Genomic DNA, 72,089 nt, shown 5'->3' on the forward strand with positions numbered 1-72,089 from the left:
GTGTGAGTGATTGAGTGTGAGTCAGTGTGTGAGTCAGTGTGAGTCAGTGTGTGAGTGAGTGTGTGAGTGTGTGAGTGTGAGTGAGTGAGTGTGTAACAGTGAGTGGGTGGGGCTTAAGTGAGGCTCTATAACTAGGTAAGTGTGTGGGTGAGTGTGTATGAGTCTATTAGCCAAGTGTGTGTATATGAGTGTGTGTGTATATGAGTGTGTGTGTATATGAGTGTGAGTACGAGTGTGAGTGGGGGAGGGAGAGGGGGCAGTGTATAAGGGGGCAGGACGAGGCATCAGGGTGACTGACATTAACCCTTCCTATCCCGCAGATGGTGCCACCTCCTGCCCTGGGGGGGGGGGGCAGAAATAAGGCAGTGGGGGAGGGGCGGGGGCACCTGCCCCATAGGGGGCAGTTTATTTTGCTTTTTGCCCCAATGCGGGTCTCTCCACCCAAAGAGACTGACAGTCCCAGACAGAGGGGCTAAAGGGTGTCTCTCAGCCCCCCCCCCCCCCCCACTGACCCAGTAAAGGGTTAACGGTTTGTCCATAACGGACCCAGCGAATAAAGTGTCGGGCTGAGCTGCCCCCTCCCTCCCCCCGCAGGGCTGTGAGTCTCTCCCCCTATTGGGCCGCTGGGGGGGCCACACTCACTGCCCGGAGCCTGCAGGAGTCGCAACTGGAGGAAAGTTGCAGAAGTTCCGATCAATCAGAGGGAGGGCAGCCCGGCTCCCAGGGTCTATTTGCCCCGGCTCCCAGGGTCTATCTGCCCCGGCTCCCAGGGTCTATCTGCCCCGGCTCCCAGGGTCTATTTGCCCCGGCTCCCAGGGTCTATCTGCCCCGGCTCCCAGGGTCTATCTGCCCCGGCTCCCAGGGTCTATCTGCCCCGGCTCCCAGGGTCTATCTGCCCCGGCTCCCAGGGTCTATCTGCCCCGGCTCCCAGGGTCTATCTGCCCCTGCTCCCAGGGTCTAACTGCCCCGGCTCTATTTGCCCCGGCTCTATCTGCCCCGGCTCCCAGGGTCTATCTGCCCCGGCTCTATTTGCCCCGGCTCCCAGGGTCTATCTGCCCCGGCTCTATTTGCCCCGGCTCCCAGGGTCTATCTGCCCCGGCTCTATTTGCCCCGGCTCCCAGGGTCTATCTGCCCCGGCTCTATCTGCCCCGGCTCCCAGGGTCTCTCTGCGGCTCCGAGTGAGGGTCCCAGCGCAGCCCCCCGGCTCCCCCATGTAGCGCTCCGGCTGCGCTTCGGCTCAGAGAGACCATGAGTGACAGGAGGAGGGCCGCAGTCACCCTCAGCTCCCGGGCCCACGCCTTCTCGGTAGAGGCGCTCATTGGGGCCAACAAGAAGCGGAAACTCCGGGACTGGGACGAGAAGGGCTTGGATTTGTCCATGGAAAGTCTCAGCCCCCAGGGGGATCTCGGGGAAGGAGAGGAGTCGGGGCCCTGCCTGGACCTCAACCCCGGTGAGTAGCGACTTCTGGGCAAGTTGGGCCCCAAGTGGGCTTCTAGGGGTTCTTTTGGGGGTCCGACACTCTATTGGGCACCGGGATAGGGGTGTCAAGTGGGACCCGGGGAACAAGTGTGTGAGATGTGCCCCTTGCACTAGGAGAAGAGTTATAAGGATATATGTGGGGCAGAGGTGCCCCTTGCACTAGGAGAAGAGTTATAAGGATATATGTGGGGGAGAGGTGCCCCTTGCACTAGGAGAAGAGTTATAAGGATATATGTGGGGGGTGCTGCTTGACAGTGGGGTAAGTGAGACATAATGCCCCCAGACCAGGGCAGGTGAGGAACCTTCTTAGACCCCCAGGGCAGTTGTATGGGATGTGCCCCCAGTACCGGGGCAAGTGTGTGAGATGTTTCCCACTAAGCGGGGTGTTTGTGCCCCCCCACTCCCACTCCCACTCTCAGGCCGCGGCAATAGAATAAAGGGAACCCCCAATTCTACAGAAAGTGCCGAACCCCGAGATTGTACAGTATCGGGACTCTCCCTCCCCTACAGAACCCCCTGGTACCGAACCCCGGGATAGAACCGGGACACTCCCTTGTATGTGTCCCAGCAGCGGCCGGTACCGCAGGGCTACACTGGGGCAATGGAACTGGTGGGACACTCGGAGCTGTGTGTGAGTGTGAGTGTGAGTGTGACACAGTTACTCACTTGCCCCGTTGCACCAACATCACATTTGCCTTTCATTAACCCAATGGGGAGCGGATTGTTCGTTTGGCCCTAAAATAATAAGTGCGGGGGGGCTGTTTGTATAGAAACACGTCGGGAGGGAAATGAGTGTGAGTGTAAGTGAGTGAGTGTAAGTGAGTGTAAGTGAGTCAGTGAAAGTGAGTGTAAGTGAGTGTGAGTGACTGAGTGTAAGTGAGTGAGTGTGTATGTGAGTGAGTGTGATTAAGTAAGAGAGTGAGTGAGTGAGTGTATCAGTGAGTGAGTGAGTATATATTATATTTGGGAGTATTGGGCCCATAGGACTCGGCACTCAGTGTATTTATATCGCTGGGATATTTGGGGATATTTGGGCCCCAGGAGGGACACGGTGAGTGTTTGTGTAACGGGGGGAATTTGGGGGGCAAAGTCCTCAGGAGAGAGACTGTTATATCCGTATTTATATTCATTATAAGGGGGATTGTCTCCCTATACGGACAGGGGACCCGGTATATACTGTATATATATTTATATCTGTGTAATATTCGGGCGGGGTTCAGGCCACAGGACAAAGACTCGATGAGTTTGTTTATACGGATATAAATGTTTAGGAGATTCATTCCCTATAAAAGACTCGGTATATATAATATATAAATGTAATATTTGGGGGTGTCAGTCCCTGGGAAGGAAACAGTGTATTTATTTATATGTATAATATACGGGGAAATAAGCCCCACTCCCTATATGTGTCTATTCATTATCGGGGGGATTCGGTATTTATTGTATCTGTGTAATATCGGGGGGATTCGGTCTCTGTGTAATATCGGGGGGATTCGGTCTCTGTGTAATATCGGGGGGACTGGGTCTCTGTGTAATATCGGGGGGACTGGGTCTCTGTGTAATATCGGGGGGACTGGGTCTCTGTGTATTTATTGTATCTGTGTAATATCGGGGGGATTTGGTCTCTGTGCAATATCGGGGGGATTCTGTCTCTGTGTAATATCGGGGGGATTGGGTCTCTGTGTATTTATTATATCTGTGTAATATCGGGGGGATTTGGTCTCTGTGTATTTATTATATCTGTGAAATATCGGGGGGATTCGGTCTCTGTGTATTTATTATATCTGTGAAATATCGGGGGGATTCGGTCTCTGTGTATTTATTATATCTGTGAAATATCGGGGGGATTCGGTCTCTGTGTAATATCGGGGGGATTCGGTCTCTGTGTATTTATTATATCTGTGTAATATCGGGGGGATTGGGCCCCCCTGTGACTGATACGTGTCAGTATTTGTGTGACATTTGGGGGATTAAAATATAGATATTTATATAATATGTAATTTAATTTGATGGGGGGGGGGGGCACAGTGTATTTATTCTGTGTATCTATGTAGTATTTATACTTTATTAAGGGGATTAAGCCCCCGTGTATATAAATATTTGTTTGATTTATCGGGGGAAATCCAGTCGCTGGGAGGGATACAGAGAATATAATTATGGAATATCTGGGGGTTCAGTCCCTTTGAAAAACAATGTATTTATATTTATATCTATTTACTTCTATGTATTCGAGGGATTCAATACATTTATTCCAATATAATATTTGATGTATTTATATAATATAATATTTTAGGAGGTTCAGTCCCTGGGAAGGAAACCTGTGTCTGTATATCTGGGTTATATTTGGGGGATTCAGTAAATACACAGAGTATATATTATATATTATGGGCTTTCGGGCCCAGTGAGGGACCCAGTGTGTCTCTATAATCCGTAATATTCCGGGAATGGGGTCCTGTGGGGGTTCCAGGGTATATATTATATATATAGTATCTGGGGGACACGGTGTCTGTATTATATCTATGGAATATCTGCAGAATAACGGAACATTCTATCTATATAATGTGTGGGGATCGGTCCCTATGGGGGCAGAGTGTATATATCATTTATAGCTATTTAATATTTTATATACAAAGTGTATTTATATTTATATTAATGTAATATACAGGGGATTAAGTCCCTCGGAGGGACACAGTGTTTATCTGTAAGTAATAGAGAGAGAGGTAAATGTAATATTTGGGGGGGCTCAAGGGAAGCACAGAGTGTATATAACATATATAGTATATGGGGGTCTGTATGAGGGACACAGGGTATATATATAATATCTGGGTGTAACATGAGGGATTCGGGGACATAAAGGACCCGGAACTTTTAATCTGCAGAAAACAAAACGATTTTCCATCTCATTTTAATTCCAGAAACAGCGAAATCCGATCGCGAAATCCAACAGCGATTTGGGGAGGTTTCTGCCCTTCCCCTGAGTATCACTGTCTGTGTGTGTAATATATATATATACTGTCTGTGTGTGTGTATATATGTGTGTGTAATATATATATATATACTGTCTGTGTGTGTGTATATATATATATACTGTCTGTGTGTGTGTATATATGTGTGTATTTATATATATATATATATATATATATACTGTCTGTGTGTATAATATATATATATATATGTGTGTGTGTGTGTCTGTGTGTGTAATATATATATATACTGTCTGTGTGTGTGTATATGTGTGTGTATATATATATATACTGTCTGTGTGTATAATATATATATATATATATATGTGTGTGTGTGTGTATATATATATATATGTGTGTGTGTGTGTATATATATGTGTGTGTGTGTGTATAATATATATATATGTGTGTGTGTGTATAATATATATAATATATACTGTGTGTGTAGAGATAGAAATATATAACATATATATATATTACTCACTTGTTACTAAGGGAGAAATATAAAGTCCCTTCCTGGGGACCAATCCTCTCATAAATGTTATATTTTAGTGTTAGAGCAAAATCTCCCCCCAAACTGTGTGTAATACGGGGATAAACAGTAATGATATTATTATAGTAAAAATATAATAGGTAATAGTTATACAGTGAATGTTACAATGAATATAATATATATACAGGGAATATAATGGCTATGTATGTATATATAACTATTTATAAAGCGCAGCGCTGTACAATATACACAGTTACACACAGGGGGGACAAGTGTTATAATAAATACAATTAATAAGTATAAATACACAGGGATTGTGTGGTATGAGACACAGTAGGAAGGAGGTATCTGTCCCATAGAGCTTACAATCTAAGTAATATATATATACAGTGAATATAATATATATATATACAAGGAATATAGTAGATAGACAGTAAATATTATATATACGGTAAATATAATATGATAATGAATAATATATATACAGTGAATATAATATAATAGACAGTGAATAATATATATAGAGAGGAGTGTGCGCAGTAGGGAGGGTATATACCGAGCGGGTTATATGAGCAGATATTTTGCCCTATGGGGGTATTTGCCCAGCTGTGTAATGGGAATATGGGGCAGGGTATTTATATATATATAATTTAGAAGCTGTATGAAGGTTAAATAAAGACAATAAGGGACTGTATATAATAATGTGGGTTGGGGGCTACAGAGGGAGTAACCGGGGGTCTCAGCCTTATAATAAAGCTGCAGTTTGGGGGAAATAACAGGCTGGAAGGGAAGATTCCTGTAATTTAGTTGATGAAATGACAGGTTGGGAATAACGGGAATGTGGGGTTTCTACATGGAGTCTATTTAGGGAAAGTAACAAACGGTCTCTCCTGGGACTTCTTCTGAGGTCTCTCCTGGGGTCTCTCCTGAGGTCTCTCCTGGGGCTGCTCCTGGGGCTGCTCCTGGGGTCTCTCTTGGGGTCTCTCCTGGGGTCTCTCCTGGGGCTGCTCCTGGGGTCTCTCTTGGGGTCTCTCCTGGGGTCTCTCCTGGGGCTGCTCCTGGGGTCTCTCTTGGGGCTGCTACACAAGGAAACGATAATAGTTCTATAATGGAGCCCAGTAAGTAACGAGCCCGGTGAGTAGTAGAAGAGGTTTAATGTCGGTTACCGGCAGAATAATAATAAAGGGGAAATTAACCGACTCTGCAATGTAAATAAATTACAAACTATTAGCGGAATTATGGTCCCAAATGAAATGTAATACAGTTCGGGTTCTGGTTCTGTCACTGGGGCCGGATCTCTCTTTGTATTTATTTATATATTGATTTATATTTAGTGCTAAATTCTGTGCGGTACCGACCCGTTCGGGTTCTTTCTGTAGAAGGTAAATATAATGTGGGTAAATATAATGTGGGTAAATATAATGCGGGTAAATAGCGCCTATTGATACAATATAGTGTAAATGTCCCGCACACCGGCCTTTATATGGGGATATCTGTACAATACTCAAATTACGGACCGTTCCGTTCGTGTCGAAACCGATTCGTTATTGTCAGGTTTCTCCATAGTTACCCCATAGTTACCCCATAGGTACCCCATAGGTACCCCATAGGTACCCCATAGTTACCCCATAGTTACCCCATAGTTACCCCATAGTTACCCCATAGTTACCCCATAGGTACCCCCGTAGTTACCCCGGCTGGAACAGGCCGACAGTACATGGAGTGTAGATGGGATGGGGAGAGAGTTCCATGCTGGGTCGGTACTGGCGGCTGTTGGGGACCCCAGGAATTGGGCAGATCCCCCCGCTTCTGTGGCTCCCGAACTGGCGGTCAGTATGGCACAGGGATGGTTGTGTGGGGCTGAAGGGGCACTGAGGGCAGGGGTTCGGCTAATGCGGATATACTGGCACTCACACTCACACTGGCACTCACTCACACTGGCACTCACACTCACACTGGCACTCACTCACACTGGCACTCACACTGGCACTCACTCACACTGGCACTCACACTCACACTGGCACTCACTAACACTGGCACTCACTCACACTGGCACTCACACTGGCACTCACTCACAATGGCACTCTCACACACTGGCACTCACACTCACACTGGCACTCACTCACACTGGCACTCTCACACACTGGCACTCACACTCACACTGGCACTCACACTCACACTGGCACACACACTGGCACTCACACTCCCACTGGCACTCACACTGACACTCACACTGGCACTCACATTCACACTGGCACTCTCACACTCTGGCACTCACATTCACACTGGCACTCTCACACACTGGCACTCACACTCACACTGGCACACACACTGGCACTCACACTCCCACTGGCACTCCCACTGACACTCACACTGGCACTCACTCACACTGGCACTCTCACACACTGGCACTCACATTCACACTGGCACTCTCACACACTGGCACTCACACTCACACTGGCACACACACTGGCACTCACACTCCCACTGGCACTCCCACTGACACTCACACTGGCACTCACTCACACTGGCACTCTCACACACTGGCACTCACATTCACACTGGCACTCTCACACACTGGCACTCACACTCACACTGGCACACACACTGGCACTCACACTCCCACTGGCACTCCCACTGGCACTCCCACTGGCACTCACATTCACACTGGCACTCTCACACACTGGCACTCACACTCACACTGGCACACACACTGGCACTCACACTCCCACTGGCACTCACACTGGCACTCACATTCACACTGGCACTCACACTGGCACTCACACTGGCACTCACATTCACACTGGCACTGGGGGCAGAGAGAAGTTTAGACTTCAGTTCTGGGCAGGGATTGGGCAGAAGAGAAACAGAGGAATCGGCGCAGTCGGTTACAGTTACTATTTGTTCCCGGTGTCTCAGGGTCGGCGGAACCGGGGTCGGAGCCAAAGGCGGGGCAGAGAGAGTAGCGGATGGGCAGGTTGGGCGCCCCACTAATCTCTTCCCATTTAAAGGACACGTCAACCCCAACAAAATAAGCCTTTGCCTAATGAAAGAAAATACAATTCTAAGCAACTTTCCAATGTGAATTTATTACAAAAATTGTTAGTGCTATAAAAGTTCTGTGTAAGTGTAATTACTATTGAAAGCAGCATTTGCTGAACTCCTGGTTGTTACTTTTTAAGCAATGTTGCAAAGCTCGTCTCCCCCAGCGAGTCAGGTCTGTCAGGCTGCTGCCTTGTGTTACAGTGTTTCAGGGGTCAGTCTCCCCCAGCGAGTCAGGTCTGTCAGGCTGCTGCCTTGTGTTACAGTGTTTCAGGGGTCAGTCTCCCCCAGCGAGTCAGGTCTGTCAGGCTGCTGCCTTGTGTTACAGTGTTTCAGGGGTCGGTCTCCCCCAGCGAGTCAGGTCTGTCAGGCTGCTGCCTTGTGTTACACTGTTTCAGGGGTCAGTCTCCCCCAGCGAGTCAGGTCTGTCAGGCTGCTGCCTTGTGTTACACTGTTTCAGGGGTCAGTCTCCCCCAGCGAGTCAGGTCTGTCAGGCTGCTGCCTTGTGTTACACTGTTTCAGGGGTCGGTCTCCCCCAGCGAGTCAGGTCTGTCAGGCTGCTGCCTTGTGTTACAGTGTTTCAGGGGTCGGTCTCCCCCAGCGAGTCAGGTCTGTCAGGCTGCTGCCTTGTGTTACAGTGTTTCAGGGGTCGGTCTCCCCCAGCGAGTCAGGTCTGTCAGGCTGCTGCCTTGTGTTACACTGTTTCAGGGGTCGGTCTCCCCCAGCGAGTCAGGTCTGTCAGGCTGCTGCCTTGTGTTACACTGTTTCAGGGGTCAGTCTCCCCCAGCGAGTCAGGTCTGTCAGGCTGCTGCCTTGTGTTACACTGTTTCAGGGGTCAGTCTCCCCCAGCGAGTCAGGTCTGTCAGGCTGCTGCCTTGTGTTACACTGTTTCAGGGGTCAGTCTCCCCCAGCGAGTCAGGTCTGTCAGGCTGCTGCCTTGTGTTACACTGTTTCAGGGGTCAGTCTCCCCCAGCGAGTCAGGTCTGTCAGGCTGCTGCCTTGTGTTACACTGTTTCAGGGGTCAGTCTCCCCCAGTGAGTCAGGTCTGTCAGGCTGCTGCCTTGTGTTACACTGTTTCAGGGGTCAGTCTCCCCCAGCGAGTCAGGTCTGTCAGGCTGCTGCCTTGTGTTACAGTGTTTCAGGGGTCGGTCTCCCCCAGCGAGTCAGGTCTGTCAGGCTGCTGCCTTGTGTTACAGTGTTTCAGGGGTCGGTCTCCCCCAGCGAGTCAGGTCTGTCAGGCTGCTGCCTTGTGTTACACTGTTTCAGGGGTCGGTCTCCCCCAGCGAGTCAGGTCTGTCAGGCTGCTGCCTTGTGTTACAGTGTTTCAGGGGTCGGTCTCCCCCAGCGAGTCAGGTCTGTCAGGCTGCTGCCCTGTGTTACAGTGTTTCAGGGGTCGGTCTCCCCCAGCGAGTCAGGTCTGTCAGGCTGCTGCCCTGTGTTACAGTGTTTCAGGGGTCAGTCTCCCCCAGTGAGTCAGGTCTGTCAGGCTGCTGCCTTGTGTTACACTGTTTCAGGGGTCGGTCTCCCCCAGCGAGTCAGGTCTGTCAGGCTGTTGCCTTGTGTTACAGTGTTTCAGGGTCGGTCTCCCCCAGCGAGTCAGGTCTGTCAGGCTGCTGCCTTGTGTTACAGTGTTTCAGGGGTCAGTCTCCCCCAGTGAGTCAGGTCTGTCAGGCTGTTGCCTTGTGTTACAGTGTTTCAGGGGTCAGTCTCCCCCAGTGAGTCAGGTCTGTCAGGCTGTTGCCTTGTGTTACAGTGTTTCAGGGGTCGGTCTCCCCCAGCGAGTCAGGTCTGTCAGGCTGCTGCCTTGTGTTACACTGTTTCAGGGGTCAGTCTCCCCCAGCGAGTCAGGTCTGTCAGGCTGCTGCCTTGTGTTACACTGTTTCAGGGGTCAGTCTCCCCCAGCAAGTCAGGTCTGTCAGGCTGCTGCCTTGTGTTACACTGTTTCAGGGGTCAGTCTCCCCCAGCGAGTCAGGTCTGTCAGGCTGCTGCCTTGTGTTACAGTGTTTCAGGGGTCAGTCTCCCCCAGCGAGTCAGGTCTGTCAGGCTGCTGCCTTGTGTTACAGTGTTTCAGGGGTCGGTCTCCCCCAGCGAGTCAGGTCTGTCAGGCTGCTGCCTTGTGTTACAGTGTTTCAGGGGTCGGTCTCCCCCAGCGAGTCAGGTCTGTCAGGCTGCTGCCTTGTGTTACACTGTTTCAGGGGTCGGTCTCCCCCAGCGAGTCAGGTCTGTCAGGCTGCTGCCTTGTGTTACACTGTTTCAGGGGTCGGTCTCCCCCAGCGAGTCAGGTCTGTCAGGCTGTTGCCTTGTGTTACAGTGTTTCAGGGGTCGGTCTCCCCCAGCGAGTCAGGTCTGTCAGGCTGCTGCCTTGTGTTACACTGTTTCAGGGGTCAGTCTCCCCCAGTGAGTCAGGTCTGTCAGGCTGCTGCCTTGTGTTACAGTGTTTCAGGGGTCAGTCTCCCCCAGTGAGTCAGGTCTGTCAGGCTGTTGCCTTGTGTTACAGTGTTTCAGGGGTCGGTCTCCCCCAGCGAGTCAGGTCTGTCAGGCTGCTGCCTTGTGTTACACTGTTTCAGGGGTCGGTCTCCCCCAGCGAGTCAGGTCTGTCAGGCTGTTGCCTTGTGTTACAGTGTTTCAGGGGTCGGTCTCCCCCAGCGAGTCAGGTCTGTCAGGCTGCTGCCTTGTGTTACACTGTTTCAGGGGTCGGTCTCCCCCAGCGAGTCAGGTCTGTCAGGCTGTTGCCTTGTGTTACAGTGTTTCAGGGGTCGGTCTCCCCCAGCGAGTCAGGTCTGTCAGGCTGCTGCCTTGTGTTACACTGTTTCAGGGGTCAGTCTCCCCCAGTGAGTCAGGTCTGTCAGGCTGCTGCCTTGTGTTACAGTGTTTCAGGGGTCAGTCTCCCCCAGCGAGTCAGGTCTGTCAGGCTGCTGCCTTGTGTTACACTGTTTCAGGGGTCAGTCTCCCCCAGTGAGTCAGGTCTGTCAGGCTGCTGCCTTGTGTTACAGTGTTTCAGGGGTCGGTCTCCCCCAGTGAGTCAGGTCTGTCAGGCTGCTGCCTTGTGTTACAGTGTTTCAGGGGTCAGTCTCCCCCAGCGAGTCAGGTCTGTCAGGCTGCTGCCTTGTGTTACACTGTTTCAGGGGTCAGTCTCCCCCAGTGAGTCAGGTCTGTCAGGCTGCTGCCTTGTGTTACACTGTTTCAGGGGTCAGTCTCCCCCAGTGAGTCAGGTCTGTCAGGCTGCTGCCTTGTGTTACAGTGTTTCAGGGGTCAGTCTCCCCCAGCGAGTCAGGTCTGTCAGGCTGCTGCCTTGTGTTACACTGTTTCAGGGGTCAGTCTCCCCCAGCGAGTCAGGTCTGTCAGGCTGCTGCCTTGTGTTACAGTGTTTCAGGGGTCAGTCTCCCCCAGCGAGTCAGGTCTGTCAGGCTGCTGCCTTGTGTTACAGTGTTTCAGGGGTCAGTCTCCCCCAGCGAGTCAGGTCTGTCAGGCTGCTGCCTTGTGTTACAGTGTTTCAGGGGTCGGTCTCCCCCAGCGAGTCAGGTCTGTCAGGCTGCTGCCTTGTGTTACACTGTTTCAGGGGTCAGTCTCCCCCAGCGAGTCAGGTCTGTCAGGCTGCTGCCTTGTGTTACACTGTTTCAGGGGTCAGTCTCCCCCAGCGAGTCAGGTCTGTCAGGCTGCTGCCTTGTGTTACACTGTTTCAGGGGTCAGTCTCCCCCAGCGAGTCAGGTCTGTCAGGCTGCTGCCTTGTGTTACACTGTTTCAGGGGTCAGTCTCCCCCAGTGAGTCAGGTCTGTCAGGCTGCTGCCTTGTGTTACAGTGTTTCAGGGGTCGGTCTCCCCCAGCGAGTCAGGTCTGTCAGGCTGCTGCCTTGTGTTACACTGTTTCAGGGGTCAGTCTCCCCCAGCGAGTCAGGTCTGTCAGGCTGCTGCCTTGTGTTACAGTGTTTCAGGGGTCAGTCTCCCCCAGCGAGTCAGGTCTGTCAGGCTGCTGCCTTGTGTTACACTGTTTCAGGGGTCAGTCTCCCCCAGCGAGTCAGGTCTGTCAGGCTGCTGCCTTGTGTTACAGTGTTTCAGGGGTCAGTCTCCCCCAGCGAGTCAGGTCTGTCAGGCTGCTGCCTTGTGTTACATAGTTTCGGGGAGCCAATGTGGGTCAGATCAGCTTGGAGGGTTTTTGTCCAGATAGCGATTGGGCGCCTGAGCCAAGGTGATTTAACCCCTTCATTGGTGCTTTATACGCGGATTTAACCCCTTTCCTTGCTACTCTGGAAGCCTGGGGAGGCTTTAACCCTTCAGTTGCTGCTCTGTTTACCCTGCAGGCCTGGGCTGGTTGGGCCTTGTGACTTGTTTTGGCCAATTGGCACGAACCCATTCCCTGCTGCTTGGTAGGTTTTAACCCTTTCCTTGCAGGGCAGGTTTAACACTGAGCTGAGAGAGGGGCCCCTGGGGGGAGAATATAAAACTTCTCCTAATTAAGCCGGGAATAAGGCTGACACCTCTCCCCCATTAAACCAAGATCCATAAAATATCCCCCCCCCCGGCTAATTAGCCATTTCCATACGGCCCCCAACTCTGCTGCTAATGAGCCGCAATATAAAAGCGGCAACTCCCCTTATATTAACCCCCTGCCCCCCAGAACTGCACCTACAATACAACTACCCCCATACTCTGTGCTGTTAACCCTCTGTGCACCAAACTGTACAGAACAGATTATTCTCATTATGGGGACGGTTTGTTTGTTGCCCCCGCTGGGCCCCACAGCAATAGGGCCCCTATTTTAGACATTGTCAATGTTGCTTATTGGTGTCCCCTCTACTGCCTGGGCCCCCCAGTTCTGCTGGCTCTATAGTTCTGCCCCTTGGGCACAGAATTCTACAGTATAATGACACATGGGGGTTACTGTGTATTATATATTGTGTTATTATGGGTCTTCCCACATCCGCCCTGTAAATCCAGCACTGAAATCCGAATGAGGCCTCCCCCCCCCGAATGTTGGAGCAGATCCTGCCAATGGGGTGTGTGGGGGTTCAGTGTATTACACATGGGGGTCCCTCTGTATCACACACAGTCGGTGTCACGTTCCCCGGCCCAATCTAATACTCAGGGTACAGATATCCCAGGAGCCGCGGGTTTTCTCACGCCTGGGCTCACATTCTGACACCCCTAAATCCAGCCATTAATCCCCCCAGCACGGAGAGGGCCAGTTCCCAGGCTCGGGGGCCCGTGGGGAGACACATTATCCCCTGCAGTGCGGCAACGATACCGCGGCAGATGGAGCCGAGCAGAACTGGGTATTATGGGAAAATAACTCCCATTCCTGACCCCCCGAGAGGGAAAACTCAACCGTAACCCTGGAATATTGGCTGAACTGGCCCCCCCAATCCACTCCTGCAGGCACCCCCACTCTGCAACTGCAACTCCCATCATCCCACTCTCTATTCCTATGTATAAAGGATAATGTACCCCCTACTGTAAATGATAAGGATATTAGCAGTCACTGAGGGGTTCTGTGCCCCCCATATAAAGGCACAAGGCTGCAGGCTGAGTTATACAGGGAACTCTGAGTATCACTCATGTATTATAAGGGATAATGTACCCCCTACTGTAAATGATAAGGATATTAGCAGTCACTGAGGGGTTCTGTGCCCCCCATATAAAGGCACAAGGCTGCAGGCTGAGTTATACAGGGAACTCTGAGTATCACTCATGTATTATAAGGGATAATGTACCCCCTACTGTAAATGATAAGGATATTAGCAGTCACTGAGGGGTTCTGTGCCCCCCATATAAAGGCACAAGGCTGCAGGCTGAGTTATACAGGGAACTCTGAGTATCACTCATGTATTATAAGGGATAATGTACCCCCTACTGTAAATGATAAGGATATTAGCAGTCACTGAGGGGTTCTGTGCCCCCCATATAAAGGCACAAGGCTGCAGGCTGAGTTATACAGGGAACTCTGAGTATCACTCATGTATTATAAGGGATAATGTACCCCCTACTGTAAATGATAAGGATATTAGCAGTCACTGAGGGGTTCTGTGACCATATAAAGGCACAAGGCCGAGGGATATTTTTTCACCCTAATGTATTTATAACATTACCAGGAATGCCAAGCACACAGTGATACCTGGGCAGTGCCAGTTATATCGAGGGCAGAGGAACACACAAGAAGTTCCAGGTGGTACCAAGCACAGGATGAACCAGGGCAGTGCCAGGCGTATCAATAACATTATACCCATGAGTATCATGTATGCCAGTCACATGGAGCTGGGCACCCTGCAATGATTTCCCTGTGAGCCCCCCATACAGCCCCCATACAGCCCCCATGCAGCCCCCATGCAGCCCCCCATACAGCCCCCATACAGCCCCCATGCAGCCCCCATGCAGCCCCCCATACAGCCCCCATACAGCCCCCATACAGCCCCCTACAGCCCCCCATACAGCCCCCCATACAGCCCCCATACAGCCCCCATACAGCCCCCATACAGCCCCCCATACAGCCCCCCATACGGCCCCCATACAGCCTGGCACTATTAGTGCACAATGTGTCCTGGGCTGGAGGTGTCAGTTCATTTCGGGTCGCGCTATTTATTGACACACAGACAGCAGCGCTGCAATCCTGTAATATAGGAACGGGAGCCCCGGCATATTCCCACATTAGCCTGACCCCGTCTGCCCCTTCCCACCGGCCAATGATCTCGGATTTACCCTGTCTGGGGGCGGGGCAACCCCCTGTGTCTGTATCCCACACATATACAGGTATCGGACCCCCTTATCCGGAAACCCATTATCCAGAAAGTTCCGAATTACGGAAAGGCCATCTCCCATAGACTCCATCTTAATCAAATAATTCAGATTTTTAAAAATGATTTCCTTTTTCTCTGTAATAATAAAACAGTACCTGTACTTGATCCCAACTAAGATATAATTACCCCTTATTGGGGGCAGAACAGCCCTATTGGGTTTATTTCATGGTTAAATGATTCCCTTTTCTCTGTAATAATAAAACAGTACCTGTACTTGATCCCAACTAAGATATAATTACCCCTTATTGGGGGCAGAACAGCCCTATTGGGTTTATTTCATGGTTAAATGATTCCCTTTTCTCTGTAATAATAAAACAGTACCTGTACTTGATCCCAACTAAGATATAATTACCCCTTATTGGGGCAGAACAGCCCTATTGGGTTTATTTAATGGTTAAATGATTCCCTTTTCTCTGTAATAATAAAACAGTACCTGTACTTGATCCCAACTAAGATATAATTACCCCTTATTGGGGCAGAACAGCCCTATTGGGTTTATTTAATGGTTAAATGATTCCCTTTTCTCTGTAATAATAAAACAGTACCTGTACTTGATCCCAACTAAGATATAATTACCCCTTATTGGGGCAGAACAGCCCTATTGGGTTTATTTCATGGTTAAATGATTTTATTAGCAGACTTAAGGTAGGAGATCCGAATTATGGAAACACCCCTTATCTGGAAAGCCCCAGGTCCCAAGCATTCTGGATAATGGGTCCCATACCTGTATTGATATTGTACATCAGTCGGGGACCCCACTGGCCCCCCTATACTAGTGGATCAGTGGTGCAGTTGTGACTGATTGTTACACGGTGCTCCTGTAATTTATATCTCTAGAATCCTAAACTTCCCCAGCAAGAAGCCCCCCCTGTGGCAGCTGCCATGAGGGGAGGGGTGGGGGGGCTATTATTGGCGATGTCTTTTCTTAACCACTTTGTTAGAAAGAAGATCAGTGCAGTGAGAAGTTGCAGATTTACCCCAGCAAGGGGCGGTTGTGGCATTAGTGACAGAACTAAACACCACTGACTGACTAATTGTCAGATAAGAAAGTCCATTGACTATGGAATAAAGGATAATGTACCCCCTACTGTAAATGATAAGGATATTAGCAGTCACTAAGGGGTTCTGTGCCCCCCATATAAAGGCACAAGGCTGCAGGCTGAGTTATACAGGGAACTCTGAGTATCACTCATGTATTATAAGGGATAATGTACCCCCTACTGTAAATGATAAGGATATTAGCAGTCACTGAGGGGTTCTGTGCCCCCCATATAAAGGCACAAGGCTGCAGGCTGAGTTATACAGGGAACTCTGAGTATCACTCATGTATTATAAGGGATAATGTACCCCCTACTGTAACTGATAAGGATATTAGCAGTCACTGAGGGGTTCTGTGCCCCCCATATAAAGGCACAAGGCTGCAGGCTGAGTTATACAGGGAACTCTGAGTATCACTCATGTATTATAAGGGATAATGTACCCCCCTACTGTAAATGATAAGGATATTAGCAGTCACTGAGGGGTTCTGTGCCCCCCATATAAAGGCACAAGGCTGCAGGCTGAGTTATACAGGGAACTCTGAGTATCACTCTTGTATTATAAGGGATAATGTACCCCCCTACTGTAAATGATAAGGATATTAGCAGTCACTGAGGGGTTCTGTGCCCATATAAAGGCACAAGGCTGCAGGCTGAGTTATACAGGGAACTCTGAGTATAACTCATGTATTATAAGGGATAATGTACCCCCTACTGTAAATGATAAGGATATTAGCAGTCACTGAGGGGTTATGTGCCCCCCATATAAAGGCACAAGGCTGCAGGCTGAGTTATACAGGGAACGCTGAGTATCACTCATGTATTATAAGGGATAATGTACCCCCTACTGTAAATGATAAGGATATTAGCAGTCACTGAGGGGTTCTGTGCCCATATAAAGGCACAAGGCTGCAGGCTGAGTTATACAGGGAACTCTGAGTATCACTCATGTATTATAAGGGATACTGTACCCCCTACTGTAAATGATAAGGATATTAGCAGTCACTGAGGGGTTCTGTGCCCCCCATATAAAGGCACAAGGCTGCAGGCTGAGTTATACAGGGAACTCTGAGTATCACTCATGTATTATAAGGGATAATGTACCCCCTACTGTAAATGATAAGGATATTAGCAGTCACTGAGGGGTTCTGTGCCCCCCATATAAAGGCACAAGGCTGCAGGCTGAGTTATACAGGGAACTCTGAGTATCACTCATGTATTATAAGGGATAATGTACCCCCTACTGTAAATGATAAGGATATTAGCAGTCACTGAGGGGTTCTGTGCCCCCCATATAAAGGCACAAGGCTGCAGGCTGAGTTATACAGGGAACTCTGAGTATCACTCATGTATTATAAGGGATAATGTACCCCCTACTGTAAATGATAAGGATATTAGCAGTCACTGAGGGGTTCTGTGCCCCCCATATAAAGGCACAAGGCTGCAGGCTGAGTTATACAGAATTATTTATTTAGGCTTGCCCCTTTCCAACTCACTTTTAACATGTCGGTTGCTATGGTCGCTGATTTTAGAAACCAGAAATCAATTCAGGCGCTGTATGACTTTTACTATAATAATTCCCAGGCTGTATATTTGTGGTGTTTGGAAAATGATGTGACGGTTGTTAATTAAAAGGTGTTCAATAAGCGGAGGGAGGATATTACTGCGGCACCGGGTCGGCCCATATTCACAGATAATATCATTGTGCCCGGGGTTGGGTTTATGGAAACGCTGGTTTTGCTGTAAATTCTGCCGTTTCATTAGTTATTCCCAGAATGTGGTTATTAATGTCATTCCCAGAATACTTTATGGCCAATAGATGAACATTCCATAAACGGAACTGCGAGTCCAATACCCCCCCCCGGGGTAACTGCCCCTCGGCACATGTGTTTATATACTGACTGGGGCAGCTGGTGGCTACAGCGGCCAAATCCCCCCAAGGAATCCCCCCGGGCACTGACAGCGGGGGCTTTAGGCAGCTGAGCTCCGGCTGTTGGAAAACTACATCTCCCAGAATCCTCTGCCAACCGCAGGCATCTTACAGCTCTGTCTATTTATACATTAAATAATAAAAAGAGAGAGCGTCTGGCTGAGTGAGAGACCTGAGTATAAAGAGAGAGCATCTGGCTGAGTGAGAGACCTGAGTATAAAGAGAGAGGGTCTGGCTGAGTGAGAGACCTGAGTATAAAGAGAGAGCGTCTGGCTGAGTGAGAGACCTGAGTATAAAGAGAGAGCGTCTGGCTGAGTGAGAGACCTGAGTATAAAGAGAGAGGGTCTGGCTGAGTGAGAGACCTGAGTATAAAGAGAGAGCGTCTGGCTGAGTGAGAGACCTGAGTATAAAGAGAGAGCGTCTGGCTGAGTGAGAGACCTGAGTATAAAGAGAGAGGGTCTGGCTGAGTGAGAGACCTGAGTATAAAGAGAGAGCGTCTGGCTGAGTGAGAGACCTGAGTATAAAGAGAGAGCGTCTGGCTGAGTGAGAGACCTGAGTATAAAGAGAGAGCGTCTGGCTGAGTGAGAGACCTGAGTATAAAGAGAGAGCGTCTGGCTGAGTGAGAGACCTGAGTATAAAGAGAGAGGGTCTGGCTGAGTGAGAGACCTGAGTATAAAGAGAGAGCGTCTGGCTGAGTGAGAGACCTGAGTATAAAGAGAGAGGGTCCGGCTTGTAACCCCCCACCCCCCGGGGCAGAGAGACAGGGAGGCCAATACTGAGCACTCTCAGTCAGGGACTGTTACCAGCGAGCACCACTAGAGGGCGCAGTCTCTTCACTTCAGCCATTAATGGTTCCTAAGGTCAAAGTAATTCTGCCCAAAGAGCAGATCCTGATGGGAATTTAGTTTCTGAATCAGTGATTTTGTTATTATTGATCTATTGGGGGCTCAGGCCGGGCGGGGGGGGCAGAATGGGGCGTCTTCCTATTGAGTGTCATTGGGGGCGGGCACTGCCGGCAGGAAGTCACCTGTTCCGCCTTAAATAGAGATCGGCTATTGTGTAGCATAAGCAGAGTTACCCACGGGGTGCGGGGCAGCTCCCTCACTGGCATATAGAATTGAATTTATTGGCTGTTCTGCAGGAACAGGGACTGCCACTAGATGGAGCTGATCTAATACACTGCAGGAAAAGGGACTGCCACTAGATGGAGCTATTCTAATACACTGCAGGAACATGGACTGCCACTAGATGGAGCTATTCTAATACACTGCAGGAACATGGACTGCCACTAGATGGAGCTATTCTAATACACTGCAGGAACATGGACTGCCACTAGATGGAGCTGTTCTAATACACTGCAGGAACATGGACTGCCACTAGATGGAGCTATTCTAATACACTGCAGGAACATGGACTGCCACTAGATGGAGCTGTTCTAATACACTGCAGGAACAGGGACTGCCACTAGATGGAGCTGATCTAATACACTGCAGGAACATGGACGGCCACTAGATGGAGCTGATCTAATACACTGCAGGAACATGGACTGCCACTAGATGGAGCTATTCTAATACACTGCAGGAACAGGGACTGCCACTAGATGGAGCTGATCTAATACACTGCAGGAACATGGACTGCCACTAGATGGAGCTGTTCTAATACACTGCAGGAAAAGGGACTGCCACTAGATGGAGCTATTCTAATACACTGCAGGAACATGGACTGCCACTAGATGGAGCTATTCTAATACACTGTAGGAACAGGGACTGCCACTAGATGGAGCTGTTCTAATACACTGCAGGAACAGGGACTGCCACATGGACTAACACTGCAGGAAGGACTGCCTAATGGCTTCTAATACACTGCAGGAACAGGGACTGCCACTAGATGGAGCTGTTCTAATACACTGCAGGAACAGGGACTGCCACTAGATGGAGCTGTTCTAATACACTGCAGGAACAGGGACTGCCACTAGATGGAGCTGTTCTAATACACTGCAGGAACAGGGACTGCCACTAGATGGAGCTGATCTAATACACTGCAGGAACAGGGACTGCCACTAGATGGAGCTGATCGAATACACTGCAGGAACAGGGACTGCCACTAGATGGAGCTGTTCTAATACACTGCAGGAACAGGGACTGCCACTAGATGGAGCTGTTCTAATACACTGCAGGAACAGGGACTGCCACTAGATGGAGCTGTTCTAATACACTGCAGGAACAGGGACTGCCACTAGATGGAGCTGATCTAATACACTGTAGGAACAAGGACTGCCACTAGATGGAGCTGTTCTAATACACTGCAGGAACAGGGACTGCCACTAGATGGAGCTGATCTAATACACTGTAGGAACAAGGACTGCCACTAGATGGAGTTGTTATAATACACTGCAGGATCAGGGACTGCCACTAGATGGAGCTATTCTGATACACTGCAGAAACAGGGACTGCCACTAGATGGAGCTATTCTAATACACTGCAGGAACAGGGACTGCCACTAGATGGAGCTGATCTAATACACTGTAGGAACAAGGACTGCCACTAGATGGAGCTATTCTAATACACTGCAGGAACATGGACTGCCACTAGATGGAGCTATTCTAATACACTGCAGGAACATGGACTGCCACTAGATGGAGCTATTCTAATACACTGCAGGAACAGGGACTGCCACTAGATGGAGCTATTCTGATACACTGCAGGAACAGGGACTGCCACTAGATGGAGCTGTTCTAATACACTGCAGGAACAGGGACTGCCACTAGATGGAGCTGATCTAATACACTGCAGGAACAGGGACTGCCACTAGATGGAGCTGATCTAATACACTGCAGGAACAGGGACTGCCACTAGATGGAGCTATTCTAATACACTGTAGGAACAGGGACTGCCACTAGATGGAGCTGATCTAATACACTGCAGGAACAGGGATTGCCACTAGATGGAGCTGTTCTAATACACTGCAGGAACAGGGATTGCCACTAGATGGAGCTGTTCTAATACACTGCAGGAACAGGGACTGCCACTAGATGGAGCTGATCTAATACACTGCAGGAACAGGGATTGCCACTAGATGGAGCTGATCTAATACACTGCAGGAACAGGGATTGCCACTAGATGGAGCTGTTCTAATACACTGCAGGAACAGGGACTGCCACTAGATGGAGCTGATCTAATACACTTTAGGAACAAGGACTGCCACTAGATGGAGCTGTTCTAATACACTGCAGGATCAGGGACTGCCACTAGATGGAGCTATTCTAATACACTGCAGAAACTGGGACTGCCACTAGATGGAGCTATTCTAATTCACTGCAGGAACAGGGACTGCCACTAGATGGAGCTGATCTAATACACTGCAGGAACATGGACTGCCACTAGATGGAGCTATTCTAATACACTGTAGGAACAGGGACTGCCACTAGATGGAGCTGATCTAATACACTGCAGGAACAGGGACTGCCACTACATGGCGCTATTCTAATACACTGCAGGAACAGGGACTGCCACTAGATGGAGCTGATCTAATACACCGCAGGAACAGGGACTGCCACTAGATGGAGCTATTCTAATACACTGCAGGAAAAGGGACTGCCACTAGATGGAGCTGATCTAATATACCGCAGGAACAGGGACTGCCACTAGATGGAGCTGTTCTAATACACTGCAGGAACAGGGACTGCCACTAGATGGAGCTGTTCTAATACACTGTAGGAACAAGGACTGCCACTAGATGGAGCTATTCTAATACACTGCAGGAACAGGGACTGCCACTAGATGGAGCTATTCTAATACACTGCAGGAACAGGGACTGCCACTAGATGGAGCTATTCTAATACACTGCAGGAACAGGGACTGCCACTAGATGGAGCTGTTCTAATACACTGCAGGAACAGGGACTGCCACTAGATGGAGCTGTTCTAATACACTGCAGGAACAGGGACTGCCACTAGATGGAGCTGTTCTAATACACTGCAAGAGAGTAGTACAGTTCTACAGCCTAAGAACCCAATGTTTGGTGCTGCCCGGGTTGCCAATCTGTGGGTTCTGGGCAATGCCACAGGGGCTCCTTTGGGCAGTTCTTGTACCGTTATCTGTAGGTTTGTGTGTAAGTCTCTCCGTTTGCTACAGCGCCAGCGCTATGGAATATGTTGGCTCTTTATAAATACCTGTGATTCATTCCAGCAGGAACGGCCTGCTCTGTGTGCAGTTCCTCAGTGCCACCAGCAGAGGGTGGGAAATCCCTCCTCCCATCACAGTGGGATTCTGGGAGCCCCAATTCTATGTGCGAATTCCTATTGGGTTGTGGTTCCGGTAACCCAGGGAACCTGTGCCTCATTCTCAGGGGTGGGGCTGGATGTGCAGGAGATGGGGACCCCTAGCCCTAAATCTACACCGAGCCGGGCGGGGCTGAGTGGGCGGGGCTTTTGTATCTATTGCCTAACTGTCTCTGTATCAGGGAGTGAGTGGGACACCACTGGGGCAGGGAGGGTAACAGGAGTCGGTTTCCCTGGCAACGGGCAAGGCGCTGGGTGCTACACTGTTGCCAGGAAGTTGCCCCCAAGAGTTTGGAAGCTGCTGCTTTATGTATTATGGGCGACCTTTAACTTGTTCCTATAACAGCAGTGATACCGAGTATCGGGGGTAGGTGAAAGGATAGGTATAACATCTCTCATACAATATGGGTACTTACCCCCAGTCTATGTGCCACCCCATCCTGATACCCGGGCACATCAGTCAGTGCCTGTTATACCCTGTGCTAACACCCAGTAGCACCCAGCAGCACCCGTAGCACCCAGTAGCACCTGTAGCACCCAGTAACACCCAGTAGCACCAGTAGCACCCAGTAGCTACCGTAGCATCTGTAGCACCCAGTAACACCCAGTAGCACCAGTAGCACCCAGTAACACCCAGTAGCACCAGTAGCACCCAGTAGCTACCATAGCATCTGTAGCACCCAGTAACACCCAGTAGCACCTGTAGCACCTGTAGCACCCAGTAGCACCCAGTAGCTACCGTAGCATCTGTAGCACCCAGTAACACCCAGTAGCACCTGTAGCACCCAGTAACACCCAGTAGCACCCAGTAGCTACCGTAGCACCTGTAGCACCCAGTAACACCCAGTAGCACCTGTAGCACCTAGTAGCACCCAGTAGCTACCGTAGCATTTGTAGCACCCAGTAACACCCAGTAGTACCTGTAGCACCCAGTAACACCCAGTAGCACCTGTAGCACCCAGTAACACCCAGTAGCACCTGTAGCACCCAGTAGCTACCGTAGCATCTGTAGCACCCAGTAACACCCAGTAGCACCTGTAGCACCTGTAGCACCCAGTAACACCCAGTAGCACCTGTAGCACCCAGTAACACCCAGTAGCACCAGTAGCACCCAGTAGCTACTGTAGCATCTGTAGCACCCAGTAACACCCAGTAGCACCTGTAGCACCCAATTGCTACCGTAGCATCTGTAGCACCCAGTAACACCCAGTAGCACCTGTAGAACCTGTAGCACCCAGTAACACCCAGTAACACCCAGTAGCACCCAGTAGCTACCGTAGCACCTGTAGCACCTGTAGCACCCAGTAACACCCAGTAGCACCCAGTAGCTACCGTAGCACCTGTAGCACCCAGTAACACCCGTAGCACCCAGTAGCTACTCTAGCACCCGTAGCACCCAGCAGCACCCAACCCTAAGAGCTTTAGTCTCGACACCGTCCATTCATACAGAACCCCCCCCTGACTCCCCAGGTCTGGCTACAGACTCCCAGGCCACAGAAGCACAGTGTGTGTGCCACAGGCCCGGCTGGGTGGGGGGGCTCTGGGGGTGAGTGGTCGGGGCACGTTCCTGGGCAGCAGAGACTTGGCCGCCGCTCCCCGCGACTCAGCAATTTCTCATGGAAAAACGAGCGGCAGAAAATAATGGAGAATTTCCCAGAAATGTTAATGACTTTGGGTTGGGGGGAAAGATCCAAATATAAAGTTAATGGGGGGGGGGGGGGTCATTCACTCATCAAATCTCACATTTCTTTTATTTCCAGATCATTGGAATTGGGTCGTTTTAACTAAACAAACCCAAAATGCACCTTATTAGTTACTTCCTATCCATTATTCTCTCTTGAAAGAAATCTGTGGGTGCTGTGTACTGGGCTGTTCCTGCTGAATTGTGCTTAATACAAGGGAATCCCTATGTGCCATAGTTTTATGGTATCTCTCTGTACAGGCTATGGGCAAACTTAGGGGGCTGTTCCTGCTGAATTGTGCTTAGTACAGGGGAATCCCTATGTGCCATAGTTTTATGGTATCTCTCTGTACAGGCTATGGGCAAACTTAGGGGGCTGTTCCTGCTGAATTGTGCTTAGTACAGGGGAATCCCTATGTGCCATAGTTTTATGGTATCTCTCTGTACAGGCTATGAGCAAACTTAGGGGGCTGTTCCTGCTGAATTGTGCTTAGTACAGGGGAATCCCTATGTGCCATAGTTTTATGGTATCTCTCTGTACAGGCTATGAGCAAACTTAGGGGGCTGTTCCTGCTGAATTGTGCTTAGTACAGGGGAATCCCTATGTGCCATAGTTTTATGGTATCTCTCTGTACAGGCTATGAGCAAACTTAGGGGGCTGTTCCTGCTGAATTGTGCTTAGTACAGGGGAATCCCTATGTGCCATAGTTTTATGGTATCTCTCTGTACAGGCTATGAGCAAACTTAGGGGGCTGTTCCTGCTGAATTGTGCTTAGTACAGGGGAATCCCTATGTGCCATAGTTTTATGGTATCTCTCTGTACAGGCTATGAGCAAACTTAGGGGGCTGTTCCTGCTGAATTGTGCTTAGTACAGGGGAATCCCTATGTGCCATAGTTTTATGGTATCTCTCTGTACAGGCTATGAGCAAACTTAGGGGGCTGTTCCTGCTGAATTGTGCTTAGTACAGGGGAATCCCTATGTGCCATAGTTTTATGGTATCTCTCTGTACAGGCTATGGGCAAACTTAGGGGGCTGTTCCTGCTGAATTGTGCTTAGTACAGGGGAATCCCTATGTGCCATAGTTTTATGGTATCTCTGTACAGGCTATGAGCAAACTTAGGGGGCTGTTCCTGCTGAATTGTGCTTAGTGGGAAATGCTGGCAGTTAATGTATCAATCTAAGGATTTAGGGGAAAGTGAAAGAAAACTCACAAACCTGTCCCTGTTCTCCCGGTTCTGCAGACTCTGAGCACAGCACCAGTTCTGACACAGAAGTTCTGGCCGAGCGGACCTCCTGCTCCTATGAGTCGTGCCCTGACTTGGCTCCCCCCAGGGTCCCAGACCCCCAGCCGCTCTCAGTCACCTCTATGGATGAGATCCAGGTGGAGCTGCAGTGCGCGGACCTGTGGAAAAGGTTCCATGACATCGGTACCGAGATGATCATCACTAAGGCAGGCAGGTAAGGTGCCCCCCCCCCGCTCTAGCCAATTGGTTTAATCCCCCCCCCCCGCTCTAGCCAATTGGTTTAACCCCCCCGCTCTAGCCAATTGGTTTAATCCCCCCCCCTCTCTAGCCAATTGGTTTAACCCCCCCCACTCTAGCCAATTGGTTTAATCCCCCCCCGCTCTAGCCAATTGGTTTAATCCCCCCCCGCTCTAGCCAATTGGTTTAATCCCCCCCCGCTCTAGCCAATTGGTTTAACCCCCCCTGCTCTAGCCAATTGGTTTAATCCCCCCTCGCTCTAGCCAATTGGTTTAATCCCACCCACTCTAGCCAATTGGTTTAATCCCCCCCGCTCTAGCCAATTGGTTTAATCCCCCCCCCTCTCTAGCCAATTGGTTTAATCCCCCCCTCTCTAGCCAATTGGTTTAACCCCCCCACTCTAGCCAATTGGTTTAATCCCCCCCCGCTCTAGCCAATTGGTTTAATCCCCCCCCGCTCTAGCCAATTGGTTTAATCCCCCCCCGCTCTAGCCAATTGGTTTAAACCCCCCCTGCTCTAGCCAATTGGTTTAATCCCCCCTCGCTCTAGCCAATTGGTTTAATCCCCCCCGCTCTAGCCAATTGGTTTAATCCCCCCCGCTCTAGCCAATTGGTTTAATCCCCCCGCTCTAGCCAATTGGTTTAATCCCCCCGCTCTAGCCAATTGGTTTAATCCCCCCCACTCTAGCCAATTGGTTTAATCCCCCCCCTCTAGCCAATTGGTTTAATCCTCCCCCGCTCTAGCCAATTGTTCCCCCCCCCGCTCTAGCCAATTGGTTTAATTCCCCCCGCTCTAGCCAATTGGTTTAATCCCCCCCCACTCTAGCCAATTGGTTTAATCCCCCCCCACTCTAGCCAATTGGTTTAATCCCCCCCCGCTCTAGCCAATTGTTCCCCCCCTGCTCTAGCCAATTGGTTTAATCCCCCCCGCTCTAGCCAATTGGTTTAATCCCCCCCCCCTCTAGCCAATTGGTTTAATCCCCCCCCGCTCTAGCCAATTGTTCCCCCCCTGCTCTAGCCAATTGGTTTAATCCCCCCCGCTCTAGCCAATTGGTTTAATCCCCCCCCCTCTAGCCAATTGGTTTAATCCCCCCCGCTCTAGCCAATTGGTTTAATCCCCCCCCACTCTAGCCAATTGGTTTAATCCCTCCCCCGCTCTAGCCAATTGTTCCCCCCCTGCTCTAGCCAATTGGTTTAATCCCCCCCCCACTCTAGCCAATTGGTTTAATCCCCCCCGCTCTAGCCAATTGTTCCCCCCCTGCTCTAGCCAATTGGTTTAATCCCCCCCGCTCTAGCCAATTGGTTTAATCCCCCCCCCCTCTAGCCAATTGGTTTAATCCCCCCCGCTCTAGCCAATTGGTTTAATCCCCCCCCACTCTAGCCAATTGGTTTAATCCCTCCCCCGCTCTAGCCAATTGTTCCCCCCCTGCTCTAGCCAATTGGTTACCCCCCCCTCAGAGTCAGTTTGCAGGCCAGACCCCATGATTAATGGTAATTATTGCACCCTCGTATCACATAGCACAGAGCTGCTGATATAGGGGTAATTATGGGTAATTAATAGCATGTTTGGGCAGAACCAGTACCGGCCTGGCACAGACACAGTTATTTGATTGTTGCCGGACTACAAATCCCAGAATAATGTAACATATAATGAAGGGTGAGGCATGCTGGGAGCTGTAGTCCAGCAACATCAGGGTTGTATTCTTAAAGCAATATTGCCCAATAAAACTTCCCCCCAAATCCCCCAATGAGAATCCCAGCTGATGTGAGTAAATCCGGCTCCCTGTTCTCTGTTCCTGCAATTGGAGTTGGGAGCAATAAGCACAGTTTCCCAGCACTGAACAAGTCTGTCCCTTTATCCCCATGTCTGATTCCTGTGCCATATAATGACGGGAAAATGCCATCATTATCTCTATATGTAAGGTACCAGCAAGGGGCCTGACACAGGGAATCAGCATTCTCATTGGTCACTTCTCTTGCATCTATAATGAAGTTATTGATCAGTAGAATTCTCAGTGGGGAATTTTCTTGCATCTATAATTATTTTCTTTGGTAACCTTTATAGCATCAGCATCATGGTTGGGTTTACATCCCCTTTACATCATGATTTACCCCCTTACATATCAGCTGGAAACAACAGGCAAAGTCTCCCCGACTAGAACAAGATTTGCCTTTTTACCCCCAATAAATCCAATGTTGCAGCTGATACCCATCCTTGTCTTGGGGTGAGTGGCTGCTCAATGAGTGAGTAGTGAGAGTGGGGTGAGTGGCTGCTCAATGAGCGAGTAGTGAGAGTGGGGTGAGTGGCTGCTCAGTGAGTGAGTAGTGAGAGTGGGGTGAGTGGCTGCTCAATGAGCGAGTAGTGAGAGTGGGGTGAGTGGCTGCTCAATGAGCGAGTGGGGTGAGTGGCTGCTCAATGAGCGAGTAGTGACAGTGGGGTGAGTGGCTGCTCAATGAGCGAGTAGTGAGAGTGGGGTGAGGGCCGCTCATGAGCGAGTAGTGAGAGTGGGAGTGTGGCTGCTCAATGAGCGAGTAGTGAGAGTGGGTGAAGTGGCTGCTCAATGAGCGAGTGAAGGTGGGGTGAGTGGCTGCTCAATGAGCGAGTAGTGAGAGTGGGGTGAGTGGCTGCTCAATGAGCGAGTAGTGAGAGTGGGGTGAGTGGCTGCTCAATGAGCGAGTAGTGAGAGTGGGGTGAGTGGCTGCTCAATGAGCGAGTAGTGAGAGTGGGGTGAGTGGCTGCTCAATGAGCGAGTAGTGAGAGTGGGGTGAGTGGCTGCTCAATGAGCGAGTAGTGAGAGTGGGGTGAAGTGGCTGCCTCAATGAGCGAGTAGTGAGAGTGGGGTGAGTGGCCTGCTCAATGAGCGAGTAGTGGAGTGGGGTGAGTGGCTGCTCAATGAGCGAGTAGTGAGAGTGGGGTGAGTGGCTGCCTCAATGAGCGAGTAGTGAGAGTGGGGTGAGTGCTGCTCAGTTGAGCGAGTAGTGAGAGTGGGGTGAGTGGCTGCTCAATGAGCGAGTAGTGAGAGTGGGGTGAGTGGCTGCTCAGTGAGCGAGTAGTGAGAGTGGGGTGAGTGGCTGCTCAGTGAGCGAGTAGTGAGAGTGGGGTGAGTGGCTGCTCAGTGAGCGAGTAGTGAGAGTGGGGTGAGTGGCTGCTCAGTGAGGCGAGTAGTGAGAGTGGGTGAGTGGGCTGCTCAGTGAGCGAGTAGTGAGAGTGGGGTGAGTGGCTGCTCAGTGAGCGAGTAGTGAGAGTGGGGGTGAGTGGCTTGCTCAATGAGCGAGTAGTGAGAGTGGGGTGAGTGGCTGCTCAGTGAGCGAGTAGTGAGAGTGGGGTGAGTGGCTGCTCAGTGGAGCGAGTAGTGAGAGTGGGGTGAGTGGCTGCTCAATGAGTGAGTAGTGAGAGTGGGGTGAGTGGCTGCTCAATGAGCGAGTAGTGAGAGTGGGGTGAGTGGCTGCTCAGTGAGCGAGTAGTGAGAGTGGGGTGAGTGGCTGCTCAGTGAGCGAGTAGTGAGAGTGGGGTGAGTGGCTGCTCAATGAGTGAGTAGTGAGAGTGGGGTGAGTGGCTGCTCAATGAGCGAGTAGTGAGAGTGGGGTGAGTGGCGCTGCTGTTCCCACAGTGGAAAGGGGCAATTTTTGGAGCCATAAGTTTGTACCACAAAAACAGACAAAATATTGATAATGCTTTTCTATTGCTATGATGTTTTTGCTTGTTCAGTGCTGGGAAACTGTGCTTATTGCTCCCAACTCCAATTGCAGGAACAGAGAACAGGGAGCCGGATTTACTCACATCAGCTGGGATTCTCATTGGGGGAATACTGTGCATAGTAATGCAGCCGCTGGCCCTGGGGGGCGGGGAAATGTTTTATTAAACAAAAACTCTAAACCCCACATTACATTACAGGGCAACACAGGAACCAGTGCAGGCTGCATATTATGGTTCTTATTATTAATCAGCTTCTAAGCTCCGCCTCCCAACAAGCAGCCAAGAGCCCACTGAGCATGTGCTAACGAAATCTAACAAAGTAACAAGATGGCGGCCCCCTCTGGACAACTTTGAAAGCATAAATCATTACCTTTGCCAAATCCGGTGTTTATTGTCCTTCTTTTTACCTCAATTGGATCTTTTTTTTTTTTTTTGCTTTGTAGGAGGATGTTCCCAGCAATGAGGGTGAAGATCTCGGGCCTTGATCCCCACCAACAATATTACATTGCGATGGACATAGTTCCTGTGGACAACAAGAGATACAGGTAGGTTGTTGGGTATTTGCTGGATATCTCTCAGTATCTGGGATTTAAACAGAAACACGCTCTTCATGGGTTTTACAATAACACAACATAAGTATGTGGGTTCTAGGTTACCCAACTCTTATTCATGTGGCCTCTGTGTACATGGGTTTTATTGCAGGATTCCTGTTACTAGGCCCCTGTACAATGGTTGTTACAGACATAGTACCTGTGTATGGATTCCTATTAATACAGTTCCAGTGTGCGGGTTCTCAGTGACACAACATGGGTTCTAGGTTACCCAACTCTTATTCATGTGGCCTCTGTGTACATGGGTTTTATTGCAGGATTCCTGTATCTAGGCCCCTGTACAATGGTTGTTCCAGACATAGTACCTGTGTATGTATTCCTATTAATACAGTTCCAGTGTGCGGGTTCTCAGTGACACAACGTGGGTTCTAGGTTACCCAACTCTTATTCATGTGGCCTCTGTGTACATGGGTTTTATTGCAGGATTCCTGTATCTAGGCCCCTGTACAATGGTTGTTACAGACATAGTACCTGTGTATGGATTCCTATTAATACAGTTCCAGTGTGCGGGTTCTCCGTGACACAACGTGAGTTCTAGGTTACCCAACTCTTATTCATGTGGCCATCCGTGTACATGGGTTTTATTGCAGGATTCCGGTAACTAGGCCCCTGTACAATGGTTGTTACAGACATAGTACCTGTATATGGATTCCTATTAATACAGTTCCAGTGTGCGGGTTCTCAGTGACACAACGTGGGTTCTAGGTTACCCAACTCTTATTCATGTGGCCTCTGTATACATGGGTTTTATTGCAGGATTCCTGTTACTAGGCCCCTGTACAATAGTTGTTCCAGACATAGTACCTGTGTATGTATTCCTATTAATACAGTTCCAGTGTGCGGGTTCTCAGTGACACAACGTGGGTTCTAGGTTACCCAACTCTTATTCATGTGGCCTCTGTGTACATGGGTTTTATTGCAGGATTCCTGTTACTAGGCCCCTGTACAATGGTTGTTCCAGACATAGTACCTGTGTATGTATTCCTATTAATACAGTTCCAGTGTGCGGGTTCTCAGTGACACAACGTGGGTTCTAGGTTACCCAACTCTTATTCATGTGGCCATCCGTGCACATGGGTTTTATTGCAGGATTCCTGTTACTAGGCCCCTGTACAATGGTTGTTACAGACATAGTACCTGTGTATGGATTCCTATTAATACAGTTCCAGTGTGCGGGTTCTCAGTGACACAACGTGAGTTCTAGGTTACCCAACTCTTATTCATGTGGCCTCCGTGTACATGGGTTTTATTGCAGGATTCCTGTAACTAGGCCCCTGTACAATGGTTGTTCCAGACATAGTACCTGTGTATGGATTCCTATTAATACAGTTCCAGTGTGCGGGTTCTCAGTGACACAACGTGGGTTCTAGGTTACCCAACTTTTATTCATGTGGCCTCTGTGTACATGGGTTTTATTGCAGGATTCCTGTTACTAGGCCCCTGTACAATGGTTGTTCCAGACATAGTACCTGTGTATGTATTCCTATTAATACAGTTCCAGTGTGCGGGTTCTCAGTGACACAACGTGGGTTCTAGGTTACCCAACTCTTATTTATGTGGCCATCCGTGTACATGGGTTTTATTGCAGGATTCCTGTAACTAGGCCCCTGTACAATGGTTGTTCCCGACATAGTACCTGTGTATGGATCCCTATTAATACAGTTCCAGTGTGCGGGTTCTCAGTGACACAACGTGGGTTCTAGGTTACCTAACTCTTATTCATGTGGCCTCTGTGTACATGGGTTTTATTGCAGGATTCCTGTAACTAGGCCCCTGTACAATGGTTGTTCCCGACATAGTACCTGTGTATGGATCCCTATTAATACAGTTCCAGTGTGCGGGTTCTCAGTGACACAACGTGGGTTCTAGGTTACCTAACTCTTATTCATGTGGCCTCTGTGTACATGGGTTTTATTGCAGGATTCCTGTAACTAGGCCCCTGTACAATGGTTGTTCCAGACATAGTACCTGTGTATGGATTCCTATTAATACAGTTCCAGTGTGTGGGTTCTCAGTGACACAATGTGGGTTCTAGGTTACCCAACTCTTATTCATGTGGCCATCCATGTACATGGGATTTATTGTGGGATTCCTGTAACTAGGCCCCTGTACAATGGTGGTTCCAGACATTGTATCTGTGTATGGATTCCTATTAATACAGTTCCAGTATGTGGGTTCTAGGTTACACAACTCATATTCTTCCTACAGTCTCTGGACTTGGATTCTTCTGACAGAATATCTGCTCATAGTTCCCAGTACATGGGTTCTTAATGCCGCAACCTCTGTACAGTGGCCTAACTGATGTTACTGGGCCCCACTGCAAATTCAATTTAGGGCCCCCAAATCATTGGTCAGTTGACCTATTCCACCAAGATATATTGAAACTGGTTCTTACTTAGGACCTTTCTTGGCCTTTCACACTCCTGAGAACCCCTGCAACCACAGGGTCTGCTTCCTCTGTCTATTAAATAGGTTCTCGGCTGCAATCTCTGTACATGGGTTCTCGATGCCACAACCTCTGTGTGTGTGGGTTCTAGATTACATAGCTGTTATTCAGGCCACTATTCCTGTACTTTGTGCCTGATCTCCTACACACACGCACACACAGTTGGGTTGTTACTGAGATACAATTACTCTTATTAACCCCTTATCTGTCATTCTGAATTTAATTGGAGAGGCCCAATCACAAGACCTTCTGTTCCCCTTCCCAGATACGTCTATCACAGCTCCAAATGGATGGTAGCTGGCAATGCCGACTCCCCGGTGCCGCCCCGAGTGTATGTCCATCCGGACTCTCTGGCCTCTGGGGACACTTGGATGAGACAGGTGGTCAGTTTTGACAAATTGAAACTCACCAACAATGAGCTGGACGACCAGGGTCATGTGAGTATATATTTAATATATCCTTATCATATTACCGGGGGGGGGGGGGTTATATATCTATCTAATGGGATGGACATTTGGTTCTAGATTGAGCTGGATGACCAGGGTCATGTGAGTGGAACTCAGACTATATATATATAAAATATATCCTTATTATATTACTGAGGGGGTTATATATCTATCTCATGGGATGGACGTTTGGTTCTAGATTATCTTGCACTCTATGCACAAGTATCAGCCGCGCATCCACGTCATACGCAAGGACTTCAGCAGTGACTTGTCCCCCACCAAGCCCATCCCCACCGGAGACGGAGTCAAGACCTTCAGCTTCCCCGAAACCGTATTCACCACGGTGACAGCCTATCAGAACCAACAGGTGAGAGCGGGACCCGCGTTTCTCATGCAAATAAATCCAACAAATGAATTCATACGTTAATGACTTCCAGTTGCGCGGAGATTTCATATGAATTCCCTTCATCTTTCAGATCACGAGACTGAAGATTGATAGGAACCCGTTTGCCAAAGGATTCCGAGACTCTGGGAGGAACCGGTACGTGCCAGATCCCTTCCAAAGAGCTTGGGGGGCTCAGTACATTTAGGGGTCTCTTCCTCAAACAACAGAGAGTTTGGGGGGCTCAGCACATTTAGGGTTAGGGTCCCTTCCTTGAACAACAGAGAGTTTGGGGGGCTCAGCACATTTAGGGTCAGGCTCCCTTCCTCTAACAACAGAGAGTTTGGGGGGCTCAGCACATTTAGGGTCAGGGTCCCTTCCTCTAACAACAGAGAGTTTGGGGGGCTCAGCACATTTAGGGTCAGGCTCCCTTCCTCTAACAACAGACAGGTTGGGGGGCTCAGCACATTTAGGGTTAGGGTCCCTTCCTTGAACAACAGACAGGTTGGGGGGCTCAGCACATTTAGGCTTAGGGTCCCTTCCTTGAACAACAGACAGGTTGGGGGGCTCAGCACATTTAGGGTTAGGGTCCCTTCCTTGAACAACAGACAGGTTGGGGGGCTCAGCACATTTAGGGTCAGGCTCCCTTCCTCGAACAACAGACAGGTTGGGGGGCTCAGCACATTTAGGGTCAGGCTCCCTTCCTCGAACAACAGAGAGTTTGGGGGGCTCAGCACATTTAGGGTCAGGCTCCCTTCCTCGAACAACAGAGAGTTTGGGGGGCTCAGCACATTTAGGGTCAGGGTCCCTTCCTCTAACAACAGACAGGTTGGGGGGCTCAGCACATTTAGGGTCAGGGTCCCTTCCTCTAACAACAGACAGGTTGGGGGGCTCAGCACATTTAGGGTCAGGGTCCCTTCCTCTAACAACAGAGAGTTTGGGGGGCTCAGCACATTTAGGGTCAGGGTCCCTTCCTCTAACAACAGAGAGTTTGGGGGGCTCAGCACATTTAGGGTTAGGGTCCCTTCCTTGAACAACAGAGAGTTTGGGGGGCTCAGCACATTTAGGGTCAGGCTCCCTTCCTCGAACAACAGACAGGTTGGGGGGCTCAGAACATTTAGGCTTAGGGTCCCTTCCTCGAACAACAGAGAGTTTGGGGGGCTCAGCACATTTAGGGTCAGGGTCCCTTCCTCTAACAACAGAGAGTTTGGGGGGCTCAGCACATTTAGGGTCAGGGTCCCTTCCTTGAACAACAGAGTTTGGGGGGCTCAGCACATTTAGGGTTAGGGTCCCTTCCTCTAACAACAGAGAGTTTGGGGGGCTCAGCACATTTAGGGTTAGGGTCCCTTCCTCTAACAACAGAGAGTTTGGGGGGCTCAGCACATTTAGGGTCAGGGTCCCTTCCTTGAACAACAGAGTTTGGGGGGCTCAGCACATTTAGGGTTTGGGGGGCTCAGCACATTTAGCAGAACATGGGAACCCCATAGGTCTCAGTCCCAGAATTCCGTGGGGCCCCAGACGCGGGCCCCGTACCCCAGTGAGACACAGAAGGGATTTATAGCTGATTTACTGACTGGATAGAATGTAGAATTCTCGGAAAAGAGTTTTATCCTTTCCCTGAGGCGGCGGCACCTGTCAGCGATGTGTCCGACCCACTCGTCAGGCATTTTTAGTGTTTTACCCACAATTCCTATTGAGATGAGCGTGTCGCACGGAACAACTGGCATTCTCTGCATTCCCTTCTGTGTAGCACAGTGTCACTATCCAGTTACACCCACCCCCCCCCGATACTGATATAACCCCCACGTTCCTGCCCCCTCACTAACACCCCCCCATACTGTGTTCCCACATTGACACATTGTGTATTGTACAAAAGTCTGCACAGAAGCTTTAAAGAAATATAAATATATTAAATAAATACAAAGATCACTCACTTGAACTGCTAATATCCTTATCATTTACAGTAGGGGGTACAGTATCCCTTATAATACATGAGTGATACTCAGAGTTCCCTGTATAACTCAGCCTGCAGCCTTGTGCCTTTATATGGGGGGCACAGAACCCCTCAGTGACTGCTAATATCCTTATCATTTACAGTAGGGGGTACATTATCCCTTATAATACATGAGTGATACTCAGAGTTCCCTGTATAACTCAGCCTGCAGCCTTGTGCCTTTATATGGGGGGCACAGAACCCCTCAGTGACTGCTAATATCCTTATCATTTACAGTAGGGGGTACATTATCCCTTATAATACATGAGTGATACTCAGAGTTCCCTGTATAACTCAGCCTGCAGCCTTGTGCCTTTATATGGGGGGCACAGAACCCCTCAGTGACTGCTAATATCCTTATCATTTACAGTAGGGGGTACATTATCCCTTATCATACATGAGTGATACTCAGAGTTCCCTGTATAACTCAGCCTGCAGCCTTGTGCCTTTATATGGGGGGCACAGAACCCCTCAGTGACTGCTAATATCCTTATCATTTACAGTAGGGGGTACAGTATCCCTTATAATACATGAGTGATACTCAGAGTTCCCTGTATAACTCAGCCTGCAGCCTTGTGCCTTTATATGGGGGGCACAGAACCCCTCAGTGACTGCTAATATCCTTATCATTTACAGTAGGGGGTACAGTATCCCGTATAATACATGAGTGATACTCAGAGTTCCCTGTATAACTCAGCCTGCAGCCTTGTGCCTTTATATGGGGGGCACAGAACCCCTCAGTGACTGCTAATATCCTTATCATTTACAGTAGGGGGTACATTATCCCGTATAATACATGAGTGATACTCAGAGTTCCCTGTATAACTCAGCCTGCAGCCTTGTGCCTTTATATGGGCACAGAACCCCTCAGTGACTGCTAATATCCTTATCATTTACAGTAGGGGGTACAGTATCCCGTATAATACATGAGTGATACCCAGAGTTCCCCGGGGCAGATGATGTATAATTTCAGACACAGACAAGAAGCAGAGAGGGAACATTTATTTTGGGAGCTTTATAGGGTGACACTCCCATGCTATCAGCGCTGGGTGCTGTCTCGTAAAAATGAGTGAGATGCCCCCGTGGTGTCTCTTTAACCCTTTCACTGACAGGAGAGCTGCCGCTGTTAATGATCAGTGGGGGGGGGGGGGGGTAAAACAAATTCATACTCAGAAGGCTCCACACACTGAGCCCAAAGGGATTTCTCTCCAAATTACATTTAGTCACAGAAATGTTACATTTGGGTTTAGTTTCCCTTTAAACAACACTACAGTTACTATGGGGCTGACAGAATTCGAAGGGAAGTGACAGTTAGCTGCAGGGTGCGACCCAGACACAAAGGCCCAACATTGGGGCGACTGTCCCCGACCCCCCCGGCCGACGCGGGCCGCACAGCCAACCCATGTGGGTTCCATTATACAGAAATGCACGACATCTTGTTCCATTTTACATACAATAGAGGAATTTGATTTATTGCTCGATATTAAAAATGTGCAGCGCTGAGACACGGGGAAGAGATGAAACGACGCATTTCTCATTCCCATTAAATGTACAAAACACCGTCTAAACGGATCCAAATGTACCGAGGAGCCGACAGTGAGCTCTGCCCCGGGAGTCCTGATGTGTTATTTATATTTATGTATGAACCCCCGGGGGGGTTTCCTTTGGCCCCTGATACAGCGCTTGTTGGGCCTGTAATAAAGGATATAATTGTATAGCAGCAGAATAATACAAACTCTGCGATTGGCCAATGTAGCTGCTGCTTGGAATTGGCTGAATGTCAGTTCCTCCGGCCCCCTGGGGGCGCTACAGGCTACTCGGCCTATACAAAACAATTATATTTGGGCCCGTTTTAGCCTAGAGCAGTACCAGGGTCAGAATGGGGGGTACAGGGCCCACTGGGGCTACTGCCTCAGGGGCCCCTGCACCCCTCAATGGGCCCTCTCCCCCCATGTCAGTTCCTCCGGCCCCCTGGGGGCGCTACAGGCTACTCGGCCTATACAAAACAATTATACTTGGGCCCCTTTTAGCCTTGAGCAGAACCAGGGTCAGGATGGGGGGTACAGGGCCCACTGCAGCTACTGCCTGCACCCCTCAATGGGCCTTCTCCCCCCCCCCCAGGATCCCCCACCACCTGTCCAATCCCCTCCGCCGAGCGCGTAAAAATTTTACTTAAGCGCATCGGGGGAGGGAAACCGACGGCTCAGGGGAGCACCCTGTGGGGATCGAGCCGGGGCCACGGGGGCCCAGTCCAACCCGGAGCAGTACTGACCAACTTATTACATGTAGTGGGACGATTGTTTCCAGATTAAATGAAAATAATGGCGTCATATAGTGAAGTCTATGGAGCCCTTGAGCAGACTGGGGGCCACTGAAACACTTCGGAGGGCCACATCTGGCCCAGGGGCCTCCAGTTGGACAGCCCTGGTCATAGTAATAACCCTTTCAGCTGAGCCCGGTATTATACCCTATGAGAAGCCATAGAACCATTAGAACCAAACCCGACCCAATGTCAGACCTACATGGGGGAATCCCTCTCCCAGTCAGGGGATCCCCCCGCCGCCCCGTTGTCTGTTTCCCATTTGCCTCATCTCTCTCTCTCTTGCCCCTTAGGACCGGCCTGGAGGCCATCATGGAGACGTACGCCTTCTGGAGACCCCCGGTCCGGACCCTTACCTTTGAAGATTTTACAACCATGCAGAAGCAGCAAGGTGAGCTTAACCCCCACCCAAATAAGCTCCAGATACAGGAGAATTACATTTGTTTGGGTTCTTGACTTTCATCTGCGGAGCAGCTGAGCCTCTAATCCACTGGTTTCAGTTAGAGATGAAAAACCCCCATAGAAAGTACCAGGCGGAGAGGTGCCGAGAGGGGGATTTATGGGGGCTCAGGCGCTGAGTGCTCCGAGTACCTGGGGTTCTGATAGGCAGGAACGCGCGGCGCGTTGATCCCATCGCAAATCAGGGGCTTTGTTCTCCCACCGCATTACATACGGGTTCTGATCCAGAATCACAGCCAAATGTTCCGCCTATCAGAATCCTATGTAAGTGTGTATATATATCATCAATGGCACGGAACCCAGAGCCTGCCCCGAAGGCTACACACCCTGGACCCCAACATCTCATGTCCAAAATGAAGGGGTTAATATGCAGTTGCCCCTCCTTTTGCTGCTATAACTGCCCCTTCTCTTCTGGGAAGGTTCCCATATTGTTGCTGGAGTTAGGTCTCATAAGATTGGAAAATGACTGCCAGCAGTGAGTGGCATTTAGAACCTCATGGTTCCTCTGGGGCGGGGCTGAGCTAAGTGACCTTTAGACGGACAGGCCTTCTCTGGGAGGAGCTAATTTAGCAGAAGGAATGGGTTGTTACTGTTAGGGGCACCCCAGTGGGAATGTGATGGTGATAGTTTGGTGATACCCCGATGGGAATGTGATGGTGATAGTGTGGTGACACCCCAATGGGAATGTGATGGTGATAGTGTGGTGACACCCCAATAGGAATGTGATGGTGATAGTTTGGTGACACCCCGATGGGAATGTGATGGTGATAGTGTGGTGACACCCCGATGGGAATGTGATGGTGATAGTTTGGTGACACCCCGATTGGAATGTGATTGCTAGTTTGGTGACACCCTGATGGGAATGTGATGGTGATAGTGTGGTGACACCCCGGTGGCAATGTGATGGTGATAGTTTGGTGACACCCCGGTGGGAATGTGATGGTGATACTTTGGTGACACCCCAATGGGAATGTGATGGTGATAGTTTGGTGACACCCCGGTGGGAATGTGATGGTGATACTTTGGTGACACCCCGATGGGAATGTGACGGTGATAGTTTGGTTGCACCCCGATGGGAATGTGATGGTGATAGTTTGGTGGAACCCCGATGGGAATGTGATGGTGATAGTTTGGTGGAACCCCGATGGGAATGTGATGGTGATAGTGTGGTGACACCCCGATGGGAATGTGATGGTGATAGTGTGGTGACACCCCGATGGGAATGTGATGGTGATAGTTTACTTGCACCCCATCCCCCTTCCTGTTGCTCATTGATTGTCTTTCTTTCCCAGGAGGAAGCACCGGGACATCTCCTACAACCTCCAGCACTGGGACCCCGTCGCCTTCAGCCTCCTCCCACCTTCTGTCCCCATCATGCTCCCCGCCCACCTTCCACCTGACCCCCAACTCTTTCAATGTCGGCTGCCGGGAGAACCAGCTGTGCAACCTCAACCTCTCTGAGTATCCGGCCTGCGCCCGCAGCAACATGGCGGCCCTGCAGAGCTACGCCGGCCTCAGTGACAATGGCTATAACCGGCTTCAGAGTGGCAACCCCTCCGGGACCCAGGCCCCCGAGAGCTTTATGCCACAAAGGACTTCATCATTGATCTCTGGGATGCCGACGCCATCTTCCTTGCCTAGCAACAGCAAGATGGATACATACAGTGGCCAGCTGGGGTCATACCCAACGTCACAATTTCAGTATGTGATGCAAGCAGGAAACCCCTCCTCCGGCTCCTCCTCCTCCCACATGTTTGGGGGCGGCCATATGCAGCAGAGCTCCTACAATGCGTTTTCTCTTCACAACCCCTACAATCTCTACGGATACAATTTCCCGTCATCTCCCCGCTTGGCGGCGAGTCCCGAGAAACTGTCAGCACCTCAAGGCACTTTACTCTGCTCCTCTCCATCTAATGGTCCGTTTGGGGACAGGCAGTACCTCTCCACGGGGATGGATGCAATGCACATGATTGGCAGCCCTTCGGCCAATCAGCAGGCAGCCAACGCCTGTGACAGCAGACAATATGGATCAGTCCCAGGATCATCATCACAAATGTCGGTTCATATGGTCTAAATGGGGACAAGGGACGTAGGAACCAAAGTGCCTTCATGGATGGAAGCTCCAAGCGGGGAGGCCTTGACTTGCAGTCTCCTGGGATGATTAAAGGAGCCCAATTGCATATCTGGTATCGGAATATTTACCACTTTGGCCATTGGTCTCAATGTCAGCGCTCTCTTTAGTCAATATGTCTCATAATCACCCAACATTTACCCTTCATCACTGCCCCTGGGGCTTATTTATTCTCACAAGACGTTGCACCAACCCAGCACCTCATCTAGATCCTTCCGCCTGTCTTTGGCCAATGGGCCCCTCCGCTAAACTGAACCCACGAAGATGAACGTCCCTCCAGTAGGGGAGGTGGGACTGCGGCGAGACCCACATATGTTGGTTGGCTGCTCTAATGGTCAATCAAAGTGCACTGCATTATGGGATATACAGGCACCGCCAGATCCACTAAAGAGACTTCTCAGTAGAAAACTTCTTCTTGGAGGTCTCCAGGTTTGGCCCCGTGGCTCCTCTCGGCTGGACGGATGGACAGTAGCCGATATGGGCCACTCGAATCCTTAGAACTGCTCCAATGAGCTGAAGGCAAAAGCAGTAAATGTATAGACGGGTTTGATGTATGAGATTAATTATAGGGTCACTAAGAGCAAAGGGGGAGGCTCAGGTTCCCTTAGTGCCCAGCGGAGACCCAGGAAACGAGAGGCTGCTCTTGAGTTGGTCCCTTGGTATCAATTAAGCAGAAACATAAAAAGACCGGTTCTAAATACTAAACCCATACACAGGGGAACATAGGGCAGAACTACATCTTTCCCCGTCCTTCCTCTGGGGGCGCCAGGGAGCACCAACCTTGCCATGTTCTCCCATATCCCATAGTCCTAGGCGTTTAGGAAGGTGAGCCCACCGCAACCAAGCCATTTAGTCACATTGAGACCCCCAGTCTGTGCCTTAGCCATTTAGTCACACCGAGACCCCCTGTCTGTGCCTTAGCCATTTAGTCACACCGAGACCCCCTGTCTGTGCCTTAGCCATTTACTCACCCAGACCCCTGGCTGGCCTTAGCATTTAGCCACGAGACCCCCTGTCTGTGCCTTAGCCATTTACTCACACCGAGACCCCCTGTCTGTGCCTTAGCCATTTAGTCACACCGAGACCCCCTGTCTGTGCCTTAGCCATTTAGTCACACCGAGACCCCCTGTCTGTGCCTTAGCCATTTACTCACACCGAGACCCCCTGTCTGTGCCTTAGCCATTTAGTCACACCGAGACCCCCTGTCTGTGCCTTAGCCATTTAGTCACACCGAGACCCCCTGTCTGTGCCTTAGCCATTTAGTCACACCGAGACCCCCTGTCTGTGTCTTAGCCATTTACTCACACCGAGACCCCCCGAGACCCCCTGTCTGTGCCTTAGCCATTTAGTCACACCGAGACCCCCTGTCTGTGCCTTAGCCATTTACTCACACCGAGACCCCCTGTCTGTCCCTTAGCCATTTAGTCCACCGAGACCCCCTGTCTGTGCCTTAGCCATTTAGTCACACCGAGACCCCCTGTCTGTGCCTTAGCCATTTAGTCACACCGAGGACCCCCTGTCTGTGCCTTAGCCATTTAGTCACACCGAGACCCCTGTCTGTGCCTTAGCCATTTAGTCACACCGAGACCCCCTGTCTGTGGCCTTTAGCCATTTAGTCACACCGAGACCCCCTGGTCTGTGCCTTAACCATTTAGTCACACCGAGACCCCCTGTCTGTGCCTTAGCCATTTAGTCACACCGAGACCCCCTGTCTGTGCCTTAGCCATTTAGTCACACCGAGACCCCCTGTCTGTGCCTTAGCCATTTAGTCACACCGAGACCCCTGTCTGTGCCTTAGCCATTTAGTCACACCGAGACCCCCTGTCTGTGCCTTAACCATTTAGTCACACCGAGACCCCTGTCTGTGCCTTAGCCATTTAGTCACACCGAGACCCCCTGTCTGTGCCTTAACCATTTAGTCACACCGAGACCCCCAGTCTGTGCCTTAACCATTTAGTCACACCGAGACCCCTGTCTGTGCCTTAGCCATTTAGTCACACCGAGACCCCCTGTCTGTGCCTTAGCCATTTAGTCACACCGAGACTGTTAGGGGGGGATTTGGGGTGAGTGCTTATTTGTGCCCTGGGTACCCCTGGAACTATAGCGGGGTGACTGTTACCCCAATGTTTCTATATATCTGTAACCTTGTTATGGGCTAAGGGGGCCCAGCCTGAAGGCCAGTTAGGGGGGATTTGGGTGAGTGCTTATTGTGCCCTGGGTACCCCTGGAACTATAGCGGGGTGACTGTTACCCCAATGTTTCTATATATCTGTAACCTTGTTATGGGCTAAGGGGGCCCAGCCTGAAGGCCAGTTAGGGGGGGATTTGGGTGCTTATTGGTGCCCTGGGTACCCCTGGAACTATAGCGGGGTGACTGTTACCCCAATGTTTCTATATATCTGTAACCTTGTTATGGGCTAAGGGGGCCCAGCCTGAAGGGCCAGTTAGGGGGGATTTGGGTGAGTGCTTATTTGTGCCCTGGGTACCCCTGGAACTATAGCGGGGTGACTGTTACCCCAATGTTTCTATATATCTGTAACCTTGTTATGGGCTAAGGGGCCCAGCCTGAAGGCCAGTTAGGGGGGGATTTGGGGTGAGTGCTTATTTGTGCCCTGGGTACCCCTGGAACTATAGCGGGGTGCCTGTTACCCCAATGTTTCTATATATCTGTAACCTTGTTATGGGCTAAGGGGGCCCAGCCTGAAGGCCAGTTAGGGGGGGATTTGGGGTGAGTGCTTATTTGTGCCCTGGGTACCCCAGTAAATATAGCGGGGTGACTGTTACAAAGCTTTTAATAGATGTGGAATCTAGTTAGGCTTTTTGAATTCCTGACTCGGAGGCAAGTTTTGGTTCAATAGATTCCCAGCAATACTGCCAAACAGAGCCTCCTATAGGCTGCCAGTCCCACATAGAGGGTACCAAATAGCCAATCACAGCTCTTATTTGGCACCCCAGGGCTGTTTTTTCATGCTTGTATTGCTCCCCAATTCTTTTTACATTTGAATGTGGCCCACAGGTCCAACATACATGCAATGCCCGTGTATCAGGGGTGCAACATACATACAATGCCCGTGTATCAGGGGTGCAACATACATACAATGCTCGTGTATCAGGGGTGCAACATACATGCAATGCCCGTGCCCACAGAACATCAATCCTGGTATCTGAAACAGAACCATCTGCCTATGATTGGGCCTTACCATGGTCCCTTCATGGAACCCTTTGCTTCTAGTGACCCCATTAACTCTAGTCTAGGATGAGGCTTTGGTCTTGGTAACTCTACTCCTTCCCCCGGCCCCAAGGGCTCCCCATTATTCCCATTAGCCTGGGACTCACCCTTAGGTGGCCATTCCATTGCCCCACTAGCGCAGTAACGTCCTGTGGTGTCGGCCAATGTTCCTCTGTGTTTGAGGAGATGAATATAAAAGATTGGATTCATACACAGAAGTCTATTGAGATCTTGGGCAAACTGGGGGCCATGGGTTGAAGACCCCCATGTTTCAAGCAGCCTTGTCTAGCCCCCCAGTAGATTAAGGGACAATATTTGTGTATAATGTAAGGGAGAGAGCCCGGCACATAAGGAATGATAGTCGAGTGCTTTATTGATCATGGTGCCCCCCAACTGATCATGGTGCCCCCCAACTGCTGAAAGGCTTTACCCAATGGTATGAATGGGCTTATGGGCACCGTACGTGATAGGGTGAGATACACAAGTAATATCGGTTTATCCTACGGCCAAAGGTGAATTTCCCAGAGGGCATGGGGGATCCAGGGAACATCAGGAAGGATAAAAGCAAATCGAAAGCAAAGGACATGGGTAGAACAGTTGGTCCATAAAGGTCCATAAAGGTCCGTACAGAACCGTCTCTATATGAACATAATTATTCTAGTAGGCATTAATTAGTACATTTCAATCATTTGGACATTAAATTCCAATTAAAAGGACTTTCTGCCTGCCCTCTCTACCTATTCCCCCGACTGCCAGACTACAGAACCAGTATCTAGTCCCAGACGAGACTCCACGTCCCACAATGCCTTGCAACTGTCCCTTTGATCACGGAACATGCAGGGCATTGTGGGAAGTGGAGTCTTAGATGGAGAAAGAGCTGCCTCCCATTACAATGATAGGGGCCGTCGGGGAAAGCGGTGGAAGGGATTGAAAGAGACAGACAGAGACAGACAGAGACAGACAGAGACAGACAGAGACAGACAGAGACAGACGACAGTCATTTCGATAGCGATTACATTTACAAATAACTCCTGCCACCTGTCTGGTTCTGACCCGGATGGCCCGGTTTTCGGTAGGTCTGTCCAGGTCAAAACTGCCTGCCTGGTTTTCCCAATCTGGAAAACAGGGCAGGATTCTCCAAGATTGATGCGTTTATTGGCCGATCGCCAATTGCCGTGTCATAGCCCCATCCCTGTGACATCAGTGCTCCCACCCGGTGATGCCGATGCCCCGCCCTGTGACATCATGCCACGCCTCCCTGCCCGGAGTTTCCATGCAGGAGAGGTGGTACCCCTAGGTGTATTTGCCCTTTAAAGATGGCGGACACTGCCTGGCAGAGCATTAATACCACTGCTAGTATTTGTTACTCATCCCAGAGAAATGTTATTGTTTATGAATTAATAAAAAACTGTATTTATATTAATATTGTGCCCCAGTCCGATCTCCACGCGTGGCGCTGCCCCAGCCCAGAGCAGTCGCTGCCAGGGATTGGCCCGTTCCGTCTTGTGACCCAGGGGAAAGAGCGTTGCTATCAGCAATTAATGACATGGAATTGTTTCATCGTTAGCTCATTGCTTTTCCTTCAGTCCTTCCGCTCATTAAAGGCCACAGCGTCTCGTTATTCCCAGTGACACCCAATGGCTCTCGGCGGGGCCCCCCGGACAATCCGAGCGCGTTTGTGGGGCCCCCCGGACAATCCGAGCGTGTTTTTGGGGCCCCCCGGACAATCCGAGCGCGTTTGTGGGGCCCCCCGGACAATCCGAGCGCGTTTGTGGGGCCCCCCGGACAATCAGAGCACTTTTGTGGGGCCCCCCGGACAATCCGAGCGCGTTTGTGGGGCCCCCCGGACAATCCGAGCGCGTTTGTGGGGCCCCCCGGACAATCCGAGCGCGTTTGTGGGGCCCCCCGGACAATCCGAGCGCGTTTGTGGGGCCCCCCAGACAATCAGAGCGCGTTTGTGGGGCCCCCCGGCTCCTATTAAATAACATGGAATTTCATTCAAATTGTGTGGAAATGCAAACGATGGTAGAAAGCTATTTGTGTTTGGATGTGTTGTAGATACGTGTATTTAAGTGCATAGAGAGGCAATCGGCTGTGTAATATACATATTGTGTATAAATAACTGCTCCGCACTCTGTTTATATGTGCCAAGCACAGGCAGGTGCCCAATAAATATCCTCGCTCTTCTGCCGCTGCGTCTGTCTCTTTTTTATGGCAAATTTCAGTCCTATTGATACACAATTCCATAACCACTGTGAATTGTATCTAGGGGCTGTTCCTGCTGAATTGTGCTTAGTACAGGGGAATCCCTATGTGCCATAGTTTTATGGTATCTCTCTGTACAGGCTATGAGCAAACTTAGGGGGCTGTTCCTGCTGAATTGTGCTTAGTACAGGGGAATCCCTATGTGCCATAGTTTTATGGTATCTCTCTGTACAGGCTATGGGCAAACTTAGGGGGCTGTTCCTGCTGAACTGTGCTTAGTACAGGGGAATCCCTATGTGCCATAGTTTTATGGTATCTCTCTGTACAGGCTATGAGCAAACTTAGGAGGCTGTTCCTGCTGAATTGTGCTTAGTACAGGGGAATCCCTATGTGCCATAGTTTTATGGTATCTCTCTGTACAGGCTATGAGCAAACTTAGGGGGCTGTTCCTGCTGAATTGTGCTTAGTACAGGGGAATCCCTATGTGCCATAGTTTTATGGTATCTCTCTGTACAGGCTATGGGCAAACTTAGGGGGCTGTTCCTGCTGAATTGTGCTTAGTACAGGGGAATCCCTATGTGCCATAGTTTTATGGTATCTCTCTGTACAGGCTATGAGCAAACTTAGGGGCTGCTCCTGCTGAATTGTGCTTAGTACAGGGGAATCCCTATGTGCCATAGTTTTATGGTATCTCTCTGTACAGGCTATGGGCAAACTTAGGGGGCTGTTCCTGCTGAATTGTGCTTAGTACAGGGGAATCCCTATGTGCCATAATTTTAGTAGCCACAGAATGACACTGCCTGGAGTTACACAGCTTGTTATCCACAAATTCCCCCAACTCACTCCCATTTAACTTGCATTATGCTGTTTCTTCCAAAGTGCACTCATCAGCATTGAATTTGATTCTCCATTTTGCTGCCCAGTTTCCCCCATGCCCCCCCATGTCTCCTCCATGTCCCCCCCATGTCCCCCCCATGTCTCCTCCTCAAGAATACAAACCTGCCCCTCTCTGTGCTCCCAAATGGATTCTCTTTCTGTCGTTCTGCGCTGGCGCCCCCTCATGGTGCCCGGGGGTAAAATCAGTGACTTCATACAGCCCAGTGCCAACGTGAGGGCTTCTTGCCATACAATAAAGAGCACAGATTGTCTGCCCAGTACCCGCTAATAACCCCCCTTAATAACCCGCTAATAACCCCCAATAACCCCCTTAATAACCCCCCTAATAACCCCCCTAATAACCCTCTAATAACCCCCCAATAACCCCCTAATAACCCCCTAATAACCCCCCAATAACCCCCCTAATAACCCCACTAATAACCCCCCTAATAACCCCCCTAATAAACCCCCTAATAACCCCCCCCAATAACCCCCCTAATAACCCACTAATAACCCCCCTAATAACCCCCCAATAACCCCCCTAATAACCCCACTAATAACCCCCCTAATAACCCCCCTAATAACCCCCCAATAACCCCCCCAATAAGCCCCTAATAACCCCACTAATAACACTTTTGTGTCCATAAAATAAACTGGCGTTGGCTTTATGGGCAATTTGGGAGCCGCAGGTGGAAGGCATTAGCCGAGCCGTAATTGGCAATCTGTTTGCGCACAATTTCCAGTTCCCGCTGAGATGATTTCTGTGTCCGACCCAAATGGGATCCAGATCCCAAGTGCAAATTTCCTCTCTAACTGCTCCTTCCAGGGGTTTGTTCTACCGGCTCCAGATTATGTTACGGATCAAACTCATCGCCCGGTTCTGGGACACTCGGCCCAGTTTGTGATTGGCCACTTTAGCCGCACTTTGGGCAACCTACAAACTGAGCCTGGTGTAACCCTGCTCTTGCCCGCTGCTGCCCACAGACTCATGATGTTCTTCTCCCTTGCCCGCTGCTGCCCACAGACTCATGATGTTCTTCTCCCTTGCCCGCTGCTGCCCACAGACTCATGATGTTCTTCTCCCTTGCCCGCTGCTGCCCACAGACTCATGATGTTCTTCTCCCTTGCCCGCTGCTGCCCACAGACTCATAATGTTCTTCTCCCTTGCCCGCTGCTGCCCACAGACTCATAATGTTCTTCTCCCTTGCCCGCTGCTGCCCACAGACTCATGATGTTCTTCTCCCTTGCCCGCTGCTGCCCACAGGACTCATGATGTTCTTCTCCCTTGCCTGCTGCTGCCCACAGACTCATAATGTTCTTCTCCCTTGCCCGCTGCTGCCCACAGACTCATAATGTTCTTCTCCCTTGCCCGCTGCTGCCCACAGACTCATGATGTTCTTCTCCCTTGCCCGCTGCTGCCCACAGACTCATGATGTTCTTCCCCTTGCCTGCTGCTGCCCACAGACTCATAATGTTCTTCTCCCTTGCCCGCTGCTGCCCACAGACTCATGATGTTCTTCTCCCTTGCCCACTGCTGCCCACAGACTCATAATGTTCTTCTCCCTTGCCCGCTGCTGCCCACAGACTCATGATGTTCTTCTCCCTTGCCCACTGCTGCCCACAGACTCATGATGTTCTTCTCCCTTGCCTGCTGCTGCCCACAGACTCATGATGTTCTTCTCCCTTGCCCACTGCTGCCCACAGACTCATGATGTTCTTCTCCCTTGCCCGCTGCTGCCCACAGACTCATAATGTTCTTCTCCCTTGCCCGCTGCTGCCCACAGACTCATGATGTTCTTCTCCCTTGCCCACTGCTGCCCACAGACTCATGATGTTCTTCTCCCTTGCCCGCTGCTGCCCACAGACTCATAATGTTCTTCTCCCTTGTCCGCTGCTGCCCACAGACTCATGATGTTCTTCTCCCTTGCCCGCTGCTGCCCACAGACTTCCATATTACAAGGGCAATATGGGAGATGGCAGAAAATCTATATTATTGGGGTGATATATGGGCGGGCACTGGGCAGGGGGCTGTTAGTGAGATGGGGGCACTGGGTAAGGGTAAGGGTACATTCGGGTCAGTGTTGGTGGGCAAAGCCAAAGGGATTTCTGGCTGCCAGGCGAGAGTCCCAGACGGGCAGTTCTGATCTGAACCACATGGAATGATGAGAATAAAGAGAAAAGACGTGAATGTTTCACATGTTGCTCCAAGTTCCGCACACAAAGCCACATCAAATGTTCCCATGAATCACCGGGAATCGGACCGGACCCCTAACTCTGAGCAGCCCCCCCGGCTGGAATCCCCCAGCGACTGGGAATCATTTGCTATCGGCATTGTGGGAAATTTAGTAATAAATCACTCGCATTTCTCTCTGCCGGGAAAGTGTTAACGACTCCTCGTGTCTCAGACTTCTCACCAGTATCTCAGCGCTTGCCGATTGGCTGCCAAATTCCGAGTCACCGAGCGAAATGTCACGTTTGATGTCATTGGGTGATTAACGCTTCTCTCGCTATTGGGGCTTTACCTGCCCATTTGCCTTCGGTACAACAAGGGTTAAGCTCAGAGAGAGCCCACGCAGCCCATTCTGACTCTTTGTTTTAAAGGGGAAGCAAACCCTGCGGCACAGCGCGGCTCAACCAAACGTTACTCAGTTGTTAATGATTAAAAATCATTAGAAATGCTGTATTGTGTATCCTGAACATAAATATAAACATTCAGAACTTACTGCCCAAGCCCAGGGGCTGAGAAGCCTAATTAAACTAATGATTTATGCTTTTTAAATTTGTCCAAAGGGGGCCGCCATCTTGTTACTTTGTTACACCATCTTGTTAAGATTTAGGGCTTGCACATGCTCAGTGGGCTCTGGGCGGCTGTTGGGAGGCGGAGCTTAGGGAACGTAGTAAATTATCAAAACAACACGTCAGGTAATATCTGCCATAGAAGCTGATTAATAATAAGAATCACAATATGCAGCCTGCACTGGTTCCTGTGTTGCCCTGTAATGTAATGTGGGGTTTAGAGTTTTTGTTTAATGAAACATTTCCCCGCCCCCCAGGGCCAGCGGCTGCATTACTATGCACAGTATTCCCCCAATGAGAATCCCAGCTGATGTGAGTAAATCCGGCTCCCTGTTCTCTGTTCCTGCAATTGGAGTTGGGAGCAATAAGCACAGTTTCCCAGCACTGAACAAGTCTGTCCCTTTATCCCCATGTCTGATTCCTGTGCCATATAATGACGGGAAAATGCCATCATTATCTCTATATGTAAGGTACCAGCAAGGGGCCGGACACAGGGAATCAGCATTCTCATTGGTCACTTCTTCTGCATTTATAATGAAGTTTTTGGTCAGTAGAATTCTCATTGGTGAGTTTTCTTGCATCTATAATTCTGTTTTTGTCAACTTCTTGCCTGCGGCTCTAGTCACTGCCTGTTCCCTAATAAACATGCACACAAGCCAACCAATCACAGTCCTGTCTGGCTGCTCCCTAAATAACTCCAGTCCTGCTCTGACACTTTGAGCTTGGGGCGAGACTTTAGCTGAATCCTTATTGTGGGACTTTTCTTTCCCCCTTGTTACAAAGGATAGAATCACAGGAAGAACTTACAGACACTGAATTCAGCGCAATTATTTAAAAGCATTAAATTCTTAATTAAATATAAAAATAAGTTAATTCTGTCACTTATATACCATAGAACGAGGATCCTCAAACTTGGGGCCAGCTCAGGTACTAGCTCCGATGCCCACGTGCCCAAGGCTTTCTCCAATGAACAACATGTGGGGGCAGATCCACCTTCGCCAAAGCTAGGGTGAGACCCACCAAGTCTGGGCCTAGGGTCAAGCCCAGAGGACTATGACACCTATACAGGGTGCACAAATCAAACACAAAAGGGTGCAGAAGTGTGTGGGTGCAATGCCATTAATCGCCTTGGTAAGGCTCCAGCTGGCAGCAATAAAAGCAAAATACCTCCCGCCCACCTAATGGCTGTAGCAAAGAAGTGAAGCATGATTGGGCATAAAGAGCATGTGCGAAGCCCCCAACCAAAAATAAGCCAGCAGCTCTCCCCTAATGGGAACACGGAACACGGAACACGGAGCCGGAGCCGGAGCCCCTGCCCCTGCCCCTGCCCCTGCCCCTGCCCCTGCCCCTGCCCCTGCCCCTGCCCCTGCCCCTGCCCCTGCCCCTGCCCCTGCCCCTGCCCCTGCCCCTGCCCCTGCCCCATTAGCAATAATCATGCCTCAGTTTGACCTCATTGGCTATGATACTGCCACTGCGCATGGGGGTGTGTGTGCATTACACACGGGGAGAGGCCAAACTGTGCCAGTAGGTGTATAGGCAGAACAACATGTACAGGGGAACCTCTGCACAAACACTATGTTCCTTCCCAGGATGCAAAGTGACTGACACTGAGCTCAGAGTTTGTGTCTCACTATTATAAACAGGCTGTGTATGGAACCCCCAGTCTGTATGGCACCCCCAGGCTGTGTATGGTGCCCCCAGGCTGTGTATGGCACCCCCCAGTCTGCTCAGCTGGCTTTTGGTTAAGCGCAAATACAGGTGAGCTTTGCATAACGGCAGTATCATAGCCAATGAGATCAAACTGAGGCATGATTATTGCTGTAACCTTATTATGGGCTAAGGGGGCCCAGCCTGAAGGCCAGTTAGGGGGGGATTTGGGGTGAGTGCTTATTTGTGCCCTGGGTACCCCTGGAACTATAGCGGGATGACTGTACCCCCAATGTTTCTATATATCTGTAACCTTGTTATGGGCTAAGGGGGCCCAGCCTGAAGGCCAGTTAGGGGGGGATTTGGGGTGAGTGCTTATTTGTGCCCTGGGTACCCTGGAACTATAGCGGGGTGACTGTTACCTCCCAATGTTTCTATATATCTGTAACCTTGTTATGGGCTAAGGGGGCCCAGCCTGAAGGCCAGTTAGGGGGGGATTTGGGGTGAGTGCTTATTTGTGCCCTGGGTACCCCTGGAACTATAGCGGGGTGACTGTTACCCCAATGTTTCTATATATCTGTAACCTTGTTATGGGCTAAGGGGGCCCAGCCTGAAGGCCAGTTAGGGGGGGATTTGGGGTGAGTGCTTATTTGTGCCCTGGTACCCCTGGAACTATAGCGGGGTGACTGTTACCCCAATGTTTCTATATATCTGTAACCTTGTTATGGGCTAAGGGGCCCAGCCTGAAGGCCAGTTAGGGGGGATTTGGGTGAGTGCTTATTTGTGCCCTGGGTACCCCTGGAACTATAGCGGGGTGACTGTTACCCCAATGTTTCTATATATCTGTAACCTTGTTTATGGGCTAAGGGGGCCCAGCCTGAAGGCCAGTTAGGGGGGGATTTGGGGTGAGTGCTTATTTGTGCCCTGGGTACCCTGGAACTATAGCGGGGTGACTGTTACCCCAATGTTTCTATATATCTGTAACCTTGTTATGGGCTAAGGGGGCCCAGCCTGAAGGCCAGTTAGGGGGGATTTGGGGTGAGTGCTTATTTGTGCCCTGGGTACCCCTGGAACTATAGCGGGGTGACTGTTACCCCAATTGTTTCTATATATCTGTAACCTTGTTATGGGCTAAGGGGGCCCAGCCTGAAGGCCAGTTAGGGGGGATTTGGGGTGAGTGCTTATTTGTGCCCTGGGTACCCCTGGAACTATAGCGGGGTGACTGTTACCCCAATGTTTCTATATATCTGTAACCTTGTTATGGGCTAAGGGGGCCCAGCCTGAAGGCCAGTTAGGGGGGGATTTGGGGTGCTTATTTGTGCCCTGGGTACCCCTGGAACTATAGCGGGGTGACTGTTACCCCAATGTTTCTATATATCTGTAACCTTGTTATTTCACCCTGTAATCAGAATGCTCCTACCCCTCCCAAACCTAGGGAGCTCAGAGAGTTCTGGGGCCCAGTCTACGTAGGGAGAAGCTAATGGATTTGCACATCTGCTACTAAGACTTTTTCTCTTCCCTTTAATTCAGTAGAAGAGACTTGGCCCAAACGCGCTCCCCCCTCGCCCCCCCTCGCCCCCCGGTGACATCAGTTTTCCAGCACCGAGGCGCCGCCAGTTCCTTAAGGTGATATTTGTGGCTCTCGCCCGTGCGAGTAATAAAGGCCGATGGCTGGACTGGACTTAGCAGATTTTGCCCTGAGATTCCATACTCTCTGTTCTTGGCTCGGAAGGAATCATGGCACACACATCATTAGATGGGCACAAAGTGGGTTTAATTGGATCCATATGGAACATCATATTGTTCTGCTATTAGAGCCGCCTGGCCGGCTCCCACAGCTCTGTGTATGAGTACAGTGTATAGATTTATTATTGCCCATTATAGTCAATATTATTGGCCAATTCCAGCCGCCGAGCTCCTCCCTCTTACGGAGTAGTGGTTACAGGGAGCCGCATTTAGACACAACACACGTCCGTTATTTAAAACTTGCTTTGTCCAAGAGAATCCGGTGTAACTGCCCCTTCATCCACGGGTGAAACCATCGCTGACCCACAAAGGGGCGGGTCAGTCACCGGGGCAACAATGAATGACAATACCAGTAACAATTCAAGGAAAAGAAGCCTTTATTTGCCTGAATCTTTCTGTATATTTCTGTCTATTCCAACAGATTTCAGTCCTGCAACCGAAACACAATCTTGATTTTTACTTCTATTCTCTTTAAAGGGCACCTATCTATTAAACCTGCCTTGGGAAGTGCAGGGTTAATAGAGCCCACACTCTGGATGGGGGGAAACAATACCAATTTGCACAACAAATGCCCCTATGGGCACTATCCCCCAGCAACAGGAGGGGCTCCCAGTGTGGGCGGCCATATTGTGCCACTAATGCGTTAATATGCAAAAGAATCCTCCAATGAGAATCCCAGCTGATGTGAGTAAATCCGGCTCCCTGTTCTCTGTTCCTGCAATTGGAGTTGGGAGCAATAAGCACAGTTTCCCAGCACTGAACAAGTCTGTCCCTTTATCCCCATGTCTGATTCCTGTGCCATATAATGACGGGAAAATGCCATCATTATCTCTATATGTAAGGTACCAGCAAGGGGCCGGACACAGGGAATCAGCATTCTCATTGGTCACTTCTCCTGCATTTATAATGAAGTTATTTAATAGTAGAATTCTCATTGGGGAATTTTCTTACATCCATAATTATTTTCTTTGGTAACCTTTATAGCATCAGCATCATGGTTGGGTTTATATCCCCTTTAAATCATGATTTACCCCCTTACATATCAGCTGGAAACAACAGGCAAAGTCTCCCCGACTAGAACAAGATTTGCCTTTTTACCCCCAATAAATCCAATGTTGCAGCTGATACCCATCCTTGTCTTGGGGTGAGTGGAACGAAGTGATTTTTGGAACCATGAGTTTATATGAAAAACAGACCAAAAGTTAAAGTGTCTGCACTTTTTTGATTCTTGTGTCATATTTCCTGGAAGCCCTTGCTGTGGGGGAAGCTCTGGGGGTGGGTTATTATGGGATACATTAGATAATTACCCCTCCCCTTACTGCTAAGCCTCATTACCCAGAGACTCTCTAACTGTCAGTGGCCCATGGGCATTAATTAGTTAAAGGGCACCTATCAGTTGAAAATTATTTACCCCACCGGAAGTGCAGGGTTAATAGAGCCCACACTCTGGATGGGGGGAAACAATACAATTATGTGCAACAAATGCCCCTATGGGCACTATCCCCCAGCAACAGGAGGGGCTCCCAGTGTGCTTATTGCTCCCAACTCCAATTGCAGGAACAGAGAACAGGGAGCCGGATTTACTCACATCAGCTGGGATTCTCATTGGGGGAAAGTTTTATTGGGCAATATTGCTTTAAGAATACAACCCTGATGGACTACAGCTCCCAGCATGCCTCACCCTTCATTATATGTTACATTATTGTGGGATTTGTAGCACCAACTGAGTCAAATTTGGTTGAGCAGCAGGGTTTATATCTCCTTTAAACATACACACCAGCCAACCAATCACAGTCCTGCTCTGGCACTTTGAGCTTGGGGCGAGACTTTAGCTGAATCTTTATTGTGTGACTTTTCTTTCCCCCTTGTTACACAGGAGAGAAACACAGTCTGCTCAGTAACTGTGCCTTGGTTGATCTGGTCTATTATAAGAAAATTGATGTCTAATATGTTGGAGAGAGGGAATTCTGTATAATAATAGGGTAGAGGTACCAGATCCACTGGTAGATCAGCAATGCTTCTAATCTACACTGGGTCAGCACCGGCTTATAAAAGACAATGACTTACTTTTAGGTGTTTAGTTCTACTCAATGAGTTGAGGGGGTGGAGTTGGGATGCAGATGAGTTTCTCTCCATAATAGAAATGGGATATGTACAAATAGGCAGCAGGCAGAACAACAGATATTATAGACACTATTGGTTGAAGGCTTTAGGGAGTTTAATAACTGCTTTGTTATTGTTAGTTGTACCCACTTGTTACATTAGCCGACTGTGTGTGGGTTATGTGGGCAGAACAAACATTCAAACTTGTCTCCTTGTAATAAGTCTGTCCCTTTATCCCCATGTCTGATTCCTGTGCCATATAATGACGGGAAAATGCCATCATTATGGTGTGTGGGTGGGTGTGTGTATATATCTCTATAGTGTATATAGGTACGGGTAGGTAGGTAGGTAGGTGTATATCTCTATAGTGTATATAGGTACGGGTAGGTAGGTAGGTGTATATCTCTATAGTGTATATAGGTAAGTGCAGGCAGGTAGGTAGGTAGGTGTATATCTCTATAGTGTATATAGGTAAGTGCAGGCAGGTAGGTAGGTAGGTGTATATCTCTATAGTGTATATAGGTAAGGGTAGGTAGGTAGGTGTATATCTCTATAGTATATATAGGTACGGGTAGGAAGGTAGGTAGGTGTATATCCCTATAGTGTATATAGGTACGGGGTAGGTATTGTAGGTAAGTAGGTGGGTGTATATCTCTATAGTGTATATAGGTACGGGTAGGTAGGTAGGTGTATATCTCTATAGTGTATATAGGTACGTGCAGGTAGGTAGGTAGGTAGGTGTATATCTCTATAGTGGATGAGCCAAGGGCCTGGGGTTTCAGGGGCAGCTCCGAGTTGAAAGGGTTAATGCTGCCCTTGAAGTGACGGCCCCACATGCCCAGGAATCCCGCAGCCAATGGAATGTTCCCGTGCCAGCAGCAGATGTGCCCCTTCTCCGGGATGGTATGTTCCGCTCGGTGACAGCTGAGATTTTTATGGGACGGCTGCGATGACAGTTGGGGAGAGGCGGCCTTTCTGCATAGAGTGTGGGGCCGGACTTTGTCACTTGGATTGATGGCCCTGCTGATCTATGGCATTTCCACCCTGTCCTGTGCGTTCCTTGGCACGGGGGCCAGAATGTGACGGGCGGGGGGCACTCAGATAGTGGGGGCACAGGCAGGGGGGCTCATTTATCAACACTGGGTGAATTTACCCATGGGCAGTAACCCATAGCAACCAATCAGCAATTGTCTTTTCTTCAGCCAACGGCCAGTAGGAGAATGAATGCAACAATTAGATTGGTTGCCATAGGTTACTGCCCATGGGCAAATTTGCCCAGTGTTGATAAATGAGCCCCCATCATACTCACAGGAGAGGTGTATATAGGGAATTTGGGGGGGGGGGGTTAATCATTATTACAGTACAGGTATGGAGTCTGTAATGTGGGAAACCTGTTATCCAGAAAGATCTGAAATACGGGAATGCCATTATCCCTAGAATCCTGTAATGGAGGATCGGGAACGGACCCCCAGGGCTGACCCTCACGGCTCTGAACCCAAATTAACTCCCTAATCGGGAACTAACGACCCCGCGCCCCCCACTCCCCCCTTTCTCCCCCCTTCCTTCCCCCCCCGGCCGCAGCGCTGGTTCCTCTCTTCAGAATGGAAACTTGTTATCCCGGCGCAGAGCTCTGAATGGCGGTTCTGTCAGGAGGAAAAGAAAATATTTGCAGGAATGTGCCGGGTGTCAGCGCTGATTTAGGTGCCACCCAAGGCCGGGGGCAAACACTCAGGGGTCGGGGGCAAACACTCAGGGGTCAGGGGTAAACACTCAGGGGTCAGGGGTAAACACTCAGGGGTCGGGGGTAAACACTCAGGGGTCAGGGGCAAACACTCAGGGGTTGGGGTAAACACTCAGGGGTCGGGGTAAACACTCAGGGCTGGGGGCAAACACTCAGGGGTCGGGGTAAACACTCAGGGCTGGGGGCAAACACTCAGGGGTCGGGGCAAACACTCAGGGCTGGGGGCAAACACTCAGGGGTCAGGGCAAACACTCAGGGCTGGGGGCAAACATTGAGGGGTCGGGGCAAACACTCAGGGCTGGGGGCAAACACTCAGGGGTCGGGGGCAAACACTCAGGGGTCAGGGGTAAACACTCAGGGGTCGGGGGTAAACACTCAGGGGTCAGGGGCAAACACTCAGGGGTTGGGGGTAAACACTCAGGGCTGGGGGCAAACACTCAGGGGTCGGGGCAAACACTCAGGGCTGGGGGCAAACACTCAGGGGTCAGGGCAAACACTCAGGGCTGGGGGCAAACATTGAGGGGTCAGGGCAAACACTTTGAATTTCATCTACCATGGAACAAATGATATAAAGCAGAACCCTAAGGGACTACTGTCTGACTACTGACCCCCCACTGTCCAACTACTGTCTGACTACTGACCCCCCACTGTCCAACTACTGTCTGACTACTGCCCCCCACTGTCCAACTACTGTCTGACTACTGACCCCCCACTGCCCAACTACTGTCTGACTACTGCCCCCCACTGTCCAACTACTGTCTGACTACTGACCCCCCACTGTCCAACTACTGTCTGACTACTGACCCCCCACTGTCCAACTACTGTCTGACTACTGACCCCCCACTGTCCAACTACTGTCTGACTACTGACCCCCCCCTGTCCAACTACTGTCTGACTACTGACCCCCAACTGTCCAACTACTATCTGTCTACTGACCCCCACTGTCCAACTACTGTCTGACTACTGACCCCCCACTGTCCAACTACTGTCTGACTACTGACCCCCCACTGTCCAACTACTGTCTGACTACTGACTGTCCAACTACTGTCTGACTACTGACCCCCAACTGTCCAACTACTGTCTGACTACTGACCCCCACTGTCCAACTACTGTCTGACTACTGACCCCCACTGTCCAACTACTGTCTGACTACTGACCCCCACTGTCCAACTACTGTCTGACTACTGACCCCCCACTGTCCAACTACTGTCTGACTACTGACCCCCCACTGTCCAACTACTGTCTGACTACTGACCCCCCACTGTCCAACTACTGTCTGACTACTGACCCCCCACTGACTACTGTCTGACTACTGACCCCCCACTGTCCAACTACTGTCTGACTACTGACTGTCCAACTACTGTCTGACTACTGCCCCCCACTGTCCAACTACTGTCTGACTACTGACCCCCCACTGTCCAACTACTGTCTGACTACTGACCCCCCACTGTCCAACTACTGTCTGACTACTGCTACTGCGCCCCAATGTCCAACTACTGTCTGACTACTGCGCCCCAACTGTCCAACTACTGTCCGACTACTGCCCCCCACTGTCCAACTACTGTCTGACTACTGACCCCCCACTGTCCAACTACTGTCCGACTACTGACCCACCAACTGTCCAACTACTGTCCGACTACTGCCCTCCCGTCCAACTACTGTCTGACTACTGACCCCCCACTGTCCAACTACTGTCTGACTACTGCACCCCAACTGTCCAACTACTGTCTGACTACTGACCCCCCACTGTCCAACTACTGTCTGACTACTGACCCCCCACTGTCCAACTACTGTCTGACTACTGACCCCCCACTGTCCAACTACTGTCTGACTACTGCACCCCATCTGGTCCAACTACTGTCCGTCTACTGCCCCCCCCTGTCAACCTACTGTCTGACGTACTGACCCCCCACTGTTCCAACTACTGGTCTGACTACTGCACGCCCAACTGTCCAAACTACTGTCCGACTAACTGCCCCCCCCTGTCCAACTACTGTCTGACTACTGACCCCCACTTGTCCAACTACTGTCTGGACTTACTGACCCCCCATCTGGTCCAACTACTGTCTGACTACTGACACCCCCACTGGTCCAACTACTGTCTGACTACCTGCACCCCCAACTGTCCAACTACTGTCTGACTACTGACCCCCCCCTGTCCCAACTTCTGTCTGATCTACTGGACCCCCCAACTGTCCAACTACTGTCTGACTACTAGACCCCCGCAATCTGTCCAAGCTACTGTTCTGACTACTGCCCCCCACCCACTACTGTCCTGCCTGACCCCCCACTGTCCAACTACTGTCTGACTACTGACCCCCCACTGTCCAACTACTGTCTGACTACTGACCCCCACTGTCCAACTACTGTCTGACTACTGACCCCCACTGTCCAACTACTGTCTGACTACTGAACCCCCCACTGTCCAACTACTGTCTGACTACTGCACCCCATCTGTCCAACTACTGTCCGACTACTGCCCCCCCACTGTCCAACTACTGTCTGACTACTGCACCCCATCTGTCCAACTACTGTCCGACTACTGCCCCCCCCGTCCAACTACTGTCTGACTACTGACCCCCCACTGTCCAACTACTGTCTGACTACTGCACCCCAACTGTCCAACTACTGTCTGACTACTGCACCCCAACTGTCCAACTACTGTCCGACTACTGCACCCCAACTGTCCAACTACTGTCCGACTACTGCCCCCCCCTGTCCAACTACTGTCTGACTACTGACCCCCCACTGTCCAACTACTGTCTGACTACTGCACCCCAACTGTCCAACTACTGTCCGACTACTGCCCCCCCTGTCCAACTACTGTCTGACTACTGACCCCCCACTGTCCAACTACTGTCTGACTACTGACCCCCCACTGTCCAACTACTGTCTGACTACTGACCCCCCACTGTCCAACTACTGTCTGACTACTGCACCCCAACTGTCCAACTACTGTCTGACTACTGACCCCCCCCTGTCCAACTACTGTCTGACTACTGACCCCCCACTGTCCAACTACTGTCTGACTACTGACCCCCCCCCGTCCAACTACTGTCTGACTACTGACCCCCCACTGTCCAACTACTGTCTGACTACTGACCCCCCACTGTCCAACTACTGTCTGACTACTGCCCCCCCCCCACTGTCCAACTACTGTCTGACTACTGACCCCCCACTGCCCCAACTACTGTCTGACTACTGACCCCCCACTGTCCAACTACTGTCTGACTACTGACCCCCCCCATTGTCCAACTACTGTCTGACTACTGACCCCCCCCACTGCCCAACTACTGTCTGACTACTGACCCCCCACTGCCCAACTACTGTCTGACTACTGACCCCCCACTGTCCAACTACTGTCTGACTACTGACCCCCCCCCACTGTCCAACTACTGTCTGACTACTGACCCCCCCCCACTGCCCAACTACTGTCTGACTACTGACCCCCCCCCCCCCCGCTGTCCAACTACTGTCTGCCGGGGGTGGAGTCCAGTTCAGTAGGCGCAAGTGAGCTGTTCCTATTGGCCCAGGCCATGGAGGACAGAAGTGCAAACTTGCTCCCAAGTTTTAACTGTTGTACAAAAGGGTTGGCATATGCAGGGGCGGCCAAGCTGGGTGGGTGCCGTAGGCAATGCGGCTGGTACCCTTACTGGAAAGGACAAGACAGCCAGGACTAGGGGTGGGCAGGAGAGGTACGAGCCTAGCACCCCCCACCGTTGCACCCTAGGTGCCCCTTCTGCCTACCCCTAGTGCCAGCCCTGAGCATATGATAGGGCAGTGCTGCCCAAACAGGACCATGGGGGTTGGATATGGTTCTGCCTGGGATTGGTATGAACCCAACCCCCCGGGGCCTTCACTGGATCATCTCTTGTGTATTATGTGCCGGTCATTAGCCCAGAACAAGTGGAACCCCAGGCAGAACCCCAATATACTTGCCCCCCAGTCACCATACAGGGATCAATATGGAATTGATGAGTTTCTCCATAGCAGCGAATTGAAACCAGCGCGGTGACCAGTGGGACCAGTGGGACAATGTAACGGCCAAGGGAACTTTTTCTGCAAGAACCTACTGAGCCCCCATGTCTGGCAGGTACTGGAGATCTAGGCCTGAGGTAGGAGGGATTTGTGGCGAGGCCACGCCCCGTCCCCAGTGCTCTGTATGTGAGCTGCAAGGATGCACATGATCCTGAGGGGGCAGAGAATGGGGGCAAACTCTGGGCACCCTAAAAAGAAATCCGGCACTGGGCTAAGGGCAAGTGGAGAAGCCCCTCGGGCAGACTGTTCCTCCCCTGACGCGTCAAACGCGTCCCACACTCAGGGGAGGACGTTGGGTGGGGGCCCCTGTGGGGGGGGTTAGAGGTTGTGGGGGAGGCGGCCGGCGGGAGCCCCGGTGGGCTCTGTACCCCCCCAGTCCGACCCTGCTCACCAATTGCTGTTCTCCCTCCCCCAGCGCAACCAAAAGTAACTATATTGTATGTGCACTCGGGGGAGTGGGTTGGGCAGGCAGCGGGGGCCACTGTGGGGGAGCCTCTTTGGGGTATCTGCAGGGTCGGACTGCACCCCCAAGACCCCACGGACATGAGACACATCGCGGGGGGGTTCCAGACGCTGTGCGTATATATGGGACACACGGGAAACACGGCACACATGGTAACACGGAACATGAGGAACACACGGAACCTGAGGGACACATGGGACACATGGAACACACGGAACATGAGGGACACATGGAACACACGGAACCTGAGGGACACATGGGACACATGGAACACACGGAACATGAGGGACACACGGAACATGAGGGACACACAGAACACACGGAACATGAGGGACACATGGAACACACGGAACATGAGGGACACATGGAACACACGGAACATGAGGGACACATGGAACACACGGAACATGAGGGACACATGGAACACACGGAACATGAGGGACACATGGGACACATGGAACACACGGAACATGAGGGACACATGGGACACATGAGGGACACATGGGACACATGGAACACACGGAACATGAGGGACATATGGAACACACGGAACATGAGGGACACATGGAACACACGGAACATGAGGGACACATGGAACACACGGAACATGAGGGACACATGGGACACATGGAACACACGGAACATGAGGGACACATGGGACACATGGAACATGAGGGACACATGGGACACGCGGAACATGAGGGACACATGGGACACACGGAACACATGGAACACGCGGGACGCAGCCAGTGAGGGGGTTTCCTTTCAGGAATTTGTTCCTAATTGCACTTCCTTCCTGTTGGGAAAGGCCTTTTTGGCCTCAGACTGTTATTCCGAGATGATTGGGTTGGCACAGAACAATATGCCCGGGCAGTGCCCAGTGTGCAGGCTGAGGGGTCTCGTTACCGTGGATACCAGGGTAGCAGGGAGTTGCTACAGCGCGGCTTTCCTTACATTGCGCTTCAGTTTCACATTTGAATTCCCCCCCCCGGCCCCTACCTGCCCCCCCTAAGGGTTAATGTCCCCGCCATCCAGTGAAAGGGTTAAGTGGCAGGAGTGTAAGTGACAGATGTCAGGGGGGCCCGTCCCACCGCCGTCACCTCCCGTGCCCATTAAATCAGTTCTTGGAAGGGATATTACATGTCCTGGGGAGCCGCGATTTATTACCTGTGCGGGGAAATGGCATTGCCAAAAGGAAATTACTGCCTCTTTCTGGGGCTCGGGGCAAAATACACAATTGTTAAAGTGAAATATTATCATTTCGCAAAGCTCGGGGGCTTTACTGCAGCCCCTTAAAGGTGGGAAGTTAAACCCCTCTTGCACCAAATCTCTTGTAAGCCGACATTAGGCAGAGAGCTGGAAATAAGACAAATTGCCCCCCCGCCTCCCTCGGCCCCGGGTAGGGGGGGCTCGGGGCTGAGAAAATGGCTGTGATGCAGGGTTTCCATGGCAAGTCAGAAGGTAACATTGTATCACTGGGTTTCCATAGCAACTCACAGTCAGCAACATGCTGAGAAAGTAACATTGAATCACTGGGTTTCCATAGCAACTCACAGGCAGCAACATGCTCAGAAAGTAACAGTGTAACACTGGGTTTCCATAGCAACTCACAGGCAGCAACATGCTGAGAAAGTAACATTGTATCAATGGGTTTCCATAGCAACTCACAGGCAGCAACATGCTCAGAAAGTAACAGTGTAACACTGTGTTTCCATAGCAACTCACAGGCAGCAACATGCTCAGAAAGTAACAGTGTAACACTGTGTTTCCATAGCAACTCACAGGCAGCAACATGCTGAGAAGGTAACAGTGTAACACTGGGTTTCCATAGCAACTCACAGGCAGCAACATGCTGAGAAAGTAACAGTGTAACACTGGGTTTCCATAGCAACTCACAGGCAGCAACATGCTGAGAAAGTAACATTGTATCGCTGGGTTTCCATAGCAACTCACAGGCAGCAACATGCTCAGAAAGTAACATTGTATCGCTGGGTTTCCATAGCAACTCACAGGCAGCAACATGCTCAGAAAGTAACATTGTATCGCTGGGTTTCCATAGCAACTCACAGGCAGCAACATGCTGAGAAAGTAACATTGTATCACTGGGTTTCCATAGCAACTCACAGGCAGCAACATGCTCAGAAAGTAACATTGTATCGCTGGGTTTCCATAGCAACTCACAGGCAGCAACATGCTCAGAAAGTAACAGTGTAACACTGGGTTTCCATAGCAACTCACAGGCAGCAACATGCTGAGAAAGTAACATTGTATCACTGGGTTTCCATAGCAACTCACAGGCAGCAACATGCTCAGAAAGTAACAGTGTAACACTGTGTTTCCATAGCAACTCACAGGCAGCAACATGCTCAGAAAGTAACAGTGTAACACTGGGTTTCCATAGCAACTCACAGGCAGCAACATGCTCAGAAAGTAACAGTGTAACACTGGGTTTCCATAGCAACTCACAGGCAGCAACATGCTCAGAAAGTAACAGTGTAACACTGGGTTTCCATAGCAACTCACAGGCAGCAACATGCTCAGAAAGTAACATTGTATCACTGGGTTTCCATAGCAACTCACAGGCAGCAACATGCTCAGAAAGTAACAGTGTAACACTGGGTTTCCATAGCAACTCACAGGCAGCAACATGCTCAGAAAGTAACAGTGTAACACTGGGTTTCCATAGCAACTCACAGGCAGCAACATGCTCAGAAAGTAACAATGTATCACTGGGTTTCCATAGCAACTCACAGGCAGCAACATGCTGAGAAAGTAACATTGTATCACTGGGTTTCCATAGCAACTCACAGGCAGCAACATGCTCAGAAAGTAACAGTGTAACACTGGGTTTCCATAGCAACTCACAGGCAGCAACATGCTCAGAAAGTAACATTGTATCACTGGGTTTCCATAGCAACTCACAGGCAGCAACATGCTGAGAAAGTAACATTGTATCACTGGGTTTCCATAGCAACTCACAGGCAGCAACATGCTCAGAAAGTAACAGTGTAACACTGGGTTTCCATAGCAACTCACAGGCAGCAACATGCTCAGAAGGTAACAGTGTAACACTGGGTTTCCATAGCAACTCACAGGCAGCAACATGCTCAGAAAGTAACAGTGTAACACTGGGTTTCCATGGCAACTCACAGGCAGCAACATGCTCAGAAAGTAACAGTGTAACACTGGGTTTCCATGGCAACTCACAGGCAGCAACATGCTCAGAAATAACATTGTATCACTGGGTTTCCATAGCAACTCACAGGCGGCAACATGCTCAGAAAGTAACAGTGTAACACTGGGTTTCCATAGCAACTCACAGGCAGCAACATGCTCAGAAAGTAACAGTGTAACACTGGGTTTCCATAGCAACTCACAGGCAGCAACATGCTCAGAAGGTAACAGTGTAACACTGGGTTTCCATAGCAACTCACAGGCAGCAACATGCTCAGAAAGTAACAGTGTAACACTGGGTTTCCATAGCAACTTGCCGGCAGGGATACCCTCAACTGAATTTCCATAGCAACTTAGGAATAGTGGCAGTTACACGGGCAGTCCACCCATTCACAGTCATTTGATCTTTATTTTATTTCACCTTCTTTCTTCTGGGGGTCACTGACCCCGGCAACCAAACAACAACTGCTCTGTGAGGCTCCAGTTTTATCATTTTTGTTACTTTTTATTCCTTATTTTTGCTATTCAGCCCCTCCCCTATTCATATACCAACCTCTCATTCAAACCACTCCCTGGTTACTGGGGTAAATTGGACCCTAGCAACCAGAAAGCTGTCAAAATTCCAGACTGGAGAGCTGCTGAACAAAAAGCTAAATAATTCAAAAACCGCAAATAATAAAAAATGAAGACCAATTGCAAATTGTCTCAGAATATCACCTTCTACATCATACGTAAAATTAAGGTAACCATTCCTGTTTGGGGGTGTCGGGAGCCCTGGAATTAATGCAGAACCACTGGTGATGGATCTTGTGTGCGCCCGTTACCCCCAATGAGCTCATTTGTCCCCTCACTGGGGGCAACTATTAGTCTGTATACAGGCATCGTTGTAACCCCAGGCACGGGTACAGAGGGGGGGGGGCATAAAGATGTAAGTACCCCTTGATGGATGTAAGCTCTTCAGCCCATTTTTCTTAGTAACCCCCCTTTCTGAGAGGTTTGGTACCTGCCCCAGCCGAGATCCTTATTCTATGGCACAGGGGGGCCCCTACAAGGACACAGTACTACGAACGTTACCCCATTGCCCCCAGGCACAATTACAGAGGTGGGGTATAGAGGTATAAGTACCACTGGATGGATGTAAGCTCTTCAGCCCATTGTGCTTAGTAACCCCCCTTTCTGAGAGGTTTGGTACCTGCCCCAGCCGAGATCCTTATTCTATGGCACAGGGGGGCCCCTACAAGGACACACAGCACATTACCCCATTGCCCCCAGGACTATATCAGGTTCTGTATGCAGATGGGGCCCCCGGGGGCCAGGGGGGGGCAATGCCACCTGTGCCTGCCCAACACGGCTCTGTAAATAGCACAAAGCATTTTGCTGCCTCGGTTGCCGCTATGTCAGCCATGTCACTAATGTTGTTTTGTGAGCCCCCCGGGGCCCCCGGGGCCTGTGCCAGGATTATTTCCAGCTCTCTGATGGCGGCCATTAATCAGAGTGTGGTTAAGGTGTTTAGAGCCCCATTAACTCCCCCCCGGGGGGCATATTGTGCCAGGGCGCCGGGGCCACAGTGCCGGGTACAAGGATTTATATTTACAGTTATTTAATGTTTATGGAACAATCAGAACTTTATAGAAAGGGCAAGTTCCCCCCATAAAGACCCGGAATAGAAGTTTCCCTTCCCATCAGCCCCTTCTATTGGATCAGTACAGCTTCCCTTCCCATCAGCCCCTTCTATTGGATCAGTACAGCTTCCCTTCCCATCAGCCCCTTCTATTGGATCAGTACAGCTTCCCTTCCCATCAGCCCCTTCTATTGGATCAGTACAGCTTCCCTTCCCATCAGCCCCTTCTATTGGATCAGTACAGCTTCCCTTCCCATCAGCCCCTTCTATTGGATCAGTACAGCTTCCCTTCAGCCCCTTCTATTGGGTCAGTACAGCTTCCCTTCCCATCAGCCCCTTCTATTGGATCAGTACAGCTTCCCTTCAGCCCCTTCTATTGGATCAGTACAGCTTCCCTTCCCATCAGCCCCTTCTATTGGGTCAGTACAGCTTCCCTTCCCATCAGCCCCTTCTATTGGATCAGTACAGCTTCCCTTCAGCCCCTTCTATTGGATCAGTACAGCTTCCCTTCCCATCAGCCCCTTCTATTGGGTCAGTTCAGCTTCCCTTCCCATCAGCCCCTTCTATTGGATCAGTACAGCTTCCCTTCCCATCAGCCCCTTCTATTGGATCAGTACAGCTTCCCTTCAGCCCCTTCTATTGGGTCAGTACAGCTTCCCTTCCCATCAGCCCCTTCTATTGGATCAGTACAGCTTCCCTTCAGCACCTTCTATTGGATCAGTACAGCTTCCCTTCAGCACCTTCTATTGGATCAGTACAGCTTCCCTTCCCATCAGCCCCTTCTATTGGATCAGTTCAGCTTCCCTTCCCATCAGCCCCTTCTATTGGATCAGTACAGCTTCCCTTCAGCCCCTTCTATTGGATCAGTACAGCTTCCCTTCAGCCCCTTCTATTGGATCAGTTCAGCTTCCCTTCCCATCAGCCCCTTCTATTGGATCAGTACAGCTTCCCTTCCCATCAGCCCCTTCTATTGGGTCAGTTCAGCTTCCCTTCCCATCAGCCCCTTCTATTGGATCAGTACAGCTTCCCTTCCATCAGCCCCTTCTATTGGATCAGTACAGCTTCCCTTCAGCCCCTTCTATTGGATCAGTACAGCTTCCCTTCCCATCAGCCCCTTCTATTGGATCAGTTCAGCTTCCCTTCCCATCAGCCCCTTCTATTGGATCAGTACAGCTTCCCTTCCCATCAGCCCCTTCTATTGGATCAGTTCAGCTTCCCTTCCCATCAGCCCCTTCTATTGGATCAGTACAGCTTCCCTTCAGCCCCTTCTATTGGATCAGTACAGCTTCCCTTCAGCCCCTTCTATTGGATCAGTTCAGCTTCCCTTCCCATCAGCCCCTTCTATTGGATCAGTACAGCTTCCCTTCAGCCCCTTCTATTGGATCAGTACAGCTTCCCTTCAGCCCCTTCTATTGGATCAGTTCAGCTTCCCTTCCCATCAGCCCCTTCTATTGGATCAGTACAGCTTCCCTTCAGCCCCTTCTATTGGATCAGTACAGCTTCCCTTCAGCCCCTTCTATTGGATCAGTACAGCTTCCCTTCAGCCCCTTCTATTGGATCAGTTCAGCTTCCCTTCCCATCAGCCCCTTCTATTGGATCAGTACAGCTTCCCTTCCCATCAGCCCCTTCTATTGGGTCAGTACAGCTTCCCTTCCCATCAGCCCCTTCTATTGGATCAGTACAGCTTCCCTTCCCATCAGCCCCTTCTATTGGATCAGTACAGCTTCCCTCCCTTAGCAGAATTCAGTAAAGGATCACGATAGAATGCACCCCAGATCCCTGGAATGGATCAGCACAGCTTTGTGGGAAGTGTGTGGGTGCTGGAATGCGGGTACTGTTGGGCATGGCAGGTACTGTTAGGCACAGTGGGTACTGTAGGGCACAGTGGTTAGTGTTAGGCATGGTGGGTACTGTAGGGCACAGTGGTTAGTGTTAGGCATGGTGGGTACTGTTGGGCATGGCAGGTACTGTTGGGCACGGTGGGTACTGTAGGGCACAGTGGTTAGTGTTAGGCATGGTGGGTACTGTTGGGCATGGCAGGTACTGTTGGGCATGGCTGGGTACTGTTGGGCATGGCAGGTACTGTTGGGCACAGTGGGTACTGTAGGGCACAGTGGGTAGTGTTAGGCATGGTAGGTACTGTTGGGCATGGTGGGTACTGTAGGGCACAGTGGGTAGTGTTAGGCATGGTGGGTACTGTTGGGCATGGCAGGTACTGTTGGGAACAGTGGGTACTGTAGGGCACAATGGGTAGTGTTAGGCATGGTAGGTACTGTTGGGCACGGTGGGTACTGTAGGGCACAGTGGTTAGTGTTAGGCATGGTGGGTACTGTTGGGCATGGCGGGTACTGTTGGGCATGGCTGGGTACTGTTGGGCATGGCAGGTACTGTTGGGCACAGTGGGTACTGTAGGGCACAGTGGGTAGTGTTAGGCATGGTAGGTACTGTTGGGCACGGTGGGTACTGTAGGGCACAGTGGGTAGTGTTAGGCATGGTGGGTACTGTTGGGCATGGCGGGTACTGTTGGGCATGGCAGGTACTGTTGGGAACAGTGGGTACTGTAGGGCACAGTGGGTAGTGTTAGGCATGGCAGGTACTGTTGGGCACGGTGGGTACTGTAGGGCACAGTGGGTAGTGTTAGGCATGGTGGGTACTGTTGGGCATGGCAGGTACTGTTGGGAACAGTGGGTACTGTAGGGCACAATGGGTAGTGTTAGGCATGGTAGGTACTGTTGGGCACGGTGGGTACTGTAGGGCACAGTGGGTAGTGTTAGGCATGGTAGGTACTGTTGGGAACAGTGGGTACTGTAGGGCACAGTGGGTAGTGTTAGGCATGGTAGGTACTGTTGGGCATGGTGGGTACTGTTGGGCACCATGGGTACTGTTGGGCACGGTGGGTACTGTTGGGCACGGTGGGTATGGTTGGGCATTGTGGGTACTGTTGGGCACGGTGGGTACGGTTGGGCATTGTGGGTACTGTTGGGCACGGTGGGTACTCTTGGGCACCGTGGGTACTGTTGGGCACCGTGGGTACTGTTGGGCACGGTGGGTACTGTTGGGCAGGGTGGGTACGGTTGGGCACGGCGGGTACTGTTGGGCAGAGGCAGTGTGGGCAGTGGGCAGCATTCCCCGTGGCAGTGGCACAAATATCAGCGCAAAAGGAAACCCCATAACTTTCCTGTTTACAGCAGAATAAAGTGCAATAAAGAGACTGAGCAGCCGGAGCCCCGTGTTTACATTCTGTGCGGGTGGCAGCTCGGCTCTGACTGTCAGCAACTGTCACGGCTTCTGTCAGCGAATGGGCTTCTTCAGCATTAAATCTCGCTCTCAGCGTCGGCCGGAGGGAACCATTAACAGCTCACACGTCGGCACAGTCCCATAAGCACCGCAGGGCACCCTTTTATGTCTGTCCCATGTTTCCCTAGGGAGCACCCTCCCCCGGCCCCCAGCACCCTATCAATGTTTGTAGTGGGAGACACCGATACTGTCAGCAGCTCTGAGGGGCCGGCTTGGTGTATGGAGTCAGAACCAGCAGTGCAGAGAAGGGAAAGGGACAGACACAGTGACAGTTACACATAACTATAAACCCAGTGAGAATGAGGGATGAATGGATATTGGGGAGTTGTATCAGGAGTCAGAACCAGCAGTGCAGAGAAGGGAAGGGACAGACACAGTGACAGTTACACATAACTATAAACCCAGTGAGAATGAGGGATGAATGGATATTGGGGAGTTGTATCAGGAGTCAGAACCAGCAGTGCAGGGAAGGGAAAGGGACAGACTCAGTGACAGTGACACATAACTATAAACCCAGTGAGAATGAGGAATGAATGGATATTGGGGAGTTGTATCAGGAGTCAGAACCAGCAGTGCAGGGAAGGGAAAGGGACAGACACAGTGACAGTTACACATAACTATAAACCCAGTGAGAATGAGGGATGAATGGATATTGGGGAGTTGTATCAGGAGTCAGAACCAGCAGTGCAGGGAAGGGAAAGGGACAGACACAGTGACAGTTACACATAACTATAAACCCAGTGAGAATGAGGAATGAATGGGTATTGGGGAGTTGTATCAGGAGTCAGAACCAGCAGTGCAGGGAAGGGAAAGGGACAGACACAGTGACAGTTACACATAACTATAAACCCAGTGAGAATGAGGGATGAATGGATATTGGGGAGTTGTATCAGGAGTCAGAACCAGCAGTGCAGGGAAGGGAAAGGGACAGACACAGTGACAGTTACACATAACTATAAACCCAGTGAGAATGAGGGATGAATGGATATTGGGGAGTTGTATCAGGAGTCAGAACCAGCAGTGCAGGGAAGGGAAAGGGACAGACACAGTGACAGTTACACATAACTATAAACCCAGTGAGAATGAGGGATGAATGGGTATTGGGGAGTTGGATCAGGAGTCAGAACCAGCAGTGCAGGGAAGGGAAAGGGACAGACACAGTGACAGTTACACATAACTATAAACCCAGTGAGAATGAGGGATGAATGGGTATTGGGGAGTTGTATCAGGAGTCAGAACCAGCAGTGCAGGGAAGGGAAAGGGACAGACACAGTGACAGTTACACATAACTATAAACCCAGTGAGAATGAGGAATGAATGGATATTGGGGAGTTGTATCAGGAGTCAGAACCAGCAGTGCAGGGAAGGGAAAGGGACAAACACAGTGACAGTTACACATAACTATAAACCCAGTGAGAATGAGGAATGAATGGGTATTGGGGAGTTGTATCAGGAGTCAGAACCAGCAGTGCAGGGAAGGGAAAGGGACAGACACGGTGACAGTTACACATAACTATAAACCCAGTGAGAATGAGGAATGAATGGGTATTGGGGAGTTGTATCAGGAGTCAGAACCAGCAGTGCAGGGAAGGGAAAGGGACAGACACAGTGACAGTTACACATAACTATAAACCCAGTGAGAATGAGGAATGAATGGGTATTGGGGAGTTGTATCAGGAGTCAGAACCAGCAGTGCAGGGAAGGGAAAGGGACAGACACAGTGACAGTTACACATAACTATAAACCCAGTGAGAATGAGGGATGAATGGATATTGGGGAGTTGTATCAGGAGTCAGAACCAGCAGTGCAGAGAAGGGAAAGGGACAGACACAGTGACAGTTACACATAACTATAAACCCAGTGAGAATGAGGGATGAATGGGTATTGGGGAGTTGTATCAGGAGTCAGAACCAGCAGTGCAGGGAAGGGAAAGGGACAGACACAGTGACAGTTACACATAACTATAAACCCAGTGAGAATGAGGAATGAATGGATATTGGGGAGTTGTATCAGGAGTCAGAACCAGCAGTGCAGGGAAGGGAAAGGGACAAACACAGTGACAGTTACACATAACTATAAACCCAGTGAGAATGAGGGATGAATGAATATTGGGGAGTTGTATCAGGAGTCAGAACCAGCAGTGCAGGGAAGGGAAAGGGACAGACACAGTGACAGTTACACATAACTATAAACCCAGTGAGAATGAGGAAAGGGGGGGGAGGCATTTTGTGCAATTAGACCCCAAAAAAATTACCCCGTGTTTTATTGCCCTAAGTCACAGGAGAAGTTACCCTGAGTTGTGGCATTGAGGCAATTTAGGGCACTATTTAGGGGGGATAAACTCCCAGCAGCCTCTAATGAGACTATGTGACGTCTGAAGCCCCCGCTGTACCCCTCAGACTATGTTGCCCCCCTGCCCTATAGAAATGCCTGGGCGCTATTAACAGCCAATCAGTCGGCACAACACTGTATCTGATGCCAGCGAATCCCTGACATTCTATAAAGCCCCCGTAAGTGCCCCTCGCACCTAGTAATGTGTTACCCCCTCATTCCCCCCGCTTGTTCCCAGCCATAATGAGCCGTTAGGGGAATTCTCTGCATTCACACAAGCCCCCCCCCCGCCGGTGACCTTGGGGACCTTTGGTATATTTAGCCCCTGTTATGGCACATCTACCCCCCCGGGGGGCACTTTCCCATCCCTGGGGTTTGTTTGAGTTCCCACTTACACCCCAGGGCAAGTTGTTCAAACTTTGTGGTTTTGTTGCCTCTGCCTTTGTTTAGCTGCCTCCCCCCTCTCTGTGCTGCCCCCCCCCCCGGGCGGCCATGTTGTTAATAATAGAAATGCTGAGCCTTTAGATAGCGGATCCCTGGGGGGGGTTGTGGGTGCTGGGTGCTATAGATACCGCCGGAGCCCAGATATAAAGCAGAGGGAAAAGTCACGTAGAGCTGTAGCCAGAGCTGCCCCCCTGTGATACCCTAAGCTGCCCCCCAGAGCTGCCCCTGCTGCCATTGGCTACTGTGCATTCCCAAGGTGTAATTAGAGTGGGGGGCTCCAGATACCCAGAATTCCTTTAGGGATAAGGTGGGTGCAGCTACAATTACCAGGATTCAGCCGTTTCCCACACACGGGGCCATGGGCCTCCGATTGCAATCAAACAATCATGGCCCAGTCTGTGGGAATTCCCATAATGCACTGCTAATAGCGGCACCCACAGTGGGGCAGTCTGAGCTACTCATAAACGGGCACAGGGGGTTCCCTAGGGTGCCAACCTTAGTTTATATAGTAATTGTGCATTGATCTAGAACACTCTGAGGACTAGACTGGGTGGGACTAGAACACTCTGATGGTGCCTTACGGTGGGAGGGGCAGGGAGTCTATGATTCAAGCAGTGGGTGGGGCTAGAACACTCTGATGGTGCTTTACGGTGGGAGGGGCAGGGAGTCTATGATTCAAGCAGTGGGTGGGACTAGAACACTCTGATGGTGCTTTACGGT

At 50.4% G+C, this 72,089-nt stretch overlaps 1 protein-coding gene across 1 annotated transcript; it reads left to right on the forward strand.

Annotated features, from left to right (window-relative positions):
- Positions 1-583: 583 nt before the first annotated feature.
- Positions 584-40,203, forward strand: tbx15 (T-box 15). Its single transcript, XM_031896428.1, has 8 exons — positions 584-1,450; positions 24,935-25,151; positions 29,314-29,415; positions 32,193-32,364; positions 32,573-32,740; positions 32,850-32,914; positions 37,362-37,459; positions 38,820-40,203. Exons 1-8 carry the CDS (start codon positions 1,249-1,251, stop codon positions 39,599-39,601), a joined length of 1,806 nt encoding a protein of 601 aa, XP_031752288.1. The 5' UTR covers positions 584-1,248; the 3' UTR covers positions 39,602-40,203.
- Positions 40,204-72,089: the final 31,886 nt, after the last annotated feature.

Source organism: Xenopus tropicalis, chromosome 2 (genome assembly GCF_000004195.4).
Source record: "Xenopus tropicalis strain Nigerian chromosome 2, UCB_Xtro_10.0, whole genome shotgun sequence".
In the NCBI taxonomy this organism is placed as follows: domain Eukaryota; kingdom Metazoa; phylum Chordata; class Amphibia; order Anura; family Pipidae; genus Xenopus; species Xenopus tropicalis.

Excerpts from the sequence above, each read along its gene's own strand:
- tbx15 (XM_031896428.1), top strand. The coding sequence starts at position 1,249 with ATGAGTGACAGGAGGAGGGCCGCAGTCACCCTCAGCTCCCGGGCCCAC. Across the intron at positions 32,741-32,849 it reads CAGCCTATCAGAACCAACAG|ATCACGAGACTGAAGATTGA; the intron begins GTGAGAGCGGGA and ends TTCATCTTTCAG. Across the intron at positions 32,915-37,361 it reads CGAGACTCTGGGAGGAACCG|GACCGGCCTGGAGGCCATCA; the intron begins GTACGTGCCAGA and ends CTTGCCCCTTAG.